We start from the raw sequence: 72089 nt of genomic DNA, 5'->3' as shown, positions 1-72089 counted from the left end.
ACCGTGGGGTGGACCTCCTGGGGTGCACCACCAGCATGTTCTACAGGCTGATGGTGGCGAAACGCTTCAGAGTCCCGGTCTCAGAGGTGTTCTGGGGTAAGATCTTCCCCCAGCTCGAGCCAGGGCGTACTTGATGGATCTGCTGGATGGCCTGTTTCGCTCTGTTCAAGGAGCTGTTCTTGACGGGGTGCCCTGGAAAGAGCTGTTCCTCTTTGGGTACCGCGGGTCTGAGGGGGGGGGTTAACGCCATTTTAGTGAACCTCCTCCTCAGCCTAACGAGGACAGCTGTCTGGGAGAGGAGGAACTTCATGATGTACAATGGCCTGAAGCCAGACCTTGTCAGGCTGTACATTGCCAGGGTGAAGGAATGCTTCTCTCTCAGCCTGGCCTACTGCAGGGCTGAAAGGCGGATGGTCGACTTTCGCAGGATCTTCTTAAAAAATAACATCTTTGTGGACCTGCGGGAGGAAGGCCTGTACTTCCGGCTCTGAGATGGGGGTGTCTTTGAACAAAAGACACACACGGCTCCACCCTTTTCCACCCCTGAATAGCATTGGAGAGTTGAATAGCATTCAATTCACATCGAATAGCATTGGCCCCTGAATAGCCCCTGAATAGCATTGGCGAAGCTCATCACTGGGCCACTGGGCACAATTTCCCACTGTTTCCATAGTGTAGTAGTTATCACGTTAGCCTCACACGTGGAATGTCCCCAGTTCAAAACAGAGCAGCTTTTTTTGTTGCCACGCACACTGTTTGGGGATTTGCCTAGCGCTGTGATCGAACAGACCCACTCACCTCTTAGTGTGGCGGGATCTGCACAGTGCATGTCGAAGCGCTTTCTGCTTTCACTTCAATGTGCTTCCTGATGTCGAGACGTGTGCTGTGCAGAGGCTCTGAAAGCGAGAGCAATGAAAAAGTGCACAGCGCTGTGAAAGAAAACACAGAGAAGTGAAAGGCAGTCCTTTCTCTAAGACCGGGGTAAAGTTAGCTTGAAGTTCGAAAACGATTTTGGCACGCCTGTAGTGCTTTCGCGAAATCTCTTAGAGTTACAAAAACACTTGCTTTGTGTATAAAATGCATTGTGAATGCTTTCTCAGCCTTCACTTTGTCATTTTTATGACTTTTGTTTACCACGCTCAAATATTGTTTTGTCCATATCTTCACAATGGAAGCACAGAACGTCTTCAAACCAAATGCATTTTAAAGACCACAACTTGTGGAAATTTCCACATTCTCTACATCAAACTTTCAGTGAGCTAATTTCGTTTTTCATCGATGCATAATTACGCACTAACTGGAACCCGGGAGACCGCTGTGTGCACATGTTCACAATGCGAGAAATACTGTTCAGTACGGCTTCATGCGAAAAACCCGTATATGACCTTAGGAAGCAGAACAGTGCAGTCTCCAATTACCCAGACTGTAAGATGACAAGATGAGTTGATGGAAAGAGCACAAAAGTTCAGCTCGTACAATAGGCAACGAAGATCCCAGCGTCGTCATCGCACTTGAAAGGACTGCCTTGCAGACCAAGGGCAGTGGGCGGTGCCCGGTAAGAGGGGCAGAGGCGGTAAGACATGATGCCGAGACACATGAAGCAAGGGGGATTAGCTCAAATGGTAGAGCGCTCGCTTAGCATGCGAGAGGTAGCGCGATCGATGCCCGCATCTTCCAGGTCTGAATTTGGATCTCCGAAAGCCTGGTGCTCTCGTTTAGCCTCTGCGACTTCTGACAGGTGCTCCTCCATTGCGGAGAGAATGGCCTTCAGTTGTCAAGCGTTGAAGGGCCACACCTCCTTCCCAACCTCAGTCTGCACCGAGTGCGTCTCCGGCATTTTCTCGTCCAATTTGTCAGCTTAGCAAGTGAAAAGTATATCCGAGTGAAAACAGTGCTGATAATACTCTCACGAATTGTTAGAAGACGTGCTTTTGATCATCGATTGCTTAACAATCACATTCGTTCGACTTGAGCCATCAAGCTCGTAGTTTTCCTTCAAATCTTGAAAGCTCTCAGTGAGAACATCATAGGCTGCAGGACGCCCCGTAACTTGATTACTTCAACAGAAAGAAGAGCAGACAGCTCCACAAATATGCGAGGCGCAGAGAGCGCAAGGCGAGCCGCACACGTTTCGGTGGCTGAGAGAGGGCAGTTTTTGCTTCTGCATTTCCCAAGTAAGGACGCATGACAACAAGCGATCGCGGTGCTCATCTACGACATAGTGGTGATGAGTTTTCAGTACGTGTTCTTTTGAACGAGCAATGAGGTTGCCGCCTTGGACAGCTGACTGCACGCTCTCATTGTGCCACGTGATGAGAATTCACCAGGCTCGTTCAGTCATTAGTCACATTCCATCGTTTGCCATAAGCAGACGCTGCGAAGTGATGTGGATATCAGTTCCCAGTCTTGTGGAAGAGGAGGAAAAGAGCACACGAGGGCTCGTCCGGGAGTTGAACCCAGGACTTCTCGCACCCTAAGCAAGAATCATACCACAAGACCAACAAGCCACGGCAGCACTTTCCATTTCAATCTGTCAGCGAGCTTGAGGATGGGGGAGAGGCGTCATTCACTCGTCCATTCAGACCTTCATCAATAAGTCAAGAAAGCCGCAATTACACGACTGCCTTGCAGACGAAGGGCAGTGAACTGTGCCCGGTAAGAGGGGAACAAGCGGCACTAGGTGACGCCGAGGCATAAGCCCCAGCGAAGGGGGTTGGCTTGTATGGGACAGTGCTTGCTTTGCATGTGGGAGGTAGCAGGATCAATTCCCGCATCCTCCAGGTGTGTGCTTAGAGCTTGATGTGCTGAAAGGTGTCCTTCAGCCTGTGGTCACGCCTTGCATGGAGAGCATCGTGCAGCTGTCAAGCGTTTTGCAGCCACGCCCCCTTTTCATCTTCTCTCTGGCTTAAGCGTCACTCCGCCACTCTCTTGACATTTCATGTCAGCATGTCAGAAGTCCGAGTGATATTTTTAATGGCTGAGTGAGGGCACGATGCTGAAGCAGAGAGGCCACTTCAGCCACAGAGACTTGTGCTAGGTGAGATCTGAAAGACGGACTCGCAACAGAAACAGACCAAAAATGTATCGGTGAGATCAAAAGGCAAATGCAACATTCAGCAGAGGGCGTCTAAAGATTAGGGAACAGGCGACTGAAATCCATGTGAGGCAAACTTTCCGGTGTGTGTACTGCAGCTGGTCTTGTTGGCGTAATTGGTAGTGCGTCAGTCTTGTCATCTGAAGGGCCTGAGTTTGATCCTCATACGGGGCAGGGCTGCTTCCTCTCTTGCTCTTTTCAAACACTTGCGGCAACTGTTCGCTCATAACCACGTCTGGAATGCGTGACCTTTACACGGGCGAGAAGCAACGCCGCATCCCTTTTCTAAAGAACATTCACATTCAGAAATAAGTCAAGAAATTTGCCATTACTTTCGCTCGCACTGCTGTCAGCCTGCCCATGTTGCCAAAGAAAGATTCACTCGGCGTCAACATGACAGAACAGCGCTCACTTGAAAACAATGTTCCACACTCCGTAAGCAAGAACTTCAGTGTTTGCAGTCACCCGATATGCCGATAGTCAAAGGAGCGCCAAACACGAAGCGTCAAAAGACAAGATGAGTTGATGGAAAGAGCGTTGAATTGATGAGCACAAAAGTTCAGCTCGTACAATAGGCAACGAAGGTCCCAGCGTCGTCATCGCACTTGAAAGGACTGCCTTCCAGACCAAGGACAGTGGGCGGTGCCCGGTAAGAGGGGCAGAGGCGGTAAGACATGATGCCGAGAAGCATGAAGCGAGGAGGATTAGCTCAAATGGTAGAGCGCTTGCTTAGCATGCGAGAGGTAGCGGGATCGATGCCTGCATCCTCCAGGTCTGAGTTTGGATCTCCGGAAGCCCGGTGCTCTCGTTTAGCCTCTGCGACTTCTGACAGGTGCTCCTCCCTTGCGGAGAGAATGTCCTTCAATTGTCAAGCGTTGAAGGGCCACACCTCCTTCCCAACCTCAGTCTGCACTGAGTGCGTCTCCGGCATTTTCTCGTCCAATTTGTCAGCTTAGCAAGTGAAAAGTATATCCGAGTGAAAACAGTGCTGATAATACTCTCACGAATTGTTAGAAGACGTGCTTTTGATCATCGATTGCTTAACAATCACATTCGTTCGACTTGAGCCATCAAGCTCATAGTTTTCCTTCAAATCTTGAAAGCTCTCAGTGAGAACATCATAGGCTGCAGGACGCCCCGTAACTTGATTACTTCAACAGAAAGAAGAGCAGACAGCTCCACAAATATGCGAGGCGCAGAGAGCGCAAGGCGAGCCGCACACGTTTCGGTGGCTGAGAGAGGGCAGTTTTTGCTTCTGCATTTCCCAAGTCAGGACGCATGACAACAAGCGATCGCGGTGCTCATCTACGACATAGTGGTGATGAGTTTTCAGTACGTGTTCTTTTGAACGAGCAATGAGGTTGCCGCCTTGGATAGCTGACTGCACGCTCTCATTGTGCCACGTGATGAGAATTCACCAGGCTCGTTCAGTCATTAGTCACATTCCATCGTTTGCCATAAGCAGACGCTGCGAAGTGATGTGGATATCAGTTCCCAGTCTTGTGGAAGAGGAGGAAAAGAGCACACGAGGGCTCGTCCGGGAGTTGAACCCAGGACCTCTCGCACCCTAAGCGAGAATCATACCACTAGACCAACGAGCCACGGCAGCACTTTCCATTTCAATCTGTCAGCGAGCTTGAGGATGGGGGAGAGGCGTCATTCGCTCGTCCAGTCAGACCTTCATCAATAAGTCAAGAAAGCCGCAATTACACGACTGCCTTGCAGACGAAGGGCAGTGAACTGCGCCCGGTAAGAGGGGAACAAGCGGCACTAGGTGACGCTGAGGCATGCGCCCCAGTGATGGGGGTTGGCTTGTATAGTACAGCGCTTGCTTTACACGTGCGAGGTAGCAGGATCAATTCCTGCATTCTCCAGGTGTGTGCTTAGAGCTTGATGTGCCGAAAGGTGTCCTTTAGCCTGTGGTCACGCCTTGCGTGGAGAGCATTTGTGCAGCTGTCAAGCGTTTCGCAGCCACGCCCCCTTTTCATCTTCTCTCTGGCTTAAGCGTCTCCGCCACTCTCTCTTGACATTTCATGTCAGCATATCAGAAGTCCGAGTGACGTTTTTAATGGCTGAGTGAGGGCACGATGCTGAAGCAGAGAGGCCACTTCAGCCACAGAGACTTGTGCTAGGTGAGATCTGAAAGACGGACTCGCAACAGAAACAGACCAAAAATGTATCGGTGAGATCAAAAGGCAAATGCAACATTCAGCAGAGGGCATCTAAAGATTAGGGAACGGGCGACTGAAATCCATGTGAGGCAAACTTTCTGGTGTGTGTACTGCAGCTGGGCTCGTTGGCGTAATTGGTAGTGCGTCAGTCTTATCATCTGAAAGGCCTGAGTTTGATCCTCACACGGGGCAGAACACTTGCGGCAACTGTTCGCTCATAACCACGTCCGGAATGCGTGACCTTTACAAGGGGGAGAAGCAACGCCGCATCCCTTTTCTAAAGAACATTCACATTCAGAAATAAGTCAAGAAATTTGCCATTACTTTCGCTCGCGCTGCTGTCAGCCTGCCCATGTTGCCAAAGAAAGATTCACTAGGCGTCAACATGACAGAACAGCGATCACTTGAAAACAATGTTCCACACTCCGTAAGCAAGAACTTCAGTGTTTGCAGTCACCCGATATGCCGATAGTCAAAGGAGCGCAAAACACGAAGCGTCAAAAGACAAGATGAGTTGATGGAAAGAGTGTTGAATTGATGAGCACAAAAGTTCAGCTTGTACAATAGGCAACGAAGGTCCAGGCATCGTCATCACACTTGAAAGGACTGCCTTGCAGACTAAGGGCAGTGGGAGGTTGCTGTTTTGAGACGGAGGCATTGGGATGGTGGGCCGAGATCTATTCTTCTTAAGGAATTCTTCATCATGAAAGATCGGTCCACAGGTTATCTAAATAACTCAGGGAATCATGTGCTACTGAAGGGAGTGAAGTGCTGAAACACATGACATGCCCCCTTGATCTCACATGCACAATGCTGCTGCAACATGCACAGCTACCGTCCACACCAGTCAGTGGGGCTTCAGCAGAATTTGCTACTCCACCTGCAAATACATATCCAGCTGCAGACATATACATGGCCCCTCTGTCCTTTTCAGGATCTCAAAAAAAAGCATAGCGTGGTTTTCCTGCAACCTGATTGACCGCATCTCCCTCAGAATGTGCCTGCTGCATTCATTGCTGCAGCAGGACGGAGGCTAACAGACATGCCAGAACAGTTAGGCTCAGCGATCTCTCCAAAATATTGTGGTTGTAGTGGAAGAAATATGGTTTCTATGAAAAAAAAGTATTAAAAAAGTATGAAAAAAGCTCTCTCCAACATTTCCCTTCTCTTGGCCATGGTTACACTGCCCTTTCTTTCCGTCTTTTGTCCTTCTACAAAGATTCCAGGGCTCTTTATCCATCATAATATCAGAAGCCAAAAATAACCATCTAATGTGTAAACAGCATTTGTAATGTTGGTAGCTGGAAGAGGTTAAGTATGTTTGCAAGACCTAGTTGATTACACCACAGACTTACCTTGTATTTTTTTCTCTTTTAAAGGCTGTGCTGGACTGTACCACTATCATAGAAGATTTTTTTCAAGACACATCACAGTTCCATAGTAGAATTTATCAATAGTAGAATTCCAAAGGACATTATTTATCAACATATAACATTACCCAGTTTGAGACTCTGCCAGTAAACCTCAGAGCATTGAGTTCTCCACTGTTGAAGATGGCTTTCTGAAGTCGTGAAATCCACTGCTGGGATGCCTGAGAGACAGTGATTGAATCCTGGCTGAAATTAGGCTTTCTGTTAGTGTTGATCTGTGGGAATTATGTGGTAAAAAGGGAAAACTCCTTTACTTTAGTCACTTTGAAAGTTCAAATGTACAGAACCTGCAAAAATAAGCAATGAAAAAAATCCATCACCATTCTCAGGATAGCATAACTCATAGTCTCTACTGTTGTGTAACAATACACACTTTCAGTTTTCTTCTCACCTGTCTCCAGAGAGAATGTTGTTAGTGCTGATGACCTTGAATTAGACCTTGTTTACTCTGTAAATCTTTCTCTGCTTAGATTTTCACTCAGATTGATTTTGTTCTCAGAATATTCCTGGCAGCACTGAGTTTCTAGGAAATGAAACGTGAAAGAAAAGGTACAGAAGATCAGCCCTTGAATATAGAACATTGTGCAGTGAGATTGTTAAACGTATTAGCTACTATCCGGTGCTAGAGCCTGTCGTGGTAAACAGTGGATGACAAGATCTAGCACAGATACTAATGAAACACTGTTAATGAAAGATAAAACAGTCTTATTTTCATGCCAGCAGCCATATCACCCTGCAACTCACAACTGGAACCCACTGAAGCTAAGCAGGTGTGAGCCTGGTCAGTACCTGGATGGGAGACCTCCTAGGAAAAACTAAGGTTGCTGCTGGAAGAGGTGTTAGTGGGACCAGCAGGGGGCGATCACCCTGCGGTCCATGTGGGTCCTAATGCCCCAGTATAGTGACGGGGACACTATACTGTAAACATGCGCCGTCCTTCGGATGAGACGTAAAACCGAGGTCCTGACTCTCGTGTTATTAAAAATCCCAGGGCACTTCTCGAAAAGAGTAGGGGTGTAACCCCGGTGTCCTGGCCAAATTTCCAATCGGCCCTTACCAATCATGGCCTCCTAATAATCCCCCTCTATGAATTGGCTACATTACTCTGCTCTCCTCCCCACTGATAGCTGGTGTGTGGTGAGCGTTCTGGCGCACTATGGCTGCCGTCGCATCATCCAGGTGGATGCTGCACATTGGTGGTGGTGGAGGGGAGTCCCCATTACGTGTAAAGCGCTTTGAGTGGAGTGTCCAGGAAAGCGCTATATAAGTGTAAGCAATTATTATTATTATTTTAGTTTTCCATTTCCCTTTCATTTGTGATGTACTGTACAGCAGGTCACAGAACATGCACAGAAACAGCTATGCACACATTCACACCAGGTAATGACAGCCTGCACAGTCAGAATCTGAGCTGTGAGTTATTAGAAATCTGTTTGTCACGGATCATCCACAATAAGGGCAATGTTTGAACACAAGGATCCCCAGGAGAGAGCCTAGTAACATAAACCCTTGGAGCAAAAGCAGATGATTAACTTCAAAGTTTGTGTGGTTGAGCCAAAGTTGAGCATGAGGATATGTGAGTCACCATTCTTAGAAATGGATCCAACTTCAGACAGGCATCAAAAGTAAGACTATACAGTGCTGGAGCAACGGCACTTTAATGATCAGAAGGATAACAAGATTTTTAATGCATTGAAATTGATTTTCTGGTGATGCACACGACAGCTGCAACATTTTAAAGGGAGCAAAAAGTTTTCATTTGTGTAACAAAACAACTTAACAAAAGACAAACAAATATTTGGCTTACTGAAGTATCCACCTGTCATTTAGTTGATACTCTGTGCTTTGCACCTTTTGCAGCAATGAAAGCTTTTAGTCTTCCTGTGTCAGTCTTGCACATCTAGATTTCAGAATGCTCGGCCAGTCTTACTTGCAGTTTTGCTCAAGCTCTGTCAGGTTGGATGGGTGAACTGGAATCAAGTACTTCTACAGATTGTCAGTGGAATTCAAGTCTTGGCTATGCCTGGACCACTAAAGGACATTTGCTCACTTGTTCTGAAGCCACTCCAGTACTGTCTTGGCTATATGCTTGGGGTCGTTGTCCCGTTGGATTGTGAATCTTCAGAAACCCCAGTCTGAAGGAAGGTTCTGCTCAAGGAGTTGCCTACGTTTTGCTCCATTCACTCCAAGCAGATAGTCCAACATTTGCCTTCTCTCGACCATGATTACACTGCCCTTTCTTTCATCTTTTTCCTTCTACAAAGATTCCAGGACTCTTAATCCACCATAATATCAGAAGCCAAAATTAACCTTCTAACATGTACAAATCATTTGCAATGAAAGGAGGTGGAAGGGTTTAGAATGTTTGTTAGACCTGGTTGATTACCACACATAGACATACTTTATTGTCAGTTTTTTTTTCTCTTTAAAAGGCTATAGGAGGGGCGTGATGGACTGTACCATTGTCATAGAAGATGTTTTTCTTCTAAGGACACTTCTGTAGCGGCAAGGCTTATTTAAAATACAGGAATTAAGTTTGCTGCTCCCTTGCCAGTCCCTCTCTCCCTCATCTCAGTGGAGCTGGATACAGAGAGGCCATTCCATCTGGTTCACATTTAAGGTGTTTTTCAAGCAGATAGAGATTCACCAGCCACCCTAATAAATGGTCATCTCTGGCCATTTTACAACCCTAAGGTCAGAGGTCATTGTTTCTCATCTTACACCTCAATCAGCCAATCAGCAACTGGTAGGGCAGGGTAACCCCACATGGGTCTCGAATTCCCGCAGAACTTTAAACCAATGAACTACTGTAGTTCCTCCAGATAAAACACAACTCCCAGAAGAGGCCCCTCCAGGACGTTCTCAGACTCAGCTTGGACAGTCACGTGAAGGCCAGTGTGTCCGAGTGCCAGGACTCTACTTTGTTCTAAGAGTCGAGAATGAAGGTTGCCCACGCATAACCAAAGGATCCGCCCGAGGTTAGCCCAGCAGCAAGCCTCGTGAACCACCGGTACTCCACCGCCAAAGCTCACCTGATCAACGAGTGAACTATGGTCGGAACTGTCGACAGCTGAATCTCAGGATTCAGTACTAGCGCTACATCGGAATCTAACTGGTCTTCTTACCGTCAAAAGACTGTGACTTGCTTTTACCTGCAGTCACTTTCCATGTACAAAAGCTCTGCTAGTTCAGCCGGGGCTAACTAGTCGGTCTTCAGAGAGGCCACTGACTGCACGCAGCAGCAAGAATCTCTCCTTCCTTCTCCCACACCTCACGCCGAACAGGACAGGCTGGCTCTGGCTCCGGAGGACGCCAATTGGATGCAGCAACAGTCTGTCTCTGTTCCCTTGTGTCCGCGGGAGATCTGAATCCACACAGATTGGATGAGTATTCATTCTGCATTACAGCTCGAGAATTCAATTGTTACCTCAACCTGAGTTGATATCAATTTAATTCCTATGAGTGACGTACTTGCTTGCGAGTATCTAGTGTAGAAGTTGTAATCAAAGCTCATTTATGAAACAGTATACATGAATGATATACTGAATGTATGTCCCTCTATGGTTTGTAACTCTTCATTATTGAATATATACCTTTTGTATTCTGCTAACCCTCACTATAAGATCTGTTATGTTTATATGCACATTTTATGTATTAATAAATGTATTTTTGTGTATTAGTATTCATGTGTGTGCTGTCACGATTGTAGTCCTCCCCCCTTAAGGAAGCTCCGGTTCTTTCACTTCGGACTTGATTTTGTGCACCTGCCCCCTGTTTCAGCTTCCTTCCAGCCCCCCTTAAAAGCCAGACGCCCACTCAGTTCGGGGCTCAGCATTGATTCCCGCATCATGCGAGCCCGGGACCTGGATGCGCCTGGCTCCGTTATGGTTTTAGTTTCTGTTCCCATTCCCATTCCCCCTGCCGGTTCTGGATTTTAATCTTCTGTCTCAGATGGATCGCCTGGCCTTGGACTTTTTGCGCCATTTTTGGATTTCCCGTTTGACTCATCCCTGGATCGTTTGCCTCGGCCTCACCTCCCCCCACCACCAGCCCTCCATGGACACGCCCTCTCTGTTCTCATCCCCGTATCCTGCATGCTTTTTTCCCAGTGTTTTCACACTTTAACCCGGATTGTGTCATCTGCATAAGGTCCGGAAAGAACTCTCCTTGACATTTCTGCTTCTTCGATCCGCTCATTTTGGTACAAGTTCCCTCACAGTACGATGGACCCACTCGAACTGGTGGATCAAATCAGTAAAGCAGGGATTGCCGAACTTTGTGGGTCCATGCATCCCTTGACCTGTCCAATTTTCCACATGCCATGGATCCGGCCCGTGGGCAGTAATATGCCTTCAGGTGGGCTGTGGGCTGCTCCCACACTGTGACGGACAAGTCGACTTCACCTGGGTGTCCAGAAGTTGCAGGGTGTGTGGGCGGTGTCACTCTGAGAGGGCGGCTGGCATGCCATCGTGACCCATCTGATAGGCGGAAGGTGGCGGCTCTGTAACCTGTGAAGGAAAAGACCAAAAAGACTGGAGCTTGTGCTCCTGATGATGTCACGGATGTCTGAAAAGAGAATAGCAAGAGAGCGGAAAAAGCCCCTATGCGAGGCGTTGGAACGTTGAGTTAGCCTGGGCTCAGCAGTTCAGGAGTCATATAGAAACCCATGCCCTCAGGCAGCGGATGTGGGGAGACCTGGTGCTAGGCACAACCCCATTCGCCTTTGGGTTGTAGAAAGCAGTGCGAATGTGTCAAATGCCTCTGTCTGCCAAGAAAGACACTAACTGCTGTCCGTTGTCGGTGGTGATGATGGTTGGTATCCAGGAATCCCATGATTGCCTGAGTTGTGATCGATCGTGTGGAGGCTACTTCTGGCCGTTTTGAATGGAGGTCATAACGAAGGTGGGGCTGGAGAGGTCAAAGTGTGCCAGGACAGGCGGTGAGTTAAGCTGAGCCTTCAAGTGACAGACGGCTTCAGAGCAGGCAGGAGTCCAAACCCAAGGGGCTTCCTTCTGCAATAGCTGACGCAGCGGGGCTGTAGTGGCTGAGTAGTGTGTCAGAAACTGAAGATAGTAGGCAGTCATCCCAAGGAAGGAGGTGACCTGCGCTGGTGTGGTAGGCTCTGGGATGAACTGAATGGCCTCGATGTTGAACTGCAGTGGGTGAGACCTGCAGTTGTAAGGTGAAAAACCACAAACTTGCTGGCGTCAGCGGCAACACACGTTTCTCTCCCTTGAGGGTGAGGATTGGTGGTGTTCGAGCACCTTGAACACCCTGTGGAGGCGCTCATCATGGCTGGCAAGGGTTGGGCCATAAACCACAATGTCATCGAGGTAGATGAAGACCCCAGGGATTCTGGTGAAGATAGTGGACATCACTTTCTGGAAACAGCTGGGGGCGGAGCTCAATCCAAAGGGCACCCTTGTGTAGCGGAAGACACTGATGAGTGTGACGACAAGCTGTCAAGTTCCGGCTGTCAGGGTGGAGAGGAAGTGGAGAGAAAGGGCGCTTTCAGAAGCTCCACGGTTTCAGCATATGTTGCAGCCCGGCCGAGAGTGTGTAAAATGCTCTGTCCCTTGGTCCCTAGGCAGTGTATGGGGATCACTTTTTTCCAGGCATCCAGCACGTTTCTGAGGTCAAGTGCAGCCCATTAAGTCTCAAGAAAGTCCAGGCAGCGAGTCCAGATTACTGGAGGCTCGCCAGGTTAAAGAGAGGAATGGGGAAGGCGGTGACAGTGAGCTCCATCCTTGTCACCAATGTTACACTGCAAAAGACCAGGGACTGAGGCGGACAGAGTTCAGGGATGTCTGCCCTTTATGGTGCATAACTCGTAACTAACACAGAATGGCAAAAACCCGCCAAGGCACGTGAGTACCGTTAAAAGGTAACCCCCAACCCAAAGCACAACATCGTCGTAAACCCCAAACTGAGGCAGTGCGCGACACAACACACTCTTATTATCATAAAGCTTGAAATGAAAATCAAACATGATACGTGATGTAATTTGCCTGGAGCAAGTGCGTTTTTTCTATTGGCATTGTAATCTCTTCTGAATATGTGCATTGATACTGTTGCTGGTTTATATATGACTGTAAAATGTCTTCTTTGTATTATTCTGTATTTATTTGTGAAAGAAGGCTTTAACAGGCAACTATGCGCTTCCACTTTGAAAAAGAGTAACAGTAACAGACGTTTTGCAAGGTACTTGAAGACCTAGATAAGGAACAGGATGATGAATGAAGAAAACACAGAGAGGGCTCAAACCCATGGTCTTCAGTTTACAAAACCAACGACTTCCCACTTGGCCAACACACGAACCAGGGACCTCTAGATCTTCAGTCTAACGCTCTCCCAAGTGACTTCCTGTGCTGCAGCATGAGCGCACCAAGAGGAGCGGGAGAGTGTTGCAGGAATGTCACTCAGAAGGAAAGCCACCAAGCTGCGCCCTCTGAGCTCTGTCCTGCGACGGGCAAGAAACAATTAGCAAGAACAGAACAACACCTGACATGTGTCTAATGACCAAACCTTTGCATTGTGGCCACAACAACCCCGGTTTTAATCCGGGTCACTGCAGAATAGGGGCGTCTGCTTTCACTACGTCCACGAATGAAGGCAAAAAAACCTGGGACCTCCTCCCTCCTTTGCAGTGAGCACTAATTTTTTCATTTTCTTCCCTTGTATTTTCCTTGCTCTTTTACTGTCCTTTTCCCCCCACATGGAGATGGAAAACATGCCGAAACCACGTTTCACCCTGTGTTTGTGCAACTTGTACAATGTACAATGTACAGGAATGTAAACCATGCAGCTCCAGTGGTGCAATCGGTCAGCATGTGGTACTTAATGTAGCAGTGCACAGCGGAGTCAAGCCCAGGTTGTGAATTTGAGCTTCACCTACAGTAGACCAGTGAGGCTGGTGTCTTTAGCTACTGAAAGCAACTCTTGAGTTTAGGTACTCTTAGGTATTTGCTGGAGATCAGGTCTAAATTAACATAAATAACATAAATGAAACAAGTAAAGTTTTACTCTGTACCACACCCAAAGAAGGCTTCTCCACTGCTGAAACATTATTCAGGATGGAATAAACCTTTACTCGTTCCTTTGCAGCCCACTCATGCTGACACAGCTACTTACTTAAATTACCATCAGCTGTGGACCCCCAGCTGGCCTGTGCACAGATAGATGAGAGTTATCTTCTTAGATGAGAGGAGCATGATGGAGTACCAAAAACCTGAAAAAGCTCTAGCAGTTAGATTATGTGTTTTTGTTGTTCCCTAGATATGCTTTTAATGTTCTTTTTGTTTTGCAGTGAGCACTGTTTTTTAACTTTCTTGTATTTTCCTTGCTATTTTACTGTCCCTTCCCCCCCAGGCGTAGACGGAAAACATGCCGAAACCCTGTTTCACCCTGTGTTTGTGCAATGTCAGTCTGGGCAGGTCTTTAGCTACTGAAAGCAACTAGAGTTTAGATGCTGCTACATATAGGTCATCCTAAACACCTTATCTAGTGGGATTGTAGTCTGTGAGGTATTGAGTGAAGCGTCTACACAGTGTACAATTTAAAGGTCAAAGCAAGACAATCAGAATTCAGAACACGAGCCTCTGCTTTATAATTTCCTGAGCTTTTGATGAACATCTAAGTGAAAGACAAATTCACTATTTTCACTTTTTATTTAAAGAACACTGTTATCACATGTTCTGCACTCACGACGGTGTTTAACAGTGCTCTTTTCTACACTTTTTTCAAGCCACCAAGCCTGTGTTGCACTTCAGTGCCGGCTGTGGTGGACACCCTGTAGATCATGAAAAGCATATTGAGCTCCTTGGTCATGAAATTGCCAGATAAAAGCCATTTCCCATCCTTTCTCAACTTGCTCGGCAAGCAGGCAGAACACAAACCGAACGCAGATGTATCAGAGCGGTGTGTCCAAGTGGCCGTAAAAAAACACTTCTCTGTTGGTTCTGTGGCTCACTTGGTTAAAGTGCCTGTCCTGTAGGCAGGAAATCCTGGATTCAAATCCCAGTGGTGCTTGTTCTGCTGTACAGTTTATCTTTATAAATAGCACCATTCTTCTGCATTAAGTTTAATGGAGGTGTTCATTTCGTTTTTGGCACAACTTGTTATTCAAGAAATCCATAAAAAGATAAAATGCAGAATTACTGACAGCTGGCAAGAAAATGATAATGATTTTTTTTTGTCTTTAGCCAAAAACCTGTGAATGTAGAATGTAGAAAAAACACAATGTGTGTCACTTTCTCTGGCACAATCAGTCAGGGTGTCCTTCGGTCCTTTAGTGTATTACAGGTAATGCATGTACAGCCTTTGATATGCAATAGTGAATTTGCAGGTATCCTGGGGAGGAAAGAAAACCTAAATGAAGGAAATACATATTTAAAGGGGGTGTAAGTCTTAAATGTGTTCTGTCACATCTGGGTGTTAACTGAATAGATTCTTTGTATTAGTTATTGTGATTTGACACAAACTTGTATTTCTCAGGAGACATCAGAAAAATGGTGGAATTTGCGGGTACAGAAAATAACTTGAACTGAACAGGCAAATGTAAGGTTATGTTAAAGTAAAAAAAACTTTGTCACCTTTTTCAACGTGATTATTAAAGACAGTTTCTCGGAACCGTATCTCTTCTCGATTCTGCGGTCCAACAATATCAGTGGTGAAACAAGCAGAATGTGTGGACGTAACGGGAGAGTCATCCAGTCGATTGAAAGGTTGTGTAAAAGACGCTGAGAAGTGTGGTTTAAAAGCTTTACGCACCAGGTAGGAGTCAAACCTACAATCTTCTGATCCAAAGTCAGACCCGTTATACATTGCGCCACTGGTCCTGATACCTGGACAATACCACTGTGAGCTTTGTGCCGCTATTAGTAATACTATACATCGCTCCGGTCCAAATGTTCTCAATTAGAATCACGTGTTTTCTACTTGTATTTAGCTACTAGGTCTTTCATTTGGTCTGTTTTAAAAATAGCATCTCTTTAAAACAGACAAACGGTTTTATGTGTCGCGCTGAAATTCACACACAGAGAAAGTCACACAAAAGATAATCACAGATAAGATACCGCGTTTAAAAAGAAAACCAGAGTGGCGATAGAAAACAAAGGCTTATACACACGATGCTAGTCCTACCACTGAACTAAGCTCCTGAGAGGCGCTTTTGCCTGTGGCTCTTTAATTGTGTTAGGAAGAGTGACACGTCTACACAGTGCACAATTTAAAGGTCGAAGGAAGACAATCAGATGCGAGTAGAATTCAGAACACCAGCCTCCGCTTTATCGTTTACTGAGCTTTCGATGAAAGTGAAAGACAAATTCACTATCTTCACTTTTTGTTTAAAGAACACTTTTATCACATGTTCTGTACTCCCGATGGTGTTTAGCGGTGCTCTTTTCTACACTCCTGATTTGAGGATCCCCAGCTAAAATATATTTTTTAAATACAACAAAATTGCAATATATTTAATATTTTTTATGTTTACATTTATATTCACTCGTGCCAAAAGCTTGTATTCTCTGCATATATCACGATGTGGAAAGAAGCCCACTCACATTTAGAGGAGATAGTATTTAGGTCAAAGCTAATTCGAAGTGTGTCTCTGGGTGTGTTTGGATTACCGATGTTGTGGTTGACTGAAGGACACGCTCACGGTGCCATAAAAACTGACACGTCATTTTTTGTTCTACATTCACAGGTTTTAGACTAAAGACAAAAAAAAAATCGTAGTCATTTTCTTGCCAGCTGGCACTAATTCTTCTGCACCGACAGGGAAGATTAGTATTTAATCTATCGCAATATGTGTGGATTTTTTTAAAAACAAGTTGTTCCAGAAATGAACACTTCCATTAAACTTAAGGCAGACACCTGTTGCTGTCCATAACGACAAACTCTGCATTTGCTAGACACGCCCTTTCTTTTTACAGCCGCTTGGACACAGCGCTCTGAGACACCTGCGTTCTGTGTGCGCTGAGCCTGCTCGCCGAGCAAGTGATGAGAAATGGCTTTTATCTGGTAATTTCTAGTCCAAGGAACTCAATATGCTTTTTATGTTTGACATCTTCAAGGAAAATGGTGAAATCGCAGGTGGAAGAGGAAAATGATCCTTGAGTAGAGGAAAGACGACCATCTCAAGCGCTAACTCATGTCAGGAGGCTAACTTCTGTGACGAGGTGGTGTTTAAGGTGATGGACTACTAATCCATTGTGCTCTGCACGCGTGGGTGTGAATTCCATCCTTGGGAAGTTCAGTACAGCAGGAACACTTGGCCCACAAGCAGTGACAGTATCAGAGGTATCTGCAGTATGTGAGCAGCAATAAAATAACTTGCCGTGGAAGCATGTGTGCCTGCATTAATATAGCTCCGTCGAGCAGAAAAAGCAACACAAAGACCGACTTAAAGTCAACAGGACGTTTCCGTAGCTGAAAACACAGCCATGGCGCTCTAGCTGAAGCTTCATCTCACAACGTCAGCATGACTCCGCTGCCAACTGTTGTACCACCGCTGACCGATTGAGCTACTGGAGCTGCACAGCCCGATAGCGTATTTTCGCAGTCCACTCAAATAGTGCTTCTTCCCTAGGCTACATGCCTCAGGAGTTTTTTATATCGGTCAAATATTCATTGGAAAAGGTTTATCGATGCGTGAGGTGGGAACCACACCCGGATTCACTGCTTGGAAGGCAGCTATGTTCACCATTATTGTACCAAACCTCTTATGATGCAAGCTTGTTATTTTGCGTAATGCTCATTCAGTTTTTATTTAATTGACTGAGTTAATGTATTTACATATTAAAATCATAAAGCTTCATGTAATTGAAATTACTCACTAAACGACTAACACACTTGCTGTTTAAGTGTTTTGTAATCCCTTTTCTCTGTTAAAGATGTAATATGATGGGATGTAGAGATGTAGAGAAAATATGTAGAGAAAAACGCCCACTAAAAAATGCATTTAATCATTCAAATGTTCAGTAAACCACTGTGCAGTTGTTTTAATTAACATTGGTTATGACAATGTGTTGTTTTTGTCTCATAAAGAGTCTGCTCTTTTATTCCCTCTCACCGGCGTCGGAATAACTTGTTAAATCTTTTCACAGTCCCAATAAAAAATATTTGTCCAGGTTCTAACAAAGTCAAGCATTTGCCTTTGTGCATTGACATTGCTCGTCTCGAAAGGACATTACATAACAAAGCAATCTGTTTGTTGTTGTTATTCTTTTGGTTACAGCTCTTTCATTCCTTTACATTCTCCTGCAATATTTACAGGCTGGTAAATATTGCACAATTGTCCATCGGCTCAGGACACTCTTAAGCAGTGCTTTTGTTCTATGTGAGGTGGTGTATAAAACAATGTAAAAATAGGCAATACATTTGCTCAGAGTGACATGAAGTTTGAATGCGACTTTTTTTTCCTTATAATTTCTTCATTTCAATAAATTTATCCGGTAATAAAGGAAGAGCAGAAGAGAGGAAGTGTTTGCAGACTTTCTTCATTTGTATTGGTGTTGCTTTCGTGTAAAGAAGCCTCAGGATACACCGTGTGGTCAGTCAGTTTTTCAGTGCATTAAAAAAGTACTTCCTACCTTGATCACGAGCTTCTTTTTGGGGAATCACTTTGCAATTGAGTAAAGCAAACACACTGACCTCATACCGTGGCAGGATCTTACTTAGTCATTTGGAGATCTGTTTTGCCAAGACAGACGTTAATTATTTCCTGGCCCACACAGTTTCAGAGTGCTGTGATTTCATGTCAAAGCTGAAAAGACAACCCAGTAGCTGACAAACCATTTCAGTGTCTGAATGGAGAGTTGAACTGCGAGACTTAGAAAAACTTCCTTCTGATGCTTTTCAAAGCAACCTGATAAGAGCAGGTCCTTAAAGTTGCTGTTCAAGTAGGTCCTGCTGCCGAAATGCAAATCCCTCCTTCAGCCTGAAGAAGCTGTCTCTACATTACTCATCGCCTAGCAGGCACAGCGAGGATGATGTGGTGCACGTCTGGGCCCAAAGACGGATGCATCACAGGACTTCACTCGGAAGATGCCGAGCTGGAATCCATGTGAGGAAGATGTATCTGACAGACCTCAGAGAGCTGAGCTGGATCACATCCCTTCTGAATGATATTGCAGTAACACTCCACCACTCCTCTTTGTGTGGTTGATAATTTCATTGTGAGTTGAAATATGAAGAGCTCCTTCATTTTTAATTGATAGTTTTAATATCATACATTAGAAATTATAAGCACATAAAAAAAGTTTGTTGCAAAAAAACCTTTAATTAAATGTATAAAAAATTGTTCCCATCAAAACTGTTACATTCAGAATTTACATCAATGAATGGTTTAATTTCTTATTTCTGAAACATCAAATTGTAGAAAGAAGAAAAGGATGAAAAAATGGGATGTTCAAGCCTCCCTTTTGTAAAACACAAGCTGCAGATACAGACATTGAGGACAGTGTGGAAACAGTGGAGTGATGTGGACTCAGGTCACAGACAGCATCACTGTGGAAACAGTGGAGTGAAGCGGACTCAGGTCACAGACAGTGTCGGTGTGGAAACAGTGGAGTGAAGTGGACTCAGCTCACAGACAGTGTCAGTGTGGAAACAGTGGAGTGAAGCGGACTCAGGTCACAGACAGTGTCAGTGTGGAAACAGTGGAGTGAAGTGGACTCAGGTCACAGACAGTCTCAGTGCTCAGAGTTGTTCTAAGACTGTGTGACTCTGTTGGTGAAGCTCCTCTGTGTCTAGACCTGGAGGAGGAGCTTCTCCCAGACAGCCCTGTCAGTCTCACAGCACCCATCCTCTCCCTGAGACTCGTCCCCAACATCATCGTAGTCAGTCCTGTCAGTGGCAGGGACTCCTTCTTCAGAGGGCAGTGTGGGCAGGACCCTGTCCACTCCAGGGCCAGGGTGGAGGAAACCTGACAGAGAGACACAGACTAAGAGACAGTCAGTGGACAGCTGATGGATGGGGATGACTCTCTTAGATTATATTTTTGGTTTAGAATTGGACCCATGAATTTTTAAGCATGTTTTTTTTAAGTTGTATATTTGTGATTTTAACAACCATTAATTATATAAACAAATAATATTAGACAGGATTACAAAAAAGAATGTTATACTTAAGACATGTGAATACGATTGGTCAGATGAATAAATTATTGAAAGTATATTATAATCCAAAGCTTTTATAGGAATTCATTTGAATTAAAATTAAAAATGTACCTTTTAGAACAAATTGATGATTACTTCAGATTTTACTTACCAACAATGTACCAGTGTTATAAAACCAGAGTGCGGAAAAGCTTTGACAGTATTTTCTAAAATTAGTCATTCTCTTTGGGTATCTGAAGACCTCTCTCTGGTCAGATTAGTAGGTGATCTCAGGCCTCTAGCAGGGCTGAACAGGACAGGGAAACACTAGGCTGACATGTAGAGTTCAGGACTCCTGGTCAGGGATTGGCTGGACTATAGCCAGAAAACGATACTGAAAGCATCCGATTGGCTGGATGTGACAGTAGCTGTGTTTTGCTGAGACCCTGATCTAAGAGTTTAAATCTTGTGGCAAACAAGACTCTCAATCTATATTAGCTACTATTGATCCCTGCAGGATAAAGCACAATTTGAGCCACCACTTAGACCTGGTGCCCTCTTGTCTTGGATGAAGTGGCACAGAAATTGATTACTGGGGGTTGTCTTCTCCATCCCTGAACTACCTCATTCACACTGAGACCCCTGGCTGTAGCCCTCTTTACCTGAAGTGGGGTCTCCCTCACTGTCGCCTACATCACTGTATCCAGAGGGTGCCTCATCAGAGAGGAGTCTCCCTGTGAAAAGAAGAGCAAGACAGTAATGGCTCTGTCATTCTGACACAGACTGGCCTGTCAGAGACCTCTTCTCTTCCAGGTAGTGTTTTTTTCCAATGACAAAGGCTAATGCAGGCTGGTACAGAGTGTACTACTGAGTCTTATTTATAATAACTCACCTGACACAGTGTCTGGGCTCTGGGGCACAGTTACAGCATCATCATAGTACTCTGGAGCCTCTTCTTTCACAGAGGACATCAGCTCTCCTGAAGCACACAGAGACAGTTTTACTGTTAAACATCAGATTTAAAATACAGGGGCAACCTGATTATATAATACATTTCAAACCCATTCCATTTTTTTTTTAAATTGAGATGGTGAATGACAACAGTGCAGCCTGTATCAGGGCAGAGAGTGCAATGCTGTGAATCCTTGTGAAATATCTGAAGTGGAGCTGGACAATGGCAGCAGAGTAAACAGACTCAGTGTGATATGCTCTGTAGTGCATAGAGAGAGGAGAGAGAGCCAGACTCCCTGGGACTGGTGCAAGGTTTCTCTTTGGGACTGAACTGAAATAACCCACCTGACAAGGCATCTGGACTCTGAGGTATAGTTACAGCATCATCATAGTACTCAGGGGTCTCTTCTTTCACAGAGGACATCAGCTCTCCTAAAGCACACAGAGCACAGCTTCACTGTCACTCATCAGAACACTGAGTTATTTAGAGCACAGGACTGCTGGAGCTCATCAGAGCACATTGATTAACTGAGCATCACACTGGGGATAAAACTCCAGGTTCTAAGTACAGAAGACCAATTAACCTGATTTCTAGTCCTATTTACTTCTGTAAGAACAATTCCTAGATTTTCAAATAAGACATTGAAGGACAACAGGGCAGAGAAAGGTTGGCTGTACTTGGGCAGAGAGAGTGGTGATGTAGACACTGTGAGAAACTGAAGAGGAGCTGGACACTGGCAGCACAGTGACCCAGACTGGGTATGCAGGGCTGAGATCACTAAGTCAGATCCATGTGACTGGTGCAGAATAACTTAGACTCCATATTCAGAGGCTGAGATCAAAGAGAGAGTAGAGATAATCAGACTCACTAAGATTGGTGCTAAGTTTCCCCATGTGACTGGACTGAAGTAACTCACCTGACAAGGCACCTGGGCTTTGAGGTACAGTTACTGCATCATCATAGTACTCTGGGATCTCTTCTTTCAGAGAGGGTATTGACTCTTCTGAACCACACAGAGAGACAGAGAATTTACACTTCAGGACTCTGAGTTACTTTGACCACAGAGCTGCAAAGTTATTGTCAAGTCTAATTCTAAATGTGATTTTAAATGCTGTGTGGTTAAGTATAGTTAAGCCAAGACTGTAGGGTCCCTGATTTAACATGTGATCTGAAAGGCAGTTTTTGCAGCATATTGGTTCCCAGTCATCATTCTGGACCTGAGGCACCATCTCCTTTTCTATGAAAACCAATTAGAGCAGCACCCTGTCTACCACCCCAGTATTGACCAGGTCAAGTGTTGCTCAGCCTCTGTGATCTGCTGGTTAGCGTGAGGCAACACTGAAGAGGAGAGTTTGTAAGGAATAGAACATATTTGGTAAGATTTGTAAGATTCAGGATTTTCTACTCAAGTTTTCTAAATGTCAGCCTGGTTTGGGATGAGTGTGAGTACTGGACTGAAGACCCCCCACTCCTACACTGAGCCCCCTGACTCCACCTCCCCTCACCTGGTACTGGGTCTCCCTCACTGTCCTCCACATCATCGTATCCAGAGGGCAGCTCATCAGAGAGGAATCTTCCTGTGAACAGGAGGGCAGATCAGTAATACCTGCAGTCAGTCAGCACTGTCTCTTACTGGGAGAGAAGACAGGGTGTCAACAGAAACACAGAGTTTATGCTCATTTTCTTCACTTACTTTGACAGCAGTTGAGAAAGAAAACTCTACAGGTTTAAAACCAGTATGGTGAGATTTTCTACAAGTGTAAGTACTCAGATCTGTCAAGATTGTAATCCCTCCTCTTAAGGGCGCTTGGGCTCTTTCACATTTAGTTGATTTTGTGCACCTGCCTTCTATCCAGCCCCTCCTTATATAAGCCAGATACTCACACTATTCTGGGTTCTGCATTGGAAGACGGATGCCAGGAGGCCCGCCTACCACCAAGTCGCCCGCGGCTAGAGGGCATAGGCCTCCTATCGGCATCCTGACCAAGCTGAGTCTGGGTCTCAGAGTGCCTGGCCTCGTGATCCTGTTTTATTCCTTGTCCCCCCACCGGATCCAATTCCGGTTCTTAAACCTTGTCTTGTCTCGTTGGATTACCCGGCTCTGGACTTTTGAACTTCACCCTGGATTTCCCTTTGGACTCCCTTGGACTTGTACGCCAGGACCACACCTCCCTAAGGACCAGTGCACAGTCATCACGCCCCACTGTCCGTCAACCTGCCCAGTTTCTCATCGGCTCCTCCCAGTGTCTGTTTCACATATGTCCGGATCCTGACCAATGCATTGTAACAATATCATCCTCAAGACTAATCACACCTGAAGACTCTCTCCACTCACCTCTCCTGGGGGTGCTGTAGGTTCCCTCTCTGGCCAGTTTGTACTCTATTTCCTCATAGACGGCATCATGATAGGGGGCGAGTGCTCCCTTAGATAGGGCTGTGTGAGGAAACAGACACTCAGGGTTAACATGCAGGGAGTGGAGTACAAGATCAATAATTCACTGATAAACCTTCTTTGGACATTTGTGCACATAAATGTTATGATTCTTGATTGGCAAATCTCCTCATATCTCCATCTGTAATTGTTGATAATCTTTTTCAAGCTTCAGCTGGATTTCTCTACCCTATTAATAATGTTCAGATCCAGCAAACCTTTAAATTAGACAGGTTCACCTTGATTTTAAATTTTGATTTCTTCCTCAAGTTCAGTATTGAAATCTGAGTTCTATGACAGTGACAGTAATGACCACTAGAGATTAGTTCCTCCCTACCTTTCCTCAGCTTCCTGTTCTGGATCAGCTGCCCAACGAACAGGGCCAGCACCACGAAGAGCAGAGCCCCCAGCAGCAGGAGGGCCAGGGGTGAGACGGACAGGCCCTCCAGCAGCTGTGTCTGGGGTGTTGTCCTGGTGCTGCCTGAGGGAGAGGGAGACAGATCAGGAAATGATCTTCTTTCTCAACCACATAGTGGCAAGAAGCATTTTAGACACCAGTAAAGTTACTGTGAGCTCATCTGGACAGAGATTAGAAACTGGAGGATTTACCTGTTTTCACAGACGAAGTGCTGGTTGAAGTAGGAAGAGCTGTAACACAAGATAAAATGGTTTTGATGAGGAGATTCACAGCAGTTCTTCTATTCTTCTTGACAAAAATGAAACACAGAGAGGCCACGGTTTATAGACAGAAGTACTCCTGAGAATCAGCAGCACCATTTAGACAAACTGAAATGTCTCTTATCCTCTTCTGCCAAACTGTATTACCTGTCGTCACTGGATGGTTTTGAGATCCCCAACCTGAAAAACATAAAAGTGATGGGTTGAGTTTCAGAGAGCAGGAAAGTGTGATGATGGACCCAGAGAATCACATACTGCAGCAATAAAGAGTATTTAATGACCAGAAGCACTCATCTTAATTATTTTTCTAATAGGCAGAGCTTGTGTTGGCTTCTTCATTATTATTTACATCAGTATTCCTGTATTGAGAGCAGCCCTGAACACCCTGGGACCTCCAGCTGCTCTTCTGCTGCTCAGACTCACCTGTACAGGTGACCCCAGCATCCTCCTTGTGCCGACAGTCGCTCTGTCCCAGGGGAAGGTGCCAGCAGTCCCACAGGTGGAGCTCACTGCCCCTGCAGTTCACCTCATCCAGCCAGATGGTGCCACTCCCTTGTCCAAATGATGTATTAGCCACTGCGCTCATTGCATCCCCACAGCCCAGCTGTCTGCAAACCACCTGGGCGTCCTGCAGGTCCCAGGAGTCATCACAGACTGTCCCCCAGGAGCCATTGTGATAAACCTCCACTCTCCCAGAGCAGTGACCTCCTCCTCCGACCAGCCTGAGGGGCCAGGAATCTAGAGACCAAAATAACACTGATTAACAGACACAGAGACACAAACCCCACCAGTCTGTGCTCCAATCTATATTCTTCCTTCCCGGTTTGACACATCTTATAAACATCAAAGCAAAATACAACTAGGCTACTGTCTGGTTCAGTGCACTGACTGGATTTGTTATTTGTTTTTTTAAAAGTGTACACAGTATCTGTGTATATGGCACACACCTGTGAAACACAATTTAAAACTGATTTAATTTATCAACATATGCACACATTTTTTAAACTCACTTGAACATGTTTCCTGGCCTGAGGCCGTGAAACAGGATTTGAGGCTTCGAGGCACAGACTTCTTCTCGTCAGCTAAAAGAATAAAAACCATGTTAATTAAAAATTATTATACTGTGCATGATGACATATTATACTGGACATGATGACATTAATGTGTATTATGTCACAGCATGTTAGCGACAGTTTTGAGTACTCATAATGTCATAATGTCTCCTTTTATCTTTGAAATAAGATATTTATTTACTTTCATTTTTTTAATGTGTTGGATGGATTGTGTATATAACAAATATTAATTGCTACTTGAAAATGCTGTGATTGCCAGCTTATAAAGAGCAATAAAATATGAACACTGTGTGAAAGTCTGAAGAGGGACTTGCATACATACCTTTTGGTAAACTGCTGGATTTAAAGTTTCATGCACTCTGGGATTAGGGATTAGAAATACTGGAATTCAGTTTACAAGTCTGAAAAAACTAACATTCAGCACCTTTGATAAGTGATGACTCACCTTATTTTTTATTAGCAGATTGTTCAGTCTCAGAAGTGGGAAATAATCAGTAATGGGCAAGGCTAAACAGGCATTATGTGACTCAAGATAAACACCATAAATACAGAACATTATTTACTAGGGATAATCAATATAAAATCAGCAAGACAATCACTTTTCCAAGTACTGCTATTGCTCTCTGGCAACAGCTACCTGTTGTGTACAGATCAAACATTTTGGCATTCCTTTTTCTTCCATGAAGAAATTTAAAATTCTCTTGAACCACAAAGTATTTTGCCTGTTTTTGTTTTGATAATAATGACAAGCATGTTAGTCACAAACATCATTTTTAGATTGCAATAAAAGCTACTAGGAGCAGTGTTTGTGAAACCAATCAATCATTGACGTGTTTAGGTGTCAATGTTTTCCCCACCCGAAGACAGATTTATGTCAAATTAGCTTGTGGGTCATCCCACCATAATCCTGACCTTCAGTGTCTTACTGTCCAACACAGACTGTGGTCAAATATGTTTAACTACAGTCTGGGCTGTTTGTTTCATTTATCAGTTATGATCTCCTTCCCCTTCACCCTCTCCTTCATACACACACACATCCAGCCCCTGCCGACCCTCAGACAGGTGGAAGACGGAGTCCTTACCTGAGCAGGTGATCAGAGCCACTTCAGAGTCTGTGCACTGGTTCTGATTCCAGGCAGAGGAGGGGCAGTGCCACAGCGTGGAGTCATGAGGGCGGCAGTTGAAATAATCGAGCCAGTGAGGAGCGGAGTCCCGTCTGGGGGCTGAATCGACGACACGCCCACTCTTCCCACAGTTCAGCTCCTGACAGATCAGACTCACTGTGTCCTCACTCATGCTATTCCAGCACACGTTGCCCCAGGTGCCATTGTAGAACACCTCCAGCTGACCAGAACAGCCCTCGGCCAGTCGCAGCTCCTTGAACTCTGGGGACACACAAGTTGACAGACTGAGAGAACCCTGCTCTGAACTGACACAGACTTCTAGATTAAAGACCTCAGATAGAAACAGCGTGTCTGATAACTACTGTGACATTAGATAATTGCATTATCTTTTTTCCCCAAATCATATTAATGTAATGGAATTCTGTTTTTCAAAAGAAAATAATACAATCTTGACATTTTTAAAATCAATGTCAACATTCAGTAAATTACAATCCAGATTGAGAATATTTGGATTATTATGTCAAGCACTATTACAGTAAAATGTATTTTCTTGTCTTGAACAGGGGATACTGTGCTTGCTCCTGGCAGTATAAGAACACAGTCCTGGTGTGACTGGAGTCCTGTACCTGAACACACCACTCCGACATCCTCCTTGTGTCCACAGTCATGCTGTCCCCACCCTGCTGAGGGACACTCCCACAGAGACGACTCGTTCCCCAGACAGCCCACCTCATCCAGCCAGATGTGTCCAGTTCCCTGGCTGAAGGAGGCCGGCACTGGGGCACTGAGGGCCGTCCAACACTGGAGCTGCCTGCACACCACCTGAGAGTCTGCCAGGTCCCAGGAGTCATCACAGACTGTCCCCCAGGATCCATTGTGATAAACCTCCACCCTCCCAGCACAGTCACCTCCTGTCCCAACAAGCCTGAGGGACAGCTGGTCTAGGAGCAGAGAGTCAGAGGTCAGTGCAGTTCTAAGAGATCACAATGATGACATCTAAAGGAAGAGAATCTGCTGTTAAAAGCTGAACATCAGCTCAGGCCACTGGGGACAGCAGACACATTACAATTACAGTGTTTCCTGACTTTTGGATAATTTAACCTACATGAACTACCTAAAAGACTCCATGTTGATCATCAGCACTATACCATATATGTTAATGTTGTGTGTGACCACAGTTTGGCACAGAGACAATAGCTCCACAGGTGATAAACTCCAGTATTCAGGTAGATGTGTTTGCTGTAGATCCCAAAGACCAAGACTGTGTGTGTGAGATGCAGACAAAACTGCACACACATACACATGCTGTCTCACAGATGCATCTGGGATTGAGCTCAGCAACAGAGACATCAACACACACTGAGAACCTTGGAGATAAAAAACAGGGGCTAATTCATACCTGGTGTTTTGGAAGAAAGAACAGCTGAAGAAGGGAAACCTGTGAAACAAATGGAGAGAAATCAGACTGTGAGCTGTGTGTGAGAGGAGCAATTTAACACCAGAAATGAAACTACAAATAAAACAGCACTGATGTGATTAAGACAGTCCTCATTCTCTCTTTACCTGCTCCAGGTGAATCTCTGGTCATATTTGAGTCTGTAAAAGAGAAGAAAGGAGCTCATTTCTGTCCACTGGAGTGATGTTTCACCAGTGGAATGTCAGCTGTGTGTGGGGCTCAACTGCACATAACATCTGTAAACTTTGACTTTCTGAGACTCACTTTCTTTCCAGGCTCCTGTTTAATTGGGATCTATTAATTAAACTAATTAAGCATGTCTGATATTAATTACAGGATACGGAGGTCCAGGACTTTCTTTCATCTTTTAGGACCATCAGTGATATCAATATAAATATAAAACTGAGTTTTAGTCCTCAGTGTATTTGTGTATCTAACCATCAGAAAGAAAATGACAACCTAATAACCCCTTGAGGGAATATGTGAGATAGATATGACAAGGTTGTGTGTTTTCATCTTTGCATCTCTTACATAACTGGCAGTGTGTAACAGAGCAGATATTCAATCATGAAAACAGTGTGCTTCTGTGTGTAAGTAGAAGGAGTGTCACTGTGTTTTAAACACACGATTCTCACCAGAGCAGATGACTCCTGCGTCCTGTCCATGAGAGCACACTGCTCTCCCCCATGAAGAGACAGTACAGTGTGAGAGACGACTCTCATTGCCCTTGCACTCAAACACATCAGCCCATACTGGTCCACTGCCCTGTCCAAACCAGGCCTGTCCTGGAGCTGCTACAGCCTCCCCACAGCCCAGCTGCTGGCAGAGAACACTGGCATCTCTCAGATCCCAGTACTGGTCACACACTGTCCCCCAGTCCCTGAAGAGCCACTGTAACTCCACTCGGCCAGAGCAGGAATCTGAGCAATTCACCAGCCTGAACCCTGTGTATCCTGCACACAGGACAGGGGAGAGAGGAGAGACAAAGTGTCACAACACAACAACCAGCAATAACCCTTCAAGTATCCTTACAATACTGAGCTTTAAATTACTGTCATATAAGTATCTCACTAACGTGTTACTGTTCAATCCAATTCAATCTGAAATACTTTCTTCATCAGCAAGGCTGGTAATTTATGGTTTAATTAAGTTACTGTTGATCAGAAGATCATCGTATTGAGTTTTCATGGTTAAACACCAATCCCCAGTATTGAATCAGAGCTATAGCAACACTTATTTGTTTCTCTTCTAAGCTTCAGTTTTGAGCTCCATTAAAAACAAAATGAAATGAATTATCCCCCTCTTACCAAAACACTCCAGTCCCACATCGTTCTCATGGGTGCAGCTCTGTGTCTTTGTGGAGGACTTTGGACAGAAGAACAGGTGCGATTCACTTCCCTGGCACTGGAGCTCCTCTGTCCAGACCTGTCCTTCCCCCTTCCCGAAATGAGCCCCCTTCAGCACCTGTGAGGGAGCCCCACAGTCCAGCTCTCGACAGACAACTTCTGCATCCTGCCAGTCAAAGTCAGAGTCACACACTGAGCCCCAGGTCTCTCCGTGCTGCACTTCCAGTCTCCCAGAGCAGAGATCACTGCCTCCAACCACTCTGACCCCTCGATGAGCTGGAATTTCAGAACAATAACAGAGATCACTGTCCCTGACCTTTCTGACACCTCAATGAGCTGAAATATCAGAACAATAACAGAGATCACTGTCCCTGACCACTCGATATGCTTGAATATAAGAAAAGATAGGAAGAGAGAGCAGGAATAGAGAGTGAGTATTCATTATTTGAACAAAATTGTGAGGAATTCTAAAGAATACTAAAACTATACACTGTTTTGGAATTTTGGGAAATTGCTCGGCTAAAAATTAATCTGTAATTTATCAAGCACACATTCACTGCAGATCAAGTCACTTCCACAGAAACACTGAGAGATCAATGAAAAATAATTAAAATGACCAGAACCTCTGCGCACCCCACTGTGTCATAGGAGCTGACATCCTAGAACTCTGGGCTTCAAAGTGGGAATTTGGTTGTGAAACACAAGTAATTGACCTGCAGATATCTGAGACCCTGAACCAAGATGAAGAACACATTCTACCCCAAAGCTTCCTGATAAACTTGAAGAAAACCTGGGAACTAAACAATGTCCTTCAATATAAAGCAGAAATGAACACTTACATATAAAAAATAAAGTTGTTTTAGACGTCACGTCCAAAGTGGTGCAGAGGTTATAGAAAACCAAGCCTAACATACCCAGTCCAGCTACTGTTGCAGCTGGACTGCCTGACCTGCCCCCTGACAAAAACTGTGAACAGGACTGTCACAACCTGGCACTACTGGGGCAGGACTGTCTGACCTGGGCACTGGTACACACTCTGGACAAGACCACAGACAGGCACTGTGAGTTGTCACAGACTGGCATTGCTGGGACATCTGTCTGACCTGGAACTTGAAATAAATAGCCTTTACTTCTACAAAGACAGACACTCTGGACAAGACCAGGACTGTCACAGCCTGGTACTGCTGGAGCAGGACTGTCTGACCTGGGCACTGACAGACACTCTGGACAAGACCAGGACTGTCACAGCCTGGCACTGCTGGAGCAGGACTGTCTGACCTGGGCACTGACAGACACTCTGGACAAGACCAGGACTGTCACAAACTGGAACTGGTGGAGCAGGACTGTCTGACCTGGGCACTGACAGACACTCTGGGCAAGACCAGGACTGTCACAGCCTGGCACTGCTGGAGCAGGACTGTCTGACCTGGGCACTGACACACACTCTGGACAAGACCAGGACTGTCACAGCCTGGCACTGCTGGAGCAGGACTGTCTGACCTGGGCACTGACAGACGCTCTGGACACATCCAGGGTTGTGCTTCTCCACATGAAAGCAGATCTCAGAGAATGACGTTGGAGTTCAGCTCCACATACACACAGCTGGGTCTAGCAGTCAGCTCCTGGCTATGTTAGGGATTCGGTAAGAGAAACCAAAACCAGTGAATGAACCCACTTGCAGGAGCTGATAAAGCCTAGCCGTGATCCGAAGAAAGCCGTAGTCGAAGAAAAGAGCTGAGAGTCCAGGGGAAGCCAGAGATTCAAAACAGAGAGTGAGTACCGAAGCCAAGCCGTGATCCGAAAAACTGTCGTCAAAGGGGGAAAAACCGTAATCCGAAAACCAAGAAAGACACAAAGCAGAAGAAGGAGTAGTGCAACTAGGAAGCTCGAAAGGAAAACCAATACTGAGCCAGGAGGAAGGAAAAGACAGGTGTTTAAGTACCGGATGAGACGGGGGTGTGGTGGTGAATAAGTAAACTGATAGGTAGACTGATGAAGTAAGGCTACGCCTTCTTCTGCCTCCTCCGTTGCCGGGAGGCAGGGATCGTAACAGGCTACAGTGCATCACAAGAAAATACATGACCACCAGTGCCTTAAAGAAGTCAAAATATGGCAGAGCAGTTTAGATGTTAGAAGTCTAGTCTGAAATATCAAACCTGAAATCATTAATTTACATAAATGAGCCAACAGAACTGTTTCTTCTCTATTTATATCCAAAGCTGCATTGGTTTCTTGAATTCTTAAATTCTGGGCTCATCAGAATCAGACCGACAGTCACTCCACCACCAAGGATCAGCCCTTTGGACAGCTGGTAGTGCAGCTGAACTCCACTACAGCACTGAGCCCCACAAGACCATTAAAAGACACCTGAGACTGTCCAGATCCACTGACACTGACACCAACATACCATTAAAACACACCTGAGACTGACCAGATCCACTGACACTGACACCAACATACCATTAAAACACACCTGAGACTGACCAGATCCACTGACACTGGCACCAACATACCATTGAAACACACCTGAGACTGTCCAGATAAACTGACACTGACACCAACATACCATTAAAACACACCTGAGACTGACCAGATCCACTGACACTGACACCAACATACCATTTAAACACACCTGAGACTGACCAGATCCACTGACACTGACACCAACATACCATTAAAACACACCTGAGACTGTCCAGATCCACTGACACTGACACCAACATACCATTGAAACACACCTGAGACTGACCAGATCCACTGACACTGACACCAACACACCATTTAAACACACCTGAAACTGACCAGATCCACTGACACTGACACCAACATACCATTAAAACACACCTGAGACTGTCCAGATCCACTGACACTGACACCAACATACCATTAAAACACACCTGAGACTGACCAGATCCACTGACACTGACACCAACATACCATTAAAACACACCTGAGACTGACCAGATCCACTGACACTGACACCAACATACCATTAAAACACACCTGAGACTGTCCAGATCCACTGACACTGATATCAACATACCATTAAAACACACCTGAGACTGACCAGATCCACTGACACTGACACCAACATACCATTAAAACACACCTGAGACTGACCAGATCCACTGACACTGACACCAACATACCATTAAAACACACCTGAGACTAACCAGATCCACTGACACTAACACCAACATACCATTAAAACACACCTGAGACTGACCAGATCCACTGACACTGACACCAACATACCATTAAAACACACCTGAGACTGACCAGATCCACTGACACTGACACCAACATACCATTTAAACACACTTGAGACTGACCAGATCCACTGACACTGACACCAACATACCATTAAAACACACCTGAAACTCATCAGATCCACTTACACTGACACCAATGTACCATTAAAACACACCTGAAACTGACCAGATCCACTGACACTGACACCAACATACCATTTAAACACACCTGAGACTGACCAGATCCACTGACACTGACACCAACATACCATTAAAACACACCTGAGACTAACCAGATCCACTGACACTAACACCAACATACCATTTAAACACACCTGAAACTGACCAGATCCACTGACACTGACACCAACATACCATTAAAACACACCTGAAACTGACCAGATCCACTGACACTGACACCAACATACCATTTAAACACACCTGAAACTGACCAGATCCACTGACACTGACACCAACATACCATTTAAACACACCTGAAACTGACCAGATCCACTGACACTGACACCAACATACCATTAAAACACACCTAAGACTGACCAGATCCACTGACACTGACACCAACATACCATTAAAACACACCTGAGACTAACCAGATCCACTGACACTGACACCAACATACCATTAAAACACACCTGAGACTGACCAGATCCACTGACACTGACACCAACATACCATTTAAACACACCTGAAACTGACCAGATCCACTGACACTGACACCAACATACCATTAAAACACACCTGAGACTGACCAGATCCACTGACACTGACACCAACATACCATTTAAACACACCTGAGACTAACCAGATCCACTGACACTGACACCAACATACCATTAAAACACACCTGAAACTGACCAGATCCACTGACACTGACACCAACATACCATTAAAACACACCTGAGACTGTCCAGATCCACTGACACAGACACCAACATACCATTGAAACACACCTGAGACTGACCAGATCCACTGACACGGACACCAACACACCATTTAAACACACCTGAAACTGACCAGATCCACTGACACTGACACCAACATACCATTAAAACACACCTGAGACTGTCCAGATCCACTGACACTGACACCAACATACCATTAAAACACACCTGAGACTGACCAGATCCACTGACACTGACACCAACATACCATTAAAACACACCTGAGACTGACCAGATCCACTTACACCAACATACCATTAAAACACACCTGAGACTAACCAGATCCACTGACACAAACACCAACATACCATTAAAACACCTGAGACTGACCAGATCCACTGACACTGACACCAACATACCATTAAAACACACCTGAGACTAACCAGATCCACTGACACAAACACCAACATACCATTAAAACACCTGAGACTGACCAGATCCACTGACACTGACACCAACATACCATTAAAACACACTTGAGACTGACCAGATCCACTGACACTGACACCAAGATACCATTAAAACACACCTGAAACTGTCCAGATCCACTGACACTGACACCAACACACCATTAAAACACACCTGAGACTGTCCAGATCCACTGACACTGACACCAACATACCATTAAAACACACCTGAAACTGACCAGATCCACTGACACTGACACCAACACACCATTTAAACACAACTGAAACTGACCAGATCCACTGACACTGACACCAACATACCATTAAAACACACCTGAGACTGTCCAGATCCACTGACACTGACACCAACATACCATTAAAACACACCTGAGACTGACCAGATCCACTGACACCAACATACCATTAAAACACACCTGAGACTAACCAGATCCACTGACACAAACACCAACATACCATTAAAACACACCTGAGACTGACCAGATCCACTGACACTGACACCAAAATACCATTAAAACACACCTAAAACTGACCAGATCCACTGATACTGACACCAACATACCATTAAAACACACCTGAGACTGACCAGATCCACTGACACTGACACCAAAATACCATTAAAACACACCTGAGACTGTCCAGATCCACTGACACTGACACCAACATAACATTAAAACACACCTGAAACTGACCAGATCCACTGACACTGACACCAACACACCATTTAAACACAACTGAAACTGACCAGATCCACTGACACTGACACCAACATACCATTAAAACACACCTGAGACTGTCCAGATCCACTGACACTGACACCAACATACCATTAAAACACACCTGAGACTGACCAGATCCACTGACACCAACATACCATTAAAACACACCTGAGACTAACCAGATCCACTGACACAAACACCAACATACCATTAAAACACCTGAGACTGACCAGATCCACTGACACTGACACCAACATACCATTTAAACACACCTGAGACTGACCAGATCCACTGACACTGACACCAACATACCATTTAAACACACCTGAAACTGACCAGATCCACTGACACTGACACCAACATACCATTAAAACACACCTGAAACTGACCAGATCCACTGACACTGACACCAACATACCATTAAAACACACCTGAGACTGACCAGATCCACTGACACTGACACCAAAATACCATTAAAACACACCTGAGACTGACCAGATCCACTGACACCGACACCAACATACCATTAAAACACACCTGAAACTCATCAGATCCACTGACACTGACACCAATGTACCATTAAAACACACCTGAAACTGACCAGATCCACTGACACTGACACCAACATACCATTAAAACACACCTGAAACTGACCAGATCCACTGACACTGACACCAAAATACCATTTAAACACACCTGAAACTGACCAGATCCACTGACACTGACACCAACATACCATTTAAACACACCTGAGACTGACCAGATCCACTGACACTGACACCAACATACCATTTAAACACACCTGAAACTGACCAGATCCACTGACACTGACACCAACATACCATTAAAACACACCTGAAACTGACCAGATCCACTGACACTGACACCAACATACCATTAAAACACACCTGAAACTGACCAGATCCGCTGACACTGACACTAGCATACCATTTAAACACACCTGAAACTGACCAGATCCATTGACACTGACACCAACATACCATTAAAACACACTTGAGACTGACCAGATCCACTGACACTGACACCAACATACCATTTAAACACACCTGAAACTGACCAGATCCACTGACACTGACACCAACATACCATTAAAACACACCTGAAACTGACCAGATCCACTGACACTGGCACCAACATACCATTAAAACACACTTGAGACTGACCAGATCCACTGACACTGACACCAACACACCATTTAAACACACCTGAAACTGACCAGATCCGCTGACACTGACACCAGCGTACCATTTAAACACACCTGAAACTGACCAGATCCATTAACACTGACACCAACATACCATTAAAACACACTTGAGACTGACCAGATCCACTGACACTGACACCAACATATCATTTAAACACACCTGAGACTGACCAGATCCACTGACACTGACACCAACACACCATTTAAACACAACTGAAACTGACCAGATCCACTGACACTGACACCAACATACCATTAAAACACACCTGAGACTGTCCAGATCCACTGACACTGACACCAACATACCATTAAAACACACCTGAGACTGACCAGATCCACTGACACTGACACCAACACACCATTTAAACACAAATGAAACTGACCAGATCCACTGACACTGACACCAACATACCATTAAAACACACCTGAGACTGTCCAGATCCACTGACACTGACACCAACATACCATTAAAACACACCTGAGACTGACCAGATCCACTGACACCAACATACCATTAAAACACACCTGAGACTGACCAGATCCACTGACACTGACACCAAAATACCATTAAAACACACCTGAGACTGACCAGATCCACTGACACTGACACCAACATACCATTAAAACACACCTGAGACTGACCAGATCCACTGACACCGACACCAACATACCATTAAAACACACCTGAAACTCATCAGATCCACTGACACTGACACCAATGTACCATTAAAACACACCTGAAACTGACCAGATCCACTGACACTGACACCAACATACCATTAAAACACACCTGAGACTGACCAGATCCACTGACACTGACACCAAAATACCATTAAAACACACCTGAGACTGACCAGATCCACTGACACCGACACCAACATACCATTAAAACACACCTGAAACTCATCAGATCCACTGACACTGACACCAATGTACCATTAAAACACACCTGAAACTGACCAGATCCACTGACACTGACACCAAAATACCATTTAAACACACCTGAAACTGACCAGATCCACTGACACTGACACCAACATACCATTTAAACACACCTGAGACTGACCAGATCCACTGACACTGACACCAACATACCATTTAAACACACCTGAAACTGACCAGATCCACTGACACTGACACCAACATACCATTAAAACACACCTGAAACTGACCAGATCCACTGACACTGACACCAAAATACCATTTAAACACACCTGAAACTGACCAGATCCACTGACACTGACACCAACATACCATTTAAACACACCTGAGACTGACCAGATCCACTGACACTGACACCAACATACCATTTAAACACACCTGAAACTGACCAGATCCACTGACACTGACACCAACATACCATTAAAACACACCTGAAACTGACCAGATCCACTGACACTGACACCAACATACCATTAAAACACACCTGAAACTGACCAGATCCGCTGACACTGATACTAGCATACCATTTAAACACACCTGAAACTGACCAGATCCATTGACACTGACACCAACATACCATTAAAACACACTTGAGACTGACCAGATCCACTGACACTGACACCAACATACCATTTAAACACACCTGAAACTGACCAGATCCACTGACACTGACACCAACATACCATTAAAACACACCTGAAACTGACCAGATCCACTGACACTGGCACCAACATACCATTAAAACACACTTGAGACTGACCAGATCCACTGACACTGACACCAACACACCATTTAAACACACCTGAAACTGACCAGATCCGCTGACACTGACACCAGCGTACCATTTAAACACACCTGAAACTGACCAGATCCATTAACACTGACACCAACATACCATTAAAACACACTTGAGACTGACCAGATCCACTGACACTGACACCAACATATCATTTAAACACACCTGAGACTGACCAGATCCACTGACACTGACACCAACACACCATTTAAACACAACTGAAACTGACCAGATCCACTGACACTGACACCAACATACCATTAAAACACACCTGAGACTGTCCAGATCCACTGACACTGACACCAACATACCATTAAAACACACCTGAGACTGACCAGATCCACTGACACTGACACCAACACACCATTTAAACACAAATGAAACTGACCAGATCCACTGACACTGACACCAACATACCATTAAAACACACCTGAGACTGTCCAGATCCACTGACACTGACACCAACATACCATTAAAACACACCTGAGACTGACCAGATCCACTGACACCAACATACCATTAAAACACACCTGAGACTGACCAGATCCACTGACACAAACACCAACATACCATTAAAACACCTGAGACTGACCAGATCCACTGACACTGACACCAACATACCATTAAAACACACCTGAGACTGACCAGATCCACTGACACTGACACCAAAATACCATTAAAACACACCTAAAACTGACCAGATCCACTGATACTGACACCAACATACCATTAAAACACACCTGAGACTGACCAGATCCACTGACACTGACACCAAAATACCATTAAAACACACCTGAGACTGACCAGATCCACTGACACCGACACCAACATACCATTAAAACACACCTGAAACTCATCAGATCGATCCACTGACACTGACACCAATGTACCATTAAAACACACCTGAAACTGACCAGATCCACTGACACTGACACCAAAATACCATTAAAACACACCTGAAACTGACCAGATCCACTGACACTGGCACCAACATACCATTAAAACACACCTGAGACTGACCAGATCCACTGACACTGACACCAACATACCATTAAAACACACTTGAGACTGACCAGATCCACTGACACTGACACCAATGTACCATTAAAACACACTTGAGACTGACCAGATCCACTGACACTGACACCAACATACCATTAAAACACACCTGAAACTGACCAGATCCACTGACACTGGCACCAACATACCATTAAAACACACCTGAGACTGACCAGATCCACTGACACTGACACCAACATACCATTAAAACACACTTGAGACTGACCAGATCCACTGACACTGAAACCAACATACCATTAAAACACACCTGAAACTGACCAGATCCACTGACACTGACACCAAAATACCATTTAAACACACCTGAGACTGACCAGATCCACTGACACTGACACCAAAATACCATTATAAAACACTTGAGACTGACCAGATCCACTGACACTGACACCAAAATACCATTATAAAACACTTGAGACTGACCAGATCCACTGACACTGACACCAACATACCATTTAAACACACCTGAAACTGACCAGATCCACTGACACTGACACCAACATACCATTAAAACACCTGAAAATTAAAAGGCATTTCACCCAACAGCACAGTGGAACCACAGCAGATTGTCACTTCACCAGTGCTAAAACAGCAAAGACAAAGTGAAGTAGATACAGACTCACTGAGCACAGCCTGCCTTTTTAAACTGAACAACACTGAAGTGCCAGGAGACAGAAGATGAGCTACAGGCTCAGTGAGACTGCATAAACACAGAGGAAACACAGAAACAAGACACACCAATCAAATTAAATATATTATGTTTATAACGTATATTGCTTTGAATTATTATTATCATCATATTATCAATACTAGATTTTAATTAATTTAATTTTAATTTAATTAGTCATGATGATGGACTCTAGATCAGTGGAGGAGTTTTCATTGTCCTCAAGCTGGAGACTGGAGAGAGTCTCTGTCTCTTACTTGAACACTTCACTCCAGCATCATAGGCATGAGAGTAGCTATACTGCTTCACTTCTTGTTTTCCACAGTCCCTCAGCGCTGCCTCTGACCCCTTGCAGTTGACCCAATTCAGCAGGACTGATCCAGACCCTGGTCCAAAGTGAGCTCCTCCTGGTGCTGAAACAGCAGATCCACAGCCCAGCTGTCTGCACACCACTGCAGCATCATTGAGATCCCAACCAAACTGGGTTACTGTCCCCCACTCTCCACCATGATACACCTCCACTGCCCCCTCACAGGGACTGACACCATTCACCAGCCTCACATCAGCACTGCCTGCAGAGAGAGAAAAACAAGACTTATCACCATGTCTACAGAATATTTTATACTAAGACATTTTAGAAGCACACCTGGAATTTTTATTTGGTTTTACCTGTTTGATTGGATTGCTAGTCTCTCCCATGGAGAACAAGAGACAGTGGAGTGACAGGAAGTCCACCAGCAGCCATTTCACCTCTCCCTCCACACACCTGTGTCCAGCTCCTGTTATATATCTCTCTGTCCATATCACTGTGTGACTGCAGAGGGCTGTTCTGCTGTGGTTACTACAGTGGACAGTGGCTGTAAAGACTGTGCTCATGTGTTTCTAAAAGCTGTGGTTAGTACAGTGGACAGTGGCTGTAATGACTGTGTTCCTGTGTTTCTAGAAAATGTGGTCTGTATAGTGGTCAGTGGCTGTAATGATGGTCTTCCTGTTTTTCTAGAAGCTGTGTTTAGTACAGTGAACAGTGGTTGTAATGACGATGTTCCTGGGTTTCTGGAAGCTGTGGTCAGTATAATGGACAGTGGCTGTAATGACGGCGTTCTGGATTTCTGGAAGCTGTGGTCAGTGAAGTGGTCAGTGGCTGTAATGACTGTCCTCCTGTGTTTCTGGGAGTTGTGGTCAGTAGAGTGGACAATGGCTGTAATGACTGTGCTCCTGTGTTTCTGGAAGCTGTGATCAGTACAATGGACAGTGGCTGTAATGAGTGTGTTCCTGTGTTTCTAGGAGCTGTGGTCAGTACAGTGGACAGTGCCTGTAATGAGTGTGTTCCTGTGTTTCTGGGAGTTGTGGTCAGTACAGTGGACAGTGGCTGTAATGACTGCATTCCTGTGTTTCTGGAAGCTGTGGTCAGTACAGTGGCTGTAATGATTGTGCTCCTGTGTTTCTGGAAGTGGTCAGTTGGCTGAAATGATGGTCTTCCTGTGTTTCAGGAAGCTGTGGTCAGTAGAGTGGTCAGTGGCTGTAATGAGTGTGTTCCTGTGTTTCTAGAAGCTGTGGTCAGTACAGTGGTCAGTGGCTGTAATGAGTGTGTTCCTATGTTTCTAGGAGCTGTGGTCAGTATAGTGGACAGTGGCTGTAATGACTGTGCTCCTGTGTTTCTGGAAGCTGTGGTCAGTACAATAGACAGTGGCTGTGGTGTCAGAAGGCTGAATGACTGAAACCAGGTTTTGTGTATCTGGTGTATCTGGGTCTCAGGCCCCACATGTACTTAGCAGTGGGCACTGACCGCATGTCTGTATCAAGTAAGAGATTTAAACACTAATAAGTCTTTTCAACAGTCTACTTTGAAAATAAGTTATAAAATCCAAAACAGAATCTTATTTTCTTAATAGATGGATGCTTCACAACTTGTGCTGAAATATGTGAAGTGTAATGTTGCAGAAAGATGGAAAATCTGCATCAGGAGATATAATTGAAACCCAGGCACAGGACTTTGAGCTCTTTCAGAGTTTGAATGATCAGGGAGTAACAGATCGAATGCAGGCTGCTGGGCTGAATGAAAAAGGTGAGCAGAAAGAACAAATAAAGAGGGAAGCCCATCTCCCAGCTGAAATAAAGAAAAGAAAGGCTGGAGAGTCAGCAAGGAAAAGGAAAGAATTAAAACAGAGAAAATATTTCAGGATTGAAGAGTGAGAAATTAAAATAACCGAGTGATAAACTTGACTATGAGAGGAATGCGATCGCTAGGTTCACAAGGTTTGGCTCTAATGATGGAGATTCGGTGTTCTGAACAGTTTCAAATAAAGAGGTGATTAGTGTGACTGGGAGCCTGAATGAAAGACTGAAGGTTTAATTGAAAGACGTCCTGAACCAGTCTGAATGACAGGGTGAGCGCTCAAGGGAATGTTGCTGTTGACGTGAGTCAGTCCCAGCCCAGACTGTACGTGAAGTGTGTATACTTACTGTCCAGGGCACATTTACAGTAACTAGATTTGTTCTTTTTGATTAAATTTTCAATCACCTTCAGTTTGGAGTGTGAAAGATTTTTTTCCATTACACACTATATGCTACAATTCATTCAAATACTACTTTTTATTCATATATTTTTTTGCTATGCTTACATGATAAATATGTGAACAATGTGTTTTAGCTTTTACCTCTCAAGATCTTAGTACATAATTCACAGATTGAATTATAGTTGCACTTAATAATATATTCTAGGATCACAGTGCACAGGTTGTTTTTATTAATCTTTTTTTTTAATTCCATAATGTAAGAAAAATTATCCCTATCATTAGTTATCTAAGACTTACAAACAACAATTCATTTAGCTGTGAAGTATCAGTCAAATGCAGAATAAACATGGAAAAATAATTAAACCTTTCTCTCTTCAAAATGAAGGACTTCCGGGTCAAATACACATTTCTTCCAACATAATAGACACATTTCTCAAATAAAACTCCAGTCTGAACAGATCCCAAACTTTTGTTTAAAGTTGAAAAAACTACAAGATTTGCCTCAGGACTCCTGTGTTGTTACTGAAACTGGACATTGTTGTCTAAAAGCACCCAGTATGGATTCAGGTCAGAAAACTACAACACACTGCAATAGAAATACCTACCACCTGAATGTGACTGTTATGACAAATAAACACAACTATATGTCTTGTCCTCAATCGTGTTACAATGTTAGATCCCTCTGTAATATAATTACCATAGTATCTAAAACTACTGTAATCATTCTCAAAAATAACCATGGATCAAAAATATTTTAATACATTTACCTTCAGTACTCCTATTTGTATTAGCACATTCACCTGCAATAGTTACTAATATTATTTGTTAATCGGAAACGTGCCTTAAATATACTTTTATCTCTGATCACCTGTCTGTAATAGTTCTTTGCACTAAAATTGTCACCTTCTCTCAAAATACTCTATTTTTAAATAACATTTCCATAATGTTATAATGTTATTATTATTAATGTTACTTTAATAATACAGTAAATACAAAATGTGTCAATGGTAATAATACTGGAGTCTCAATAATACTCTAGTATTTAATAACACACTTATCTCAGTTAAAATATTAGTCTAAAAATACTCCAGTGTTTAATAACACATATTAATTCATCAGTGTGTAAAATAAAATATCAGTCCGATCAATACAACAGTGTTTAAAAACACACTGATCTCTGTTAATACACTAGTCTGTTATTATACCTGTTAGAGAAGGCAGAATTGAGCACAATGAAATAAACAACCCCTGATAAATATTTTGAAGATGTTGTATTATTGTTAAAACATTAGTATTCCTTTTTGTTTGCAAATGGGAAAATTTCCACAAGTCCTAGCACATGACCCAAATTACAGCCAAAATTTTGTATTTTATTATTATGGTAATAGATAAGGGATTGTCAAGTTGTACAACATTTTTGATAAGGTTGCTAAATATCTACAATATTAATAGTTATAATAATTATATGTTAGTACTTAAAAACCACTATCCTTAGTCTGTATTGTGTGTAATAGTGTATAACTGCATATAAAACTATTAATACAGCATTAATAGAAAATAGTTTAAAAAACATATAAGCTGAATTAATATTATGATTAATTGTAGAGGTGAAATTCTTGTTAATACTGCAAAATGTTTATTATTTTTCCTTATTTATAGCACCAGAATAAAATCAATTATAATTTTAAGGAATATCCATAAAGCTGAGTTTTAAATTAAACAGAAAAGCGCTTCTGCATACTGTGGTCACTACGGCGGGCAGTGGCTGTAATGACCATATCTATTACCATAACCTCAGATGGCTGGTCCTGGGTTCCAGGAGACTGTGGTCACTATACTGGACACTGTACTAACTCTGTGGCTTCCATGTCCTGGGACCAGTGTTTCTGTGTTAGTGGGACCTGTGGTCACAACAGTGGTCAGAGGCTGACAGGTACTTCACATGTTGTACTGAAATGTGTGTGAGGTGTATATTCCCATTGTCTGTATGTGAATTGTTGACAATGATTTTCTAGCCTTTACCTGCCAACATCAAAACTTAACACATGATCATCAGATTAAATTATATTAAAGAACAACATTTTTCAAAAATACCAGACAGGTTTAACATATAGGCACAGATACATTAATTATGATGTTGTCCTGAGCAACTGCTCAAAAATCTAAACTTGAGTCCCGTGATTACGAATTAATTTTTAAATATTGCATTTGTATGATAACATGTAATTAAATATTTAATTTGTATTACTCATACTTATATAATTGCATTTGATGATAATTTCAGATTTCGAATGTAGTCAAAAACAATAAAGCATTCTTATTAAAACTTCACAATTTACAAAAAAACCCTGTCATTAGATAACTAACCTAAAAACACAAATTAAATTATTTAGCTGTTAAATAATAGACAAATCCTGTATAAACACAAAACACAACTACCTTTTTTTAATTCTTCCTGTAATGCCACAATGTCTTGTAGTTGTTAAATTATTAATATTACACCTCAGTTTCTGATGAGACCCCAGTTAATAATAATACATCTACAATACTAAGAATTTCCACAATTTTGTTAATGTTTTTCACTTTATAGCTTATAAAGCAATAAAGAATGTAACCTTTATCAGCCTGTCCTTTTCAATGTGAAAACAAGCAAACCTGGTCTAAATGAACCAGGTAATACTTATATCAATTTTATTTTCACACTGTAAAATACAAGAGCTAATTGTCCTATGACTGAAAATGTTTTACATTTTCAAAATGTAATTGTATGTCTTTAAAATGAGGAATTCACATTCATAACTTCCTATCATATTGGAACACATATTCTTATAACGCCTAGAGGAACTACTTGTTTTCACAGCAACTGAATATCACACTTAACGATAGAAACCTGGACTGTCTGAATACACCAAAGATATAATGGCAGCATTAAAACTCCAGTCTTAATTCTCTAGCATAAACACTTTAGGTGGTAATAACACATTTACTGTATATCTATTAATACATCAGTCTGTAATAATTTAATATCAGTCTCAATAATAATTCACTATTTAAAAACACGTGTATCTCTATTAATGCACCAGTCTGTCATAATACAATACTGAGGAGTCAGAATTGAACACAATAAAACAATAAACAACCCAGGGTATTTCTGAATCATCCTGTATAATATGATATTATTCTAGAAACATTTTTTATTGCTCACACTTTTTTTGTTTTCGAGTTAATGAAGACGTTTTCACATGTCACAGCATATCACTCAAATTATCACTTATATATAAAGTTTATTATTACAGTAACGATTAAGTTAAATAACTTTTTAAAGATTTTATACACTTCATGTTTTCACAAATTATCAATAGAGGGTGATAATGGCCAGCTTCTGCTCTATCCATCTATAACATTATTATTATATAATGTTTAGAAATCTTAAGAATATTTTAATAAAATCCAATAAAAATTAAAAGCAACTAATTATATTTAGACACAACTAATTATATTTCCTTACTTACAGACCAAGATAAAATACAGTTATAATATTTTTTATGAATACCCACAAACTGAATGTAAAATTAACATTTAAAAATTGTTCAACCCACTTATTGCTCCATTTCCATCAAAACTTTACTTAATTTAATTCCAGTTGTTGTCTGTCTGTCTGTCTGGACAGGAGAAGACTGGTCACTTACTGGCTGAGCTGTGCAGCACCAGGACAGCGAGAGAGAAGATGGACAGGCAGCTCTCCATTGTCATCAGGACAGAGTGCAGCTGAGACCCCTGTCTTCACCCCTGAGCCCACAGGGCAACTGAGCTGCTGCTCCGCACCCTGGACCCCCAGTAACAACACAGCCCCCCGCCCCGCCAATCACACACAGCACTGCCTTTTCAGACTGACAGCAGGAACCTCTCACACAGGCGGGACGCCAATCACACAGGGCCCTTTCAGTCTTCTCCATATATATCAGAGACACATCACTGTTTCCTCTCCCTGAAGACACTCCCAGCAGCGCGGAGGAGAGGAGAGACAGGAGCAGCTCTGTGTGTCACTGGAGGAAACACAGATACAGATACAGACAGCAGGGCCACAGGTGCTACAGGGGCAGGAAGAGATCAGATATTAAACAAAAAAAAATCTTTGCAGTTCTAGACAAGTATTATAATTGAAAATCAGTATCAAGATAATCAATTATGTATATATGGTCCTGTAATTCTTGCTGTCTGTATCAGGAAGTGTCTAGAACGTGGTTCTGTCTTGCTGTCTGTGTCAGGCAGTGTCCAGTGACTGGTGTCCTGAATATGGTTCTGTCTTGCTGTCTGTGTCAGGCAGTGTCCAATGACTGGTGTCCTGCAGTGACTCACAGAGTTGTTGTGTCTCCAGACAGTAATGTCTTCTGGTCATGGTCAAGGGCAGTGTGAGGAGAGCCTGTGCTCAAGGTGGCAGTGAGGTCACTCAGGTCAGCACAGGAATACAGAGACAAGGTGGACTGAATAAGAACTGGCTGTCCTGTGACTGTGATCAATAATTTAAATGAAAAAGAAAGAAAAGCCCAGCAGTGATTGTCCCTTATGTACTGAGCTTGTTTGACAGCAGCTCTTCCAGTTGACTCCCTCAGACCCTCAGTCTATCTCTGCGCAGCTCCAGTCCACACAGATGTTCCAACCCCTCCAGCTGTGGCCCCAGTGTCTCTCTGTGTGGAGCCAACTGTGTGACTGAGACTCTCTAACAGCACAGTGGAGCTGAACTGATACTGATAGACTGATGCACCACTGGGCTGAACAGTGTGAGGGCACAGCTCACATCCTCTTCCTTATTATTATAGGTAGTAGTAGCAGTAGTATCAGTGGCAGCAGCAGTTGTGGTAGCAGTAGTAGTATTAGCAGTTATGCTGTATTTAAACTCTCCTGTTCAATATAGCAGAGTTCTTGTGTTACAGCTTCACCATAATAGCTGCAGCAGCAGGAGCCACAGAGCAGGAGTCAGTTTCAAATTTGAAAAAGCAACAAAATAATGAAATAAAAAAGGTTCAGTCCTTGTTAATACAGTGGTGATTTAAGGCAGAGCTGTACTGGAGCTACAGGTCAGGCTCTGCAGTGAGAATGTGGTTTGTGCTCCTCTGAGCTTTTCCAGCACAGGAAGCCAGGCTGTACTGTGAGGCTGTGGGTGTCAGTGTGATGAGGCAGCTGAGAGCTGAGCTGTACAGAGAGACACACAGGGAGTCCAGTGTTCAGAGCTCCAGTGCTGCACAGGGAGACACAGGGGAGCCCAGTGTTCAGAGCTCTAGTGCTGCACAGGGAGACACAGGAGAGTCCAGTGTTCAGAGCTCTACAGGGTGACAGGTCCTCTCCCCACACAGCTCTCTCAGTGTGTCTCTCAGGGCTGAACAGGAGGGGCTGTTCCTGTCAGAATGGAGGCTGACTCTCAGAGCTCCAGTGTCAGTATGAGGAGACGCTCTCAGACCTGACTGCTGCCAGAGCCTCTGAGCCTGAGTGGCCATGAGCACTGAGCTCCTCAGCAGCTGAGAAAAGCCTCCTGTCTCCTGTGCTCACAGTGTGGTTGAACACCTGCACTGTCTTCCTGCTCCTTCTCTTCTCTCTCCCCTTTCCTGTCTCTCACGCTGTGTGTGCTCTTGTCTGTCCATCTCTCTCTCCTCTTCTCTCACTCTGACAGTCTGTGCAGAGTATCTGAAGGGGATGTTACATTGCTTGGCAAAGGAAAAGACTCTCAGAGGCAGAATAAAACAAAAATATTTTCTCCTCTCAGTCAGATTCACAGCTCAGACTCACACACAGAGCTCTGAGTCCCTCAGTACTTTACCCAAACTCCTCCCTCCTGAACAGACAGAAGCTCATCTCCATCCTTCTCTTTATCCCGACAATTCAGAACCAGAGGACATTCAGACAATCAGTGCTGCTCCATGAATAATATCAGACAGAACAGCCTGGACTCAGGTCACATCTCCCCCTTTTCTCCTTCCTCACAGCCTCTTAGTGTCAGAAGTGTTTTACTGAAAATTGAGCAATATGTGTTTATCTCTTATTATTATTTTTACTGATTTAATGAACAGCAGTATTGCCACTCTTATAAGTGTAATATGATTATCAGCAGCAGCAGACTGATGGTCTTGTCTACAATAGTGACCAGTTGACCAGTCTGTACCTCTGAGCAGTGGGACTCAGATCACACAGAAGACCTGTCTGTGTGTTATTCCACACCAGCCCTGGGATACAGCGTCTCCCACACGTCTCTCACGGAGTCTTCTAAATATACAGTTAAACAGATAACAGTTATACAGTTAATTCAATTATCAAACTGGCTGAGGAACTGAGAGCTCGAGTGGAAATAAAACCAGGAGATGCTCTTCAACCTCCAGGATCAGGAGTCTGATCCTCCTGGCTTCTGTTCTGTGGAGATTCGTGTAAAACGCTTAAAAGCGCTCATTACAGGAACGTGTGCCCTTTCTCTTCTGCTGTACGGGAGTATGCTATACAACGCATTAGTCTGTGAAGTAAACTATTTTTTTGTTAATAAATTGTATTCCTCGGTTTGTCGGTCTCCTTCTCCAGCTGTTATGAATCGCCTCTCTTCACAGCCTGGTGTTTTTTCTTTTGGAGATGTTACAGTATATCTGTAAGAAAAGCCCCCCGGGCTCCGGACAGGAGTCTCCTCCAGCGGAGACGCGCTCTGCTCTGTCAGAAAGAGCGCTGTGACGTCACAGACACCAGCCAGAGCGCCGGGATCAGAGCGCGAGACCGCGGGAGGCGCGCGGAGCGCACGGAGGAGACTTATTGATCACTTATCTATCGACAACCAATTAATTCAACTGAAGAACCGTAGAATAATCGATTAACTTCACTGATTGGTGAGTACTAATTCTTTTCCCGTTTTGACCCTGTTTTAAATATCTAGAAAACAGTCAATACAGCCTGTATCGATCAATTTCAATAGCGCCTTAGTGTTAATAATGTTCAATCCAAAATTAAAGAATTATTATTCAAATGATTGTTTAGGAATTGTATGCTAGAGCTTATAAATTATATTCCAAGTTGATAAATTCTTAAAAACTATATTCCAAGTTGATAAATTTGTGTAAGTAAAAGCTTAAATGCATTTTTCCACTGTTTACAAATCATATGTATGGTAACCACGGCGACAGGCGAAACGTCACTGTGCAATGCTAGGTGTCTCGCCTTCGTCACAAAGAGCGGTGTGACGTCACGGATAGCAACTAATACTAATATTGTCTTCATGTTAATATTAGTGTGAGTACAATCGGTAGTTTTAACATTAATGCTAGTGTTCATGTGAGTATTAATGATGCTAGTGCTACTGATTGTTTTAATGCTAGTATTCCTGTTAATATTAGTGATAATTATAGAGATAAGGTTAGATTATTTACACTAGTAGTCATGTTAGTTTTATTGATAGCATTACTGTTATTATTAGTATTATAAGTGTAGTAGTATTTTGTGTCAGTGTTGGTGATGATGATAGTGTAAGTCTTAGTGATAGTGTTACTGTTGCGATATAATTGGTATTTGTATTAGTGTTATTTATAGTGTATTTGTAGTTATGAGCGTATGTGTTTGTGAGTGTGTGGTGTATGTGAGGAGTGTGTGGTGTCTCTCAGTGTGTGAATTTGTGTTTGTGAGTGTGTGGATGTGTGTCTATAAGTATTTGTAGTGTCTATGTGTGTGTCTGTGAGTCTGTGTAGTGTCTGTGTGTGAGTGTTTGGATGTGTGTCTGTCAGTGTGTGATTATGTGTGTGATTGTGTGGGTGTATATCTGTGTGTGTGAGTGTGTGTGAAGTTGGGCTTGGGCTCCACTGGTGTGTCTGACAGAAGTGATCCATCAACAGGTGTTGAGGTCCAGAGCTGTTTGCGAATGGAACCACTTTCTAGAGTCCAGACCCACATCCACAGATCTGTGAGTGCCCTGTTTTTATCACTATTACTAGTAATGACAGCAGTAGTAATAGCAGGAGTATTAGTATCAGAATTAGTATTAGAATCTGAAGTCATGGTGGTAGTAGTAGTAACAGTAGTAGTATTAGCAGCAGAAGCAGTAACAACAGTGGCAGTTGGATTATCCAAGCAGTTACTTCAGAAACTACGGTTTTACACATTTATACTCTACTTTTCTATGCATGTTTTGTAAAGTGCCTTGATGCTCTGGATTAATTAAATTAAATTTATTTTTATATAGCGCCTTTCACAATAACTAGGTTGCCCCATGGCGCTTAACAAAGGAAGTGACTGTACAGTGGATATAAAAAGTCTACACACCCTTATTGAAATTGCAGGTTTTTGTGATGTTAACCCAGAAATCAAGATAAATCATGTCAGATGTCTTTCCATCCTTAATGTGACCTTGCAACCAACAAAATTCAAGAGAAAAATTTTGGAAAAATAATTGAAACTAATAAACCTACAACACCCTGGTGAACCCCCCCAACCAATACTTTGTGGAAGATCCTTTTGCATTTATTACAGCAGTAAGTGTTTGTGAATAAGTCTCCATGAGCTTTGCACACCTGGACTTTGCAATTTACTCTGTAGACAAGCAAATCTGTTCAAGGAAGAAACTCAGTTTAGTGAACTACTGGTGAATTCAGCACAGGTTTTGTCATCACTTGTCAGGATGGCTGAGTGGTCTAAGGTGTCAGACTTGAGAACTGATGTCTTTCATCTTGGTTGGGTGTTCTGGTCTCCAAATGGAAAAATGGGATTAAATCCCACTTCTAACAGCTACTTTTTTATTTTGTGTGTATTGTTCCTGTCTTATTGTGCTGACAATGACAATAGGAGGAAAACAGAGAAACCGCTTATCAAGAACATGATGGGCAGGAAAATGCTTCGTCAACACTAAAATGTGATTAGCAGAAAGGAACTTTTAGATGGGCTACAATTTCTGCCTTAAGAACTTTTTGAGCTGTCTGTAAGTAAAGAAAGATTTCCGGTAAGGCATGCATTCAAAAGTCAAAGACCGAAATATAAAAGCAGCAACACTGCGATTTGTGAGTGTTCTGTAGTGTTAAGATCCACAGGTTTCCATGCTTCTTGGATTTCTTAGCCCAAGAAGTGATTCCTGTTTCATTTTCTATTCACCAGTTCGATTTGCATTACGCTCCTCAAACCTCAAAACCAAATAACAAACGCTAATCAAAGTTGCACAAGGCCTACACTACTTTGCCCCGTCTAAATACCATAATGTGAAATTAAGAAACAGCAGTATTTTGACAAAGTGCGGTCTTCAAACAGTAAACGCTCAAGTGTTTATATTTACTTGTGAGCAGACCAACCTTGATTTAGGAAAGCCTTTGCTCGCCCCTTGCTTTAACAACGATATCTGAATCGAGCCCCAAAGTGGTAAGAAAGCTGAATTACACAAAGCACATAAGACATTGGGTTGTCACTGTAAGCTATCACGTCCTGCTTGCACTGTCCTACTAAAAGATTAGAGGGATCAGAAAGGACACAAATGACCCTTGAATCCACAATTCTGAACTTAAGGGTCACCAGCTCTACCGACTGCACCTCTCTTGCTCCTCTACTACAACAGTAATATTACTAGCGTTGGTTGAACATGGTATAGTAGGCTGACAGCTGAAACACATGGCTCACAAGCAGTGACAGAACCATTATCATATATCACTGCAGCATATTGGTTTGGGAGCAGGAGTAACTATCCCATGTAAACATGTATGCCTCCATTAACATCGTATAGTAGGTGGACTTTTGGGCTATGAGGGTTCAAACCCTGTCCATGCTTCTTCATTCTGCGCCACGTTTCTTTATCTAGGTCTTCAAATTACTTTGCAAAACATTGGTTCTTGTTACTCTTTCTCTTAAGCGGAAGATTGGTAGTTCAAGCCAACCTAGAGGAGCACGTCTTGTGATTCCCATGTAAGCATAATATCTGCTCAAACTCGATTATTGTTCTCAGTGACACCTTAAACATCTTGATATTTGCAAGAAATGCAAATATTGTGCACGTTTCAAGCTACAAGAAGTAATCAATTTAGTACTTAAGTGAATATGATCTGGAATGCTCAATAATGACCAACATCAGCAGCTTCCAAGAAATTAATTAGAATTTGATCTTCATACTCACCTTGCATTCTCAGCTATAATACTTCAAAATTACAGTGTAGATTTGGTGGAGAACTTCACAAGCATTATTAGGTTTGGACTGTACAATTGTATTTTAATATCTTGGTATATGTACCTTCATTTTAATATACATGTTACCATAAATGCTGTTTAGTATATTGTACTTTTGTTGTACTTTTTAAAACATTTTACCTGAGGACCCAAGGGGACTGTTATATCTTGTGATACATGCAAGACATCTGTAAAAGAAGGTGAAATTTTAATAAAATTGGTGATTAAAAGAAAACCACAACTTGTATGATATTATCCCTCGATATCGAAGATCAATTGAAGGATTTGAAGAAACTATCAAAGAAACAACAGCAATACCAGATGATTTGGGTTTTGAACCAATGATTACACCTCAATAATCAATTCATCCTCAAAAAAAAGAAGAGACAGGCATGTTTTGAGCCTCATAATGATCCTCTTCTGGATCCACAAGAAACGTGTTTTGGATGTACTTATAACTTCCATCAAAGAGAGATCTCATCAGTTGCATGCAATTGAAACTTTTGACTTTTTGGATGGTATTGAAAATATTTTTTAAAAATAAAATAAACAATTTTCCAAAGAAGATCTCATGAAGTATTGCCAGGATCTATTCTTAGCGTTTGGTAGTGATAACACTGCTGATATTGATGGGGTAGAAACGTACGATGCTTTGACAGGATTTCTGAAGCGAGAAGTCCTAGAACACCGCCTATAAATGAGCTAGGATTCATACCAAGAAATACTTTTTGTTTTCCACCCAGAAGGCTGCTATTGCATTACACATCTTGTGAAGATTACCAGTCTTGGTAGCTTCTGGGTGTGATTTTCCAAAACCGAAACTAATAACAAAATTATTTAAGATGCACCATGTCCAAAAATTGTAAATCGAGACTAGTATTACTACAGAAGAAAATATTTAACTGAAATATTAATAAGACTATGTAAGTATAAAAAGTAGAACAATTCAATTTATATAACTTATTTTTTATTCTTATTAGAAATGGGCTCACACACCGGAAGACACTAACGTTTATCTTTGTTAGAGTATGTGAATAACAGTTTAACCCAAAATGTTTGTAATTTGTGTAAATTGTGATTTTGTTAAAATTCAATAAATCACCTATCAACAATAAGAAATTATTAAGAAAGTAAACATTATTTTATTTCATAAACTATAAAACATGAAGAGAGTTTACAGGTCATATTCTTCGCTTTGTCTTTTAACTTAAGCATTCAGGATCCAAGCCTCTGTGCGGATGGTTGTATTTCTCTTGTAATATCTTGTAATCATCAAAAGTTGTTGTTTAGTCCTTTAGTCCTTCAAGAAATCCCGGGTGAGATTCAACAGGTGTCTTCTTCAATTAGTTCAAATCATTTGTTGTAGTTAACAGAACTAAATGCTTTGGAGGTACATTTAATACAGCAGAGCAACACTGTAGCACTTCGTGTGTGACTGAACTTAATTGTGTAAACCTGGATCTCTATGAACATGAGCAAAGAGTTCTCACTCAGCAGATTTCGATGTGAGCACAGTAATATAAAGCACTTGGAGATGCCAGGGATTGAACCTGAGACCTCATACATGCAAAGCATGCACTCTACCACTGAGCTACATCACACACTGAGCTACAGGACACACGCACACATTTTCTGTACAACTCCAGTGATAAAGCTCTGTAAATATTGTAGAAGAACCTAAAGGGGTGAAACAACGCTCCAACCACAGTAATGGTAACAGGAAGGATCGTGTTCTTATTTAATGTCCTTTTGAGATGCCTTGTCGATGCACACAGGCGTTAGAGCTGAATAATGTATTTTTAGTGATGTTTGTAAAGTAAGATGGAACATGTTATTTCTATACCAGGAAGAAAGGAGCAGACTCTTAAACTTTAAGAGACAGAAATGACACCTTATCATAGCTAACATTAATTAAAACGACATCACAATAAAAGAGTCGAGCCTTGAGTGAATCAAATTAGTTTTCATTGGATGTCTGTGTCTTCATAAGTTTGTAGGTGAGAGAGAGGTTTGCGAAAATGTGCAGGTGCTTCTTAGAAGTGTGTTGGTGGAACAGGGGCCTTCCAAATAATTGAGCTGGGTTTGATCACGGCCAGTGCATCCCCAAATCTTTTCAAGATAATCTGTCATCCGGTAACATCTTTTGAAACTAGCATTCGAGGTAGGAAGCGTGTTCTTAAACACCAAAAAATCCAATAAGGAAAAAGCAGACCTCTGGACACAAGATGGCAGTGCGATATTAGAATTCCTGTGTTCTTGACGGATTCAGACTCCTTCTCAGATGTCCTTGCTCGACAACTAACTTTGTAGTTGAGGAAGAGCAGCTCGGAAAATACCCACTCAACAAGTGAGTGCATTGGTTGCAAGGAGCTGTTTTTTTTTTCCTCGCAGTAATCATTATTAACCAGAAACAGCAGCACAGGAAGGTCACATTTGTGATTATGTCACTTCTCTGCTTCAGCAAGGTCAATAAAAGACTCTGAAAGTAGTAAAGCAAAACTGAACTCAAAATCATATTAGGAATTCTGAGCGATATCTCCATACAGGTAATCCAACAGAACGTTGAAATATTTGAATATCATCTGTCTGTATATTGCGCTACTTTTAACCCAGAGTAAAACTATTGGATTGAAGGAATGCTAACCGCTGGGTTAAAATGTATAGTTGTTATTTGGAGAAATCTGTAAACTCGTGATCTTATATGTTTTAAAAGACAGCACAGGAAAAAACAGTCCTGATTATTTTCCGGAGACGGAGCACTGATGACCTATCCGAGCTAATTGATAAAACCCACCCAGTGGATACTCTAGCAGAACGTCAAAGAACATTCACCTTTGTATCCAAAGAAACCACAGGAACAACATCAGGAAGCACAATCAATTCCCCTTTTAAATCTTTCCTGTAAGGTATGCTATGTGAATTCATGAAGTTAATCCTCTGATCTCTTTTGATCATGAACAAAGTATTTCTGATGGAGCGCTATGTTCAAAGATTTAATAAGTTTTACCCCTGCCAACGATTCGGCGTGAAGACAGACAAAAGCAGCTCACCACCACAGCCAATATTAAATGTACTTGCCGGTACACTATCATGTGCACTGCCTCAAAAGTGATCTCGGCAGATGTTGTTCCCTACATAAAGCTGAACGTGCCAAAGAGAATTTCTGTTGAGAAAACAAAATATTTTTTCTGCCTTGATGTCAAGCCTGTCTTTTAGAAAGTCTATCTCTAAACACGTCCCGCAGCCTAACAAAAAGCGTTTTTACTGATTGTATTGCAGGTCTTAAAACATTAACATTTGGCAGCAGTGGGATTCAAACCCACGCCCCCAGAGAGACTGGAGCCCAAACTCCAGTGCCTTAGACTGCTCGGCTACACTACTGTACCTTCCTCCATATCCATCTTCCTCACATTGCTGACTTGGACTGGGGGTCTTCAGCTCTTGTCGTCGGATCTAATGATATCATGTGGAAGTGACTGCACCTTCATCTTCCGAGATGCTTTCAATAGCACAAACGCTACTTTCACCGGCCCAAACATAGCAATAACGAAGGAGGTGGGTTTCATCCTTTGTGCTGTTTGTAGGGGCGCAACTGTCACGGACGTCCAAAAGGACTAACCGTGGGGAGCAGGAGAGCGGAAAAAGACCCATATGCGTAGCGGCGAGACGGGAAAAAGGCCCGGGCTCATAGTGCAAAGAGTTCAGGATTGCCGTATAGAAACCTATGCCCTCAGGGAGCGGACGTGGGGCGCCCTGGTGCTAGGCGGGTCTCAGGACATCCAAACATCAATGCTGAGCGAGGACAGAGTGCAAGACCCGGAAATATATAGCCCAAGGGAAAGAGAGGGACAGGAAGGACAGCAGACCGGAAACTAGGGACAGGACAGAGAAGGAGCGCCCCCTGGCTGCAGAGGGCGTGACAGCAACTCTACGGTGATCTACTGACTTGAAGAGCAAAAATCAAAATCCTCTGCTACTACTATTGCTTTTTTCATAGTTTCTTCAAATCTTTCATTTGAACGTAGATTTTGAAGGATATTGATGATAATACCACATAAATTGTGGTTTTCTTGTGATCGCCAATTTTATTCAAATACCAGCCTTTTTTACAGTTCCTTGCGTGTTTCACAAGGTATAATAGCCCCCCTCGCATCCTCAGCTAACATTTTAAAATTACAATAGATTATACAGCATGCATGTTTACATTTATATTAAAATTAAAGTAAATATACAAGAATACATACAGTGCTAACCCAATAATTCTTGTCAGGTTCTCCAACAAATCTGCGTTGTTATTTTAACATGTTTCAGCTGAGGGTGCAACAGGAGTATAAATGAATTTTCACACCAGCCATTCAAAGACCAAATTCCATGAGTGAACATTATTTTCTCAGAAGTTACCGGCATTGGACTTTGCCGGTGGTATTGAATTATGTCCACAACTGTTGTAGTAGTTCCTTCTTGAAATTCGACACGTGCAAAGCACTCGTAATATCATAGGTGTTAAAGTTCGCTGAGTCTATTCGAGTCATGGTGTGTATCCCTGCCTATCATTGGGAGACGGGTAGCTTTTTTACACTCAGATTCCAATCTTCAATGCTTTGTGGGAGAGATTACATAACTTTCATTTTCTCACATTTTCTGACGACTGTTCCAAAGGGGCACCCTGTCAATTCCGAATACTTTTCAAAAATCTGCCTGCATGTTTGATTATTGTCATTTAATTTCGAAAAAGTTCAATATTGATCATAACTAAAGAAAATAATGATCACGAACAAAAAAGGGATAAAGATGCAAGTCGATCTTGAATCACAGCTGGGTGACATGGGCTTCTGTTCTGATATGGTTGTACGAGAAACAGGAGGAATCGCCAATCTCCTATAGAACATGAGTTGAATCAGGAGTGAGACATTTCATATACTCGTGCATATGTCAACGCCTGACCTACATCGTAAAACTAACATTAAGTTGTCAGAGACATTCATTTATGTACAAACAAGAGACAGACCAAGTAATAATTCTACATTAGTTCAGGTGGGTAAACCTTAACTAACTAACTAATAAACCTTTTAATAATTCTACATTAACGTGTCCTACACTGATCAGACTAATTGACATGGTCTGATTCAGAGCCTGTGCAGTTCGTGCTAATTACAACAAGGACAGTTCTGAACCCTCATCACCGACCTGAGCACAAGTTCAGCTGTTCTCCAGTTTTGTTACGCATGGTTTTTCATTGCAATTGAGTTCAGAGCTGGAGCTGATCTCCAGACAGTACAGTGTTTTGGGTAAGTTGTCGAAATTCGCATGAGGCTGCAGACAACTTACCCAAAGTGTTTTCTATAGCTTTCAGGTGGAGTTCATTTATATAAAAGAATGTAAGTGGTATAAACGCAACAAGCCAGACGGCAGGCCAACCTATAATTTTCTGACGCGAGGCCTGACGCATTATTCATTACGCCACTGACCCTGCTATTGCAGTACTAAAAAAAACACATTTTCTACATTTATGTCTGTTTAAAAATCACTCTAAAAAAGACAAAGGGTTTGTGTGTCGCGCTAAAAATCCTTCGGCTGAGACGTAAAACCGAGGTTCTGACTCTCTGTGATCATTCAGGAGAATGGTGGTGGTGGAGGGGAATCCCCATTACCTGTAAAGCGCATTGAGTGGAGTATCTAGAACAGCGCTATATAAGTGTAAGCAATAATGATTATTATAATGTAAAATGCAATAAAAAAAAAATATCAAACTTTGATTCAAAATAGATTAATGTAAAAACTGATAAAGCTAATGCTTTTTTCAGGGCTATATCTACTTTTTTTTAAAAAGCTAAGTCTGTCGCGATCGTGAAAGTTAGAGAATGTGTTCCAGCGGGTGCCTTCATATCGTGAGCGTCAGTCTCGCCCGTAGCTGCGAGAAAGTTAAAAGCGCACAAGTGATCTGTCTTTCGTCAAAGTAATTGCCGGAGCAGTAAGACGCAGAGCACCATCCAGCAGCTGTAGACGATGTTCGGGGAAGAGCTAATTCTGTTTTTAGCACAGGGAGTGAGAATGAGCTCAGTCCGGCTCCCAGCAGAATCCATCCTGGTTTGGTTACAGTGCGTCTGAGGCTCTTTGGATCGCAACGTAAAAAAAACAATTGCTCACATCGTGTGACTTCCACGACAGGAAGGAAAGATATCACTTAAAAAAATCAGAACTGAAGATTTGGATCCTGGGCCTCAATTTGATCAAATTATTAAAATAATAATTATCAAAATATCAGATTGTGTTTCTGCAACATTTCGTGCACAGTACACCATTTTAATCTAAAACAGTCACAACGAGGGCTTTACACGCAGTCTGGGGTATTTTCCCCTTTTATATTTTTGCCACTTTATATCGAACCTGTTATACTCCCAGATGTGCACAGTAGCTTGTACTTAATAAAAATGTACAATTCACCACTGGTATAAACAGATGTGTGCCGTGTTTGCCTTTGTAAGCATTTGTTTAAAAAATAAGTTCACAATACGACAAAAAAACAGAAAGCACAAACTTTATAATACAACGATACAAAATCAATACCAAATCATTATGCCAATTAAGTACCTATCCTTTGAAAACAGAGAACACCTTTATATCTACAAAAAACTTGACATTGTATGTATTTTTGAATTACAAAGCAGACAGAGTAGTCCCTTAATTCAAAGATCAGATCTTGACCAAAACAAGACAATCAGACGTGGGCTGAATTCGGAACAGGAACCTCTACTTCGTCGTTTATTGAACTTTTGATAAATGTCTGAATGAAACAGATTCGCTTTTTTATCTCTTTGATTAAAGTACACAAAAATTGTAAATATTGATTACAATATTGTATATAATGTATAATTTGAACTACATATTGTTCAGGTGTGAATAATTGTATATTTTAAGAATACATTTCTAAAACAAATCATTGGCTTTATTTACCAGTTTCTACACCTATAAAAATCTTTCTTTGATGTATAATAGACCTTTAACTATATATGTATAATAGTCCTCTAAATGTATCCGTATAATAGAACTCCAACCATTTATGTATAATAAACATATAATCATAGATGTCTAATTGACGTATAACAATATACGTATATTAGAATTTAATTCTAGACCAGTTACGGAGCAAATTTACACGTCTAAGGTATGCGTTTAATAGTCATATATTCTACATCTTTTGCCCACTGGGATGTGCCGATTTTAATTTAACAAAGCTAGATACACAGACAGTTTGTTTCTTGAAAGCGTGTTATGTAAAAAAGAGAAAAACGAAAATATATAGATGACAATCTTTCAAAGCTGAAGATTTTACTTTTGAAAAATTGACATTTTATGTATGCAGATGCATTCGCTGGTTTTAGAACTTTGCTGTGCTTCCTGAATCATTTTCAGCGTTATAAAGTGGGTGTAGAGGGAGCGATCTCTTTGTAGAGCAGTTGACAGGCTGGAGATGTTCAGACTACTCTTGTTATTTCTCAAATGTTTACATCATTTTTCTTTCACGCTAGGACGCAACTGTGTACATGGGCTTGATTTTCGTTTCACTGATTCTCATTGAAGATTTGGGAATTAACGACGAAAGATTCAGTTTGGCAGAAGGTTTGGTTCACAATGGTCTTGAAGACATGCCCATGTAGAGCAGCGTGTGATGATTTGTACTATAAAAGACCAAGTGCTCAAAGTGACGTCTGCGTTTACCGTTGAAACTTTTCATCTCGGGCGCACGTTTAGAAAACAAAGATAGAGTAGTTGTGTTGTATCACCCTAAGACATCTGTTAGCAGAGTGGCGCAGCAGACCTGTGCTGGGCTTGTAACTCAGAGATTGACTGATCGAAACCATCCTGAGCTATGTACATTTTATGCACGATTGATAAGCACACCATCAGTTTAATGAAGTACATTAAAACTGATTTTTATCTCGTGTGTGTGCAAGCTTCACACTTACAGTACTCTTTAATCTTTACCAATAGCAGATGCCCAAATGTATCTTTGGTTGTTCTGAGATCCTTGATAGTTTCCTCAAATCCTTCAAATGAACATCCATTTCAAAGCAATTATGTTTAATTTTATTACAATTAAGGTACATATACAAAATATCAACGCACATTTGTATAATGCTCATTTAATAATGATTGTCAAGGATTATCAAGTTCTCCAACAAATCTGTGTTCTAATTTTAAAATATTTTAGGATACAACGGGTGTATAAATGAATTCTCCTGACAGCCAGTTGAAGATAAAATTCCACACGTGAAAATGGTTTTCTTGGACATTGACAGGTACTTAATTGTTTACTTGTAGTTCCACACGAGTAAAATAGATATTTCCTGCAAATTTCAAGAGGGCTTGCGAAGAAATCCCATCAAGCTTTAGCAGAGATTATGGTTACAGCGGAACAGTCTGAAGCTCGTCCCTTAGTGGATTTGAACCACCAGCCCTTCATTTAACAGCTGCACAGAGACACACTCCCGTTACTTTTTGCCATTCACACGTTTGTAGTTAAAGAATTATAAAATACTGACATTTTCCTGCCAGCCGGCAGTATTTCTTCTGCACTGACCATGAATAACCAATAACTTTATTTCATCTTTCGCAGTCTGTAATCTACAGAAAAGGAAGTGAATACTTGTATTAAGCTAAATTAAGATGACGGAGATGCACTGCCGTTGTTTTTCTCCACTTTTCGTTAAAAGGAGAAAAATCACTGATATTTTCTTGCGGTATTTCTTCTGTCCTGATTAGCAAGACTTATATTTTATCTTTCAGAAGTTGTATGAATTTCTTGAAGTTCAGAAACAACTTGTTCCACAAAGGAAATGAACACTTGGTTCAAAGTAAATCAAGACATATGTATCTCTCACCGCGTGTGCTCTTATCTGTCCATCTCTCTACTTTTCTCTCACTCTGACAGTCTGTGCAGAGTTTCTGAAGGGGATGTAACACCACTTGGCAAAGAGAAAAATTATCAGAGGCAGAATAATAAATCATTATTCTCTTCTCAGTCTGATTCACAGCTCAGAGACAATCGGACAGAAGCTCCATACTTCTTTTTATCCGTCAATCCAGAACCAGAGGACGTTCAGACAATCCTGGAACAGCCTGGACTCAGGTCACATCTCCCCATTTTCTCCTTCCTCACAGCCACTTAGAGACAGAGAAGAGCTCCTGGTTCTCCTCTCTGTGAACTGGGCTCAAGACTCACTGATCTGTCAGCTGTGGACTCTGTTCCAGGTCAGAAGCAAGAAGCTTCTATTAACCCTTTCCAGGACCTCCAGCCCTTCAGTATTACTTTCTTTACTGTATGTCAATCTCCAAACATGTTTTATAAATGTTTTCTAACACACGTGAGTGTGGAATTATCTTTTAATGTAATAAACACAAGTAGTGACACTCTGGTCAGTACACTGTATATTGATTATTAGTAGCCGATGGGCCAATGACCGTGTCTACAGTAGTGACCAGTTGACCAGTCTGTAGCTCTCAGCAGTGGGACTCAGATCACACAGAAGAAGACCTGTCTGTGTGTGATTCCACACCAGCCCAGGGAATCACCAGCTCTCATATGTCTCTCACAGGTGTCTCACAGTCTTATAAATTTACAATTAGATGAATTATTGTAACAGTTATACATTTAATTTAAATAATCAGACTACCTATGGAACTGAGAGCAGGCTGGAAATAAAACCAGGATACACATTTTAACCTCCAGGATCAGGTTCCTGATCCTCCTGGCTTCTATACTCTGATGATTCGTTTAAAACATTTAAATGCACTTATTACAGGGACTTGTACTCGTTCTCTACTGCTCCACACAGGTACGCCTTGTAACACATTCATCTGCGAAGTAAACTATTTTTTTTCCTGTTTAATGAATTTCATTCCTTGGTTTGTCACTCTCCTTTTACAATTGTTATGATTTGCTTCTCTTCACAGCCCGGTGTATTCTTTTTTGGGGGGGATGTTATATCTGTAAGAAAAGCCCCCCAGGCTCCGGACAGGAGTCTCCTCCAGCGGAGACGCGCTCTGCTCTGTTAGAAAGAGCGCTGTAATGTCACAGACACCAGCCTGAGCACCTGGATCAGAGAGCAAGACCGCGGGAGGGTGCGCACGGAGGAGAGTTATTGATCATTTATCTATCGAAAACCAATTAATTCAATTGAAAAACCGTAGAATAAACGATTAACTTCACCGATTGGTGAGTACTGGTTCTTTTTCTGTTTTTGATCCTGTTTTAAATATCTAGAAAACAGTCAATAAAGACTGTATCGATCAATTACCACAGTGCGTTTAGTGTAAAAAATGTTCAAACCGAAATTAAACAATGATTATTCTTATTATTATTTAGGTAACTGTATCCTAGAGCTAAAAAAATATATTCCAAGTTGATAAATGTATGTACAGTGCCTTGCGAAAGTATTCGGCCCCCTTGAACTTTTCAACCTTTTGCCACATTTCAGGCTTCAAACATAAAGATATAAATTTTTTATTTTATGTGAAGAATCACCAACAAGTGGGACACAATTGTGAAGTGGAACGAAATCTATTGGATTTTTGAAACTTTTTTAACTAATAAAAAAATGAAAAGTGGGGCGTGCAAAATTATTCGGCCCCTTTACTTTCAGTGCAGCAAACTCACTCCAGAAGTTCAGCGAGGATCTCTGAATGATCCAATGTTGTCCTAAATGACTGATGGTGATAAATAGAATCCACCTGTGTGTAATCAAGTCTCTGTATAAATGCACCTGCTCTGTGATAGTCTCAAGGTTCTGTTGAAAGCGCAGAGAGCATCATGAAGACCAAGGAACACACCAGGCAGGTCCGTAATACTGTTGTGGAGAAGTTTAAAGCCGGATTTGGATACAAAAAGATTTCCCAAGCTTCAAACATCCCAAGGAGCACTGTGCAAGCGATCATCTTGAAATGGAAGGAGTATCAGACCACTGCAAATCTACCAAGACCTGGCCGTCCCTCTAAACTTTCAGCTCAGACAAGGAGAAGACTGATCAGAGATGCAGCCAAGAGGCCCATGATCACTCTGGATGAACTGCAGAGAACTACAGCTGAGGTGGGAGAGTCTGTCCATAGGACAACAATCAGTCTTACACTGCACAAATCTGGCCTTTATGGAAGAGTGGCAAGAAGAAAGCCATTTCTCAAAGATATCCATAAAAAGTCTCGTCTAAAGTTTGCCACAAGCCACCTGGGAGACACCCCAAACATGTGGAAGAAGGTGCTCTGGTCAGATGAAACCAAAATCGAACTTTTTGGCCACAATGCAAAACGATATGTTTGGCGTAAAAGCAACACAGCTCATCACCCTCAACACACCATCCCCACTGTCAAACATGGTGGTGGCAGCATCATGGTTTGGGCCTGCTTTTCTTCAGCAGGGACAGGGAAGATGGTTAAAATTGAGGGGAAGATGGATGCAGCCAAATACAGGACCATTCTGGATGAAAACCTGTTGGAGTCTGCAAAAGACCTGAAACTGGGACGGAGATTTATCTTCCAACAAGACAATGATCCCAAACATACAGCAAAATCTACAAAGGAATGGTTCACAAATAAACGTATCCAGGTGTTTGAATGGCCAAGTCAAAGTCCAGACCTGAATCCAATCGAGAATCTGTGGAAAGAGCTGAAAACTGCTGTTCACAAACGCTCTCCATCCAACCTCACTGAGCTCGAGCTGTTTTGCAAGGAAGAATTGGCAAGAATTTCAGTCTCTCGATGTGCAAAACTGATAGAGACATACCCCAAGCGACTTGCAGCTGTAATCGCAGCAAAAGGTGGCTCTACAAAGTATTAACGCAAGGGGGCCGAATAATTTTGCACGCCCCACTTTTCATTTTTTTATTAGTTAAAAAAGTTTCAAAAATCCAATAGATTTCGTTCCACTTCACAATTGTGTCCCACTTGTTGGTGATTCTTCACATAAAATAAAAAATTTATATCTTTATGTTTGAAGCCTGAAATGTGGCAAAAGGTTGAAAAGTTCAAGGGGGCCGAATACTTTCGCAAGGCACTGTAAGTAACAGTTTACATGTATTTTTTCCCGTGTTTATAAATCATAAGTATGGTAACCACGGGGACAGGCGCCACGTCACTGTGCGCGTCTAGGTGTATCTCGTTCATCACAAAGAGCGATGTAACGTCATGGGTAGCAACAAATACTAATACTAGTGTATTCATATCAATATTAATGAGAGTACAACTGGTTGTTTTAATGCTAGTGTTCATGTGAGTATTAATGATGATAGCGCTACTGATAGTTTTAGTTTTAATGTTAATATTCATGTAAATATTATTTATAATTATAGTGTTACAGTTAGAGAATTAACAGTAGTATTATTAGTTTTAATACTAGTTATTCTAGCATTACTGTTATTCTCTTTGGGGGAATTAAAAGAACTTGTCACGAGTGACCGCGTGGCGCAACGGTAGCGCGTCTGACTCCAGATCAGAAGGTTGTGTGTTCAAATCACATCGAGGTCAGCTGGTGTGTTTGCAGGTGCTGCTGGTGCTGAACCTGGAAATTATACCATGCAGTCAGGTTTTCTCTGTACACCACATAGGTAATCTGAATGAAATAACAGTGCAGTACAGAACACCCAGATAGGAGCTTATGCAGCAGGTCATCTTGAACACGACAAGAGAAAAGGCACACTGCACATCTGCGAAACATCATGTCCGACTTTAGAGACAGTGATATCAGAGAATGGAAGTTTCAGACCTTGTTTTTTTTTACAGGTTCAAGCAAACCTGAAAGTTAGAAAGTGTTTGGTCACTTTTGTATGAAAAAGTGTCTGAAGCCTGTAATTATAATTTGCCCTTTTTTAATTGTGGTTGAAATCCACTCCCATGTACCAAGACCTTACAGTATATTCATGTTTACTTAAATGACTAACTATTGGACTATTGGACATTAGTTGGTGTTTTTTTTTTGTAACGATTTGCTATTTCATGCAGGAAAGAAAGGAACCCAGACCCAACGTTTGCTTTCACGTGGGGTTAATTTACATAACGGACATCTATTTCTGAGGAGCCTGATTTGAATCACACAACCCCGGTAGAAGTCGAATCGACAATCTTATAAACCGAAATCAGACGCGTTATCCATTAAACCACTAGCCCGTCATGCAAATTAATTGCACCATGGTGAGTTCAGTGCCGCTACTAGTAATACCCCACCCCCCATCTTAAATTTCTAAGTGAGAAACGTGTTTTCTACATTTTTTTTTAGTTTTAAAAAATCATCACTTTTAAGCAGACAAAGCATGTGTCGCTCTGAATTTCTAATTGATTTAGAATTCCAAGACAAAAGCGTTTCGTTCCACAACGGCGTGAAATGATCACGTCTTTCACTCTACTTCTCTCTAGTAGTAAAGCAGATCTTGCTTGGTGAGCATTTGCTCCGGTAAATTAGGTCACTTTTCATGTTAACTCACTTCTTCTAAACACAACATTTCCCGGTGCATGTTTTCTCCATGAAAAAAAGACATGTGCATGTGCATGTTTTCCCTTACATGTTTTCCCTTACATGATTTCTCGTTTTGTTTCATCAAAGTGTACAGAAAGAAGAAAGAAAGGAAAAGTGTCGTTAATGAACTCTGTCCCCCTTGGGAGATGTCAAGCGCATTGGACATGAAAAGTGCCCAATAAAAGCCATTTCTCTTCATTTCTCTTACGGTCAGGGCTCCTGTTCCGTGTAAAGGAGGCAGCTTGCTCAGCTGGCAGACTCAGGGCTTCGTGAACGCAGATGGCTCAGAGCGGTGTGTCCAAGCGGCTATAAAAGAGGAGAATTCTGCCGGCACCGTAGCTGAGTCGGTTTAAGTACCTGTCTCGTTAACTGGAGATCCGGGCTCCACATCCCAGCTGTGCCTTTCTTCCTGTCTTTTTGTGCAGAAACTACCATCTTGGACAACCGCATAGGGCTTGATTTAGTTTAAAGCATGAATGCATTTCCTTTCTGCAACAACTTGTTTTTCAAGAAATTCAGACAGCTTGTGAAAAATGAAATGTAATTCTTGGCTATCAGAGCAGTAGGAATATTGCCGACTGGCAAGAAAATGCAAGCAATGTTTATTTTTTGACCGGAAAGGTGCGAATGGAGAAAAGCCTCTCTCATCAGTCTCTGTGGCGCAATCGGCGAGCGCGTTCGGCTGTTAACTGAAAGGTTGGTGGTTCAAACCCACCCAGGGACGATCTTCTTATTATTGTCAATGTAAACACTGTCTCCGCTGAAGCCGAAACCTTAACCCTCTTTATATTTGCAGAAAATGCGAGTCTTTTGCCCGTGTCCAACAACAACACTTGAGACGGGGGAAGTCCAATAGTGATCAACACCGCAACTCCCCAGAAATCCATATTCACCCTTGGAAAAGTATCTTTGAATGGCTGGCGGGAGATATCATTTATACTCCTGTTGCGTCCTCTGCTAAAAGAGTTTAGAAATACAACGCAGATTTGTTTGAGAATTTGACAAGCACTGTTACAGTACGTTAGCACTGTGAAGTTGGATGTTGATATTTTGATATATTTACCTTAATTTTTACATAAATGTAAACATACATGCTGTACAATCTATGCTGTACAATCAAACACAGGTATATTTTGAGTCTCATGCTGATCGTCCTGTGGATCCAAAAGAAAATGTTAAAGCTGATACATTTTCGATTGGAATTTGCATCTAGCTACAACGTCCCTGGATAAGAGATTTTATTAGGTGCGTGCAATCGGTATCTTTTACTTTATGTATGGTAGTGGAAATAGTTTTAAAAATGTTTTCTAAAGAAGATTGTATTGCCAGGACCTGCCTTTAGCGCTCAGTAGCGATGACGCTGTTGATATAGATGGAGAAGAAATGTAAGATGAATTGATGATCTAAGCTAAAATAGCCCTAACACGCCTCCTGTAACAGTGTTTGTATTTATAGCAAGTAATATTCTTTTTCAAACCCGAACTTTGCTTTCGCATTAAGTGTTATGTAACCATTAGCGGTTTCGGTAGCTTCTGAAGAGCGCACTTTTCCAAACTGAAGCCTATAAGAACATTATTCAAGACACACCATGGCCCAGAATCGTGCATCGGGACAAAGATTAACATCCATTGAAAGTACTCCCAAATAAAAGATTTGACCGAAAAATTAAAAGAGTAGGCAAGTATTAAAACAAAACCATAACTTCTTGACTTCCAATCTCTTTCCTGGTTCAGGCCATGTAAAATGACATATTCAGTGGACTCATGCCGAGGTTGTGAGTTTAAGCCTCACCTGGAGCAGCCTGATTTTCTGTCTTGACAGGTAAACAGTGTTTTGTGTTATTTGCTAAATGGAGAGAGGATTCTGTGTTAATTGTGCTCCTCCCGGGAGAGGTCAAGATGAGAAGTTCACCAGGCTGGTGGTAAATATCCTGTCCAGGAATATCGGGGCTGTAGGGGGTCAGATCTATAGATGTAGTAAACACATTAGTGGAGACGGTGTGTCTGCTCTCCGTGAGAGAGCCGGGCGGGAAGAATAATCTGTGGTCTGGGAAGAAGAGACCCTCGTTGGAAGAGCGGCGCTCCTCACAGGAGAGAATGAAAACAATCTTTTTCAGGGACGCTGATTTTTCTCTTTGGGTGAATTAAAAGCACTTGTCGCAAGTGACCTCGTGGCGCAACGGTAGCGCGTCTGACTCCAGATCAGAAAGTTGTGTGTTCAAATCACGTCGAGGTCAGCTGATGTGTTTGCTGGTGGCGAACCCTGAATTTACACCATGCAGTTGGGTTTGAGCTGTACACCACCTAGGTAATCCGAATGAAGTAACAGAACAGTATAGAACACCCAGTCAGGATCTTATGCAGCATTTCATCTTGAACACGACAAGAGAAAAGGCACACTGCACATCCGCGAAACATCACATCCGACTTTAGAGACAGTGACATCAGAGAATGGAAGTTTCAAACCGCTTTTCTGTTACAGGTTCAAGCAAACCTGAAAGTTAGAAAGTGTTTGGTCACTTTTGTATGAAAAAGTGTCTGAAGCCTGTAAATATAATTTGCCCTTCTTTTAATTGTGGTTGAAATCCACTCCCATGTACCAAGACCTTACAGTATATTCATGTTTACTTAAATGACTAACTATTGGACTATTGGACATTAGTTGGTGTTTTTTTTTTTTGTAACGATTTGCTATTTCATGCAGGAAAGAAAGGAACCCAGACCCAACGTTTGCTTTCAGGTGGGGTTCATTTACATAACAGACATCTATTTCTGAGGAGCCTGATTTGAATCACACAACCCCGGTAGAAGTCGAATCGACAATCTTATAAACCGAAATCAGACGCGTTATCCATTAAACCACTAGCCCGTCACGTAAATTACTTGCACCATGGTGAGTTCAGTGCCACTACTAGTAATACCCCACCCCCATCTTAAATTTCTAAGTGAGAAACGTGTTTTCTACATTTTTTTTTAGTTTTAAAAAATCATCACTTTTAAGCAGACAAAGCCTTTATGTGTCGCTCTGAATTTCTAATTGATTTAGAATTCCAAGACAAAAGCGTTTCGTTCCACTGCGGCGTGAAATGATCACGTCTTTCACTCTACTTCTCTCTAGTAGTAAAGCAGATCTTGCTTGGTGAGCATTTGCTCCGGTAAATTAGGTCACTTTTCATGTTAACTCACTTCTTCTAAACACAACATTTCCCGGTGCATGTTTTCTCCCTGAAAAAAAGACATGTGCATGTGCATGTTTTCCCTTACATGTTTTCCCTTACATGATTTCTCGTTTTGTTTCATCAAAGTGTACAGAAAGAAGAAAGAAAGGAAAAGTGTCGTTAATGAACTCTGTCCCCCTTGGGAGATGTCAAGCGCATTGGACATGAAAAGTGCCCAATAAAAGCCATTTCTCTTCATTTCTCTTACGGTCAGGGCTCCTGTTCCGTGTAAAAGAGGCAGCTTGCTCAGCCGGCAGACTCAGAGCTTCGTGAACGCAGATGGCTCAGAGCGGTGTGTCCAAGCGGCTATTAAAGAGGAGAATTCTGCCGGCACCGTAGCTGAGTCGGTTTAAGTACCTGTCTCGTTAACTGGAGATCCGGGCTCCACATCCCAGCTGTGCCTGTCTTTTTGTGCAGAAACTACCATCTTGGACAACCGCATAGGGCTTGATTTAGTTTAAAGCATGAATGAATACGTTTCCTTTCTGCAACAACTTGTTTTTCAAGAAATTCATACAGCTTGTGAAAAATGAAATGTAATTCTTGGCTATCAGAGCAGTAGGAATATTGCCGACTGGCAAGAAAATGCAAGCAATGTTTATTTTTTGACCGGAAAGGTGCGAATGGAGAAAAGCCTCTCTCATCAGTCTCTGTGGCGCAGTCGGCGAGCGCGTTCGGCTGTTAACTGAAAGGTTGGTGGTTCAAACCCACCCAGGGACGATCTTCTTATTATTGTCAATGTAAACACTGCCTCCGCTAAAGCTGAAACCTTAACCCTCTTTATATTTGCCGAAAATGCGAGTCTTTTGCCCGTGTCAAACAACAACACTTGAGACCGGGTAAGTACAGTAGTGATCAACACCGCAACTCCCTAGACAACCATATTCACCCATGGAAAAGTATCTTTGAAGGGCTGGCGGGAGATATCATTTATACTCCTGTTGCGTCCTCTGCTAAAATCGTTTAGAAATACAACGCGGATTTGTTTGAGAATTTGACAAGCATTGTTACTTTAGCACTGTGAAGTTGGATGTTGATATTTTGAGATATTTACCTTCATTTTAACATAAATATAAACATAAATGCTGTACAATCTATGCTGTACAATCAAACACGGGTATATTTTGAGTCTCGTGCTGATCGTCCTGTGGATCCAAAAGAAAATTTTAAAGCTGATACATTTTCGGTTGTAATTTGCATCTAGCTACAACGTCCCTGGAAAAGAGATTTTATTAGTTGCGTGCAATCGGTATCTTTTACTTTACGTATGGTAGTGGCAATAGTTTGAAAAATGTTTTCTAAAGAAGATTGTATTGCCAGGACCTGCCTTTAGCGCTCAGTAGCGATGACGCTGTTGATATAGATGGAGAAGAAATGTAAGTCTATTAAACTCTTAGCTAGACTGGGATCCTCCACTTGCAGGTTAGTGTTTTTTAGGATGAAGAGCAGGAATCTGATGATATTAATGATATAATCTGCAATGGTCTGGTGAGACAGCCCAGTCATCTTCAACTGGGAAACAAATGTCTGCATTTTGGGAATGTCCTTCAGAAAACTTAAGGAAACTTCCGATGGATCCATAAAAAACAGGAACCTGGAGACATTTTCAACCTGAAAAACATATATAGAGAAAGTCATTATTTTTATGACCAACATCCATGGTATGTGAAGTTTAAGCCGAGTAAAACTCATGTACCAAATACCTACCTCCTTGGAGCAGTTTACCATTCCCAGGCCCTGGATAAGGTATTGTTTAAAGCCAGCCAGGAGAGGAGAATCAAGAGTGTTTTCTGTAAAGTCCAGCCAGGGCAACTCTTTTTTCGGAGAGCTTTTAGATTACCTTTAACTGACACCCTGTAGATATAAGACACATGGACAATTACATGTATTATAAGTGTTTCCGTTTTCTTAGTTGGCTTCTGGGAGAAAATAGCTTTAATTGTGGCCCCGTGTGACTATGTATATCTACCAATTCACTGACATCCCAATTAAGGCTACATTTTTTCTTGCCTCTGTGAAACAAAATCAATTTTTATACATACAACGCGCAAATAAAAAATAAAGCACTAGAAACCCTATTGAGCAGAGAGTCTTACTGTTCCCCATCTTCCCCTTCCTCCTCCGCTTCTGCTTCAGTTTCTGGAGCAGCCTCTGGCATCTCTTCCTCCTGGACAGCGGCCTCTTGCTCAGGGCCACTGGAATACAGGTAGATGCTTTTACATAATATGTTGTAACAATGATTTCAAAAAGAAACTACAGAAGCCTTACAAATTAAAAATATCTCACCTTACCAATGTGTCTTCAGGCTTCCCATGTACAAAAAGGCCCAAGGACTCTAGCAGTCTTACAACCGCTATCCTGTTTGCCTCACCAGAAACGATCTCTATTCTGTTGTAATCCACGATGACCCCGTTCTTCAGGTGATTCATCATGTCCTTCCTCGCCTGTTGAGAGGCCATCGTGATCTCCTCTGCCAAGGTGTGCTTCATACACGCCCTCTTCAAGTGAGCAGGAAGCTGATCAAAAGTATTCAGGCACATCTTGCACACCAGGGGAATCCTCGCGGGTTTCCTTTTAAAATAAATAATATAATTTGTGTATAGAAACAAGCTAAGACTGATTTCTTAAATTATCCTTAATTTTCTCTCTCATAGTTTGAGCATAATGATTTTATTGTATTGCTCATTGCTCCAAAATAAATAATGGTTTCATAAAAAAGTGAACATTCTCATCTATATTCATTTGCAGTTACACTATTGCAATTAATCTGTATCCATTCTGCATTCATATCTACAAGAAAGAGCTCTCAATTAATTAAATGCCCCATTGAACTGGCCCTGATTATACAATGCAAGGAGAAGTCTTCTAAGCCAATACTTGTCACCAGAAAGAGGCTGTATTTCAATTATACAATATACAAAACAATACCATTTAACACAAAGATATATTCCACACCTCAGCATGCACATGATGAGATTCTTGATATTAGATTAGTAAAAACAATATCAATGCACCGAGAGACGCTTAAGAATAAAGATGCATCTGCCTGACTGCATATTAGTTTTAAAAGGTTATCAGCAAATGCATTTAAAAGTAAAAATGTAAAGTCTTACCTCTTGATCGTATTGGTGATTCAATATCCAGGACCTTAGTCAAGTCTCAGAGTTACTGTATCTCCTGTCTCGATTGCAGGTGAAAAGTGAAAAGTATATTGCACTCAGCAGAAAGTTACCCCGAGCAAAGACTCCACCCCTCCCAGAAAACAGGACTCCCCTTTGGCAAAGCAGTGGGTGGAGGAAGCCTTTGCTACCATTATCAAACACATAAATCGTTATAATTTAATTTTAAAAACATGGCTAAGCATGGGTTTAAAGTATATTCAACAGTGCAGGTGCATCAAAAGAAATAGATTTTCCCAAGCCCTCGGAAAGAATTACCATTTCCAAAGATGTCTAGTTTCAAGCATTAACATCCAAAGTACCTGTCTTAGCTGGGGCAGGTAGTTTGCCTAGCCATCTGAAAGAATTACCATTTCCAAAGATGTCTGTTGTAAGCCAGGTTCAATCATTACCATCCAAAGTATCGGTCTTCCCTTGGGGCAAGGGAGTTTCCTGTGTGTCTAGGATGTGTACTTCCCTTAAATAAAGGATGAATATGGGTACCATAGGTAGTAAATCTCTCAAAGCTCAGAGTTAAACTAAAAAACCCTTGGTGAGTGTGTTATAACATGGATGGGTATTTATAGTCCAGTGCCTCCTATTTGGTGTCCCCCGAAGGCATT

General features: G+C 42.4%; 1 protein-coding gene and 6 non-coding genes across 7 annotated transcripts; 4 read left to right on the top strand and 3 right to left on the bottom strand.

Moving 5' to 3' along the window:
* Positions 1-4623: 4623 nt before the first annotated feature.
* trnap-agg (transfer RNA proline (anticodon AGG)) lies at positions 4624-4695 on the bottom strand. The gene has a single exon. It is a non-coding gene; the product is annotated as a tRNA-Pro (tRNA).
* Positions 4696-19352: 14657 nt separating this feature from the next.
* On the bottom strand, positions 19353-27638 carry LOC148666534 (antigen WC1.1-like). Its single transcript, XM_088631721.1, has 15 exons — positions 27614-27638; positions 27450-27488; positions 26677-26991; positions 26009-26311; positions 24864-24935; positions 24277-24591; positions 24001-24033; positions 23785-23823; positions 23513-23656; positions 23080-23178; positions 22250-22321; positions 21089-21175; positions 20685-20771; positions 20455-20526; positions 19353-19620 (listed from the first exon to the last, which is right to left on the bottom strand). Exons 1-15 carry the CDS (start codon positions 27636-27638, stop codon positions 19445-19447), a joined length of 1878 nt encoding a protein of 625 aa, XP_088487847.1. The 3' UTR covers positions 19353-19444.
* Positions 27639-53119: 25481 nt separating this feature from the next.
* Positions 53120-53190, bottom strand: trnaa-ugc (transfer RNA alanine (anticodon UGC)). Its single transcript has one exon. It is a non-coding gene; the product is annotated as a tRNA-Ala (tRNA).
* A 10844-nt stretch (positions 53191-64034) lies between these two features.
* trnaw-cca (transfer RNA tryptophan (anticodon CCA)) lies at positions 64035-64106 on the top strand. Its single transcript has one exon. It is a non-coding gene; the product is annotated as a tRNA-Trp (tRNA).
* Positions 64107-65741: 1635 nt separating this feature from the next.
* trnan-guu (transfer RNA asparagine (anticodon GUU)) lies at positions 65742-65815 on the top strand. Its single transcript has one exon. It is a non-coding gene; the product is annotated as a tRNA-Asn (tRNA).
* Positions 65816-67255: 1440 nt separating this feature from the next.
* trnaw-cca (transfer RNA tryptophan (anticodon CCA)) lies at positions 67256-67327 on the top strand. The gene has a single exon. It is a non-coding gene; the product is annotated as a tRNA-Trp (tRNA).
* Positions 67328-68954: 1627 nt separating this feature from the next.
* trnan-guu (transfer RNA asparagine (anticodon GUU)) lies at positions 68955-69028 on the top strand. The gene has a single exon. It is a non-coding gene; the product is annotated as a tRNA-Asn (tRNA).
* Positions 69029-72089: the final 3061 nt, after the last annotated feature.

Source organism: Lepisosteus platostomus, chromosome 5 (genome assembly GCF_059453375.1).
Source record: "Lepisosteus platostomus isolate fLepPlt1 chromosome 5, fLepPlt1.hap1, whole genome shotgun sequence".
NCBI lineage: Eukaryota > Metazoa > Chordata > Actinopteri > Semionotiformes > Lepisosteidae > Lepisosteus > Lepisosteus platostomus.
This window is presented reverse-complemented; position numbering and strand designations above follow the sequence as displayed.

What these genes read in the sequence shown, in the direction of transcription:
- LOC148666534 (XM_088631721.1), bottom strand. Translation starts at nt 27,638, where the DNA reads ATGACCAGAGATTCACCTGGAGCAG. An exon ending in TGTCGGAGTGGTGTGTTCAG is followed by an intron (nt 26,312 to 26,676) that starts GTACAGGACTCC and finishes GTGTGTCCCCAG; the next exon opens with AGTTCAAGGAGCTGCGACTG. An exon ending in AGGCCAGGAAACATGTTCAA is followed by an intron (nt 24,592 to 24,863) that starts GTGAGTTTAAAA and finishes TTTGGTCTCTAG; the next exon opens with ATTCCTGGCCCCTCAGGCTG.